At 50.3% G+C, this 70,490-nt stretch overlaps 4 protein-coding genes across 5 annotated transcripts; 1 reads left to right on the top strand and 3 right to left on the bottom strand.

Annotated features, from left to right (window-relative positions):
- Positions 1 to 82: 82 nt before the first annotated feature.
- On the bottom strand, positions 83 to 6,267 carry LOC122365189 (nuclear pore complex protein DDB_G0274915-like). Its single transcript, XM_043336185.1, has 4 exons — positions 6,095 to 6,267; positions 1,403 to 2,279; positions 917 to 1,078; positions 83 to 772 (listed from the first exon to the last, which is right to left on the bottom strand). The coding sequence occupies exons 1-4, from the start codon at positions 6,098 to 6,100 to the stop codon at positions 492 to 494; spliced, it is 1,326 nt and encodes a 441-aa protein (XP_043192120.1). The 5' UTR covers positions 6,101 to 6,267; the 3' UTR covers positions 83 to 491.
- A 25,243-nt stretch (positions 6,268 to 31,510) lies between these two features.
- LOC122365199 (rotatin-like) lies at positions 31,511 to 50,220 on the bottom strand. The gene is made up of 21 exons (XM_043336196.1): positions 50,206 to 50,220; positions 49,147 to 49,181; positions 46,508 to 46,685; positions 42,136 to 42,305; positions 41,685 to 41,876; positions 41,266 to 41,357; positions 40,998 to 41,094; positions 40,600 to 40,758; positions 40,195 to 40,341; positions 39,585 to 39,827; positions 37,441 to 39,344; positions 36,981 to 37,136; positions 36,591 to 36,691; positions 35,328 to 36,258; positions 34,900 to 35,099; positions 34,305 to 34,732; positions 33,856 to 34,060; positions 33,482 to 33,696; positions 33,046 to 33,198; positions 32,493 to 32,622; positions 31,511 to 32,227 (listed from the first exon to the last, which is right to left on the bottom strand). Exons 3-21 carry the CDS (start codon positions 46,590 to 46,592, stop codon positions 31,953 to 31,955), a joined length of 5,883 nt encoding a protein of 1,960 aa, XP_043192131.1. The 5' UTR covers positions 46,593 to 46,685; positions 49,147 to 49,181; positions 50,206 to 50,220; the 3' UTR covers positions 31,511 to 31,952.
- A 1,420-nt stretch (positions 50,221 to 51,640) lies between these two features.
- Positions 51,641 to 54,785, bottom strand: LOC122365188 (transmembrane protein 177-like). Of its 2 annotated transcripts, XM_043336184.1 has the most exons (6): positions 54,776 to 54,785; positions 54,320 to 54,490; positions 53,408 to 53,636; positions 53,006 to 53,230; positions 52,601 to 52,762; positions 51,641 to 52,271 (listed from the first exon to the last, which is right to left on the bottom strand). In XM_043336184.1, exons 2-6 carry the CDS (start codon positions 54,463 to 54,465, stop codon positions 52,047 to 52,049), a joined length of 987 nt encoding a protein of 328 aa, XP_043192119.1. In that variant the 5' UTR covers positions 54,466 to 54,490; positions 54,776 to 54,785; the 3' UTR covers positions 51,641 to 52,046. The 2 variants fall into 2 exon arrangements, with proteins under 2 accessions (XP_043192119.1, XP_043192118.1); XM_043336183.1 differs by lacking the exon at positions 54,776 to 54,785 and having other exon boundaries at positions 54,320 to 54,550.
- A 4,904-nt stretch (positions 54,786 to 59,689) lies between these two features.
- On the top strand, positions 59,690 to 61,952 carry LOC122365200 (DNA-binding protein inhibitor ID-4-like). Its single transcript, XM_043336197.1, has 2 exons — positions 59,690 to 60,166; positions 60,644 to 61,952. Exons 1-2 carry the CDS (start codon positions 59,792 to 59,794, stop codon positions 60,674 to 60,676), a joined length of 408 nt encoding a protein of 135 aa, XP_043192132.1. The 5' UTR covers positions 59,690 to 59,791; the 3' UTR covers positions 60,677 to 61,952.
- The last annotated feature ends 8,538 nt before the right edge of the window (positions 61,953 to 70,490 follow it).

Genomic DNA, 70,490 nt, shown 5'->3' with positions numbered 1-70,490 from the left:
TATCGTCAGCTGTGTTCGTTTTTCTCTCTCGCGTGTAGTCTGATAAAACATAAATGTTCATTGGCTTTTTATCAAAACAACATTTACTAAAACAATAATTATATTATACACACATCAATAAATGGCACAACATAACACAAAACATCGTCTCACACATGCTACGCAGCAGCGGCGACGCGCGTCTGCCGCCGCCGCGACCCCACGACGAACGAACGGTCCACTGGCCACCTGCTGCTCTAAAGCTTCGGTCAGATCCGGCTGACGACGCTCTCGACGCTCTGTCGACTATGTAAACTCTATCAACTGTGTCTTTTGTTTGAAATATCTCGACTCAATCGACTCCTAACGACTCCATCGACTCCTAACGGCTCCATCGACTCCTAACGACTGTCAACTCCTAACGACTCTACCGACTCCATGGGCTCTGCCCAACAACGGCTGGCGGCCGGGCGCTCTGTTACAATATCCAAACACCCTCTCTACCCGGCTGATTAGTATCGCTCACAAACAAAGTGTTTCTTGTGGTGGCAGGCGATATCGTGCCAGGTGATGCCGTCTCCCGGGTAGAACCTGTTCAGCACGGCCAGGCAGTTCTCGTGGCCCTCTGCGTTGTCGGGCTGCGGCTGGCGCAGCTGACCCACGCGTCCCCAGTTCTCGTGGCACACGTCCCGCGGACTGTCGATCTCGCACACGGGTGTGGTGTCCCGGTCGGCCCACATGAAGCCGCCGTTGGGACCCTGCTTGGTGGCAGACGTCCAGTAGTACGCCACCGCTGAAACAGAAATATCGCACGGTCAGAGCCCTGGCAATCAATTGATATCAATGTCAAAAACAGCAATGATGACACAAAAATATCAACGACCGTCATTCAGGAATGCATGCGTGTCAGGTTACATATAACCTAGCGCATACTCACGGAAGGGAGCGTTGTTGAGCAGCTTGCTGATCTCGGCCTCCTTCTCGAAGCTGGTGAGAGAGACCAGCCGGAGGCCGTACCGCCGGCACTCGTGGTCGGCCTCGTCCCACGTGTAGGTGCGGTGGCTGCCGCTCGCCCACGACACGTAGTACTTGGTCGAGCCTGGGGATGGGGTAGACAGGTGTTAGTGGAAGTTTTAGCAAATTCTGCCGATACTTGGCGTTGTATGATCTCGCAGGCTGGGACCAGTGGAGCGGGCCTTTAGGCGCGAAAATTTAATTGCTAGGTGATATACAACAAGATGTCAATGCAGGTTCAGTAAAATGTCTCAATCGTTCTCTACGTTTGAACTGTTTTACATTTCTGAAATTTCTGAAGTACTGGAGCGATGTAATATTTTGGGCGATGACTCCTATATTTTCACTGGTATCTAACCTCTCAAATCTCCTAAATATGGGAGGGTCTCCAAAGATTCATGATACCCACCTTGGATGACGGCGCGGACGGTCTGCCGCAGCTGTTTGCGGCTATCGAACGACTGCCGGCCGGAGGTGGTGGGCGCGAGGCGCTGACGGCCCACGAACTTGGGTCCACTGCTGCTCGCGCTGCTGCCGCTGCCCGACGGACTGGACGGGGAGGACGGCGCACTGCTCTGGAAGGAAGGTGAGCTGCCGCGGAAGCTCTGTGAGGAGGGAGCGCTGGCCTGGAAGGAGGACGCAGTGTTCCGGGGACCCTGCGTGTTGCTGTGAGAGGATGGGGCGCTGCTCTGGAGGTGAGGCGCGCTGGTCGAGAAGGTTTGTGCACTGCTCGGGAACGTTTGCGCACTGGTGCGAGTGGACGGCGCACTGCTGTGGAATGATGGCGCACTGCTGCGGAAGTTCTGTGAGCCGCTGTGCGATGACGGGGCAGTGCTGCGGAAGCCTTGAGCACCGCTGTTGAAGTTTTGCGCACCGGTGTTGAGCGTTTGCGCACCAGTCTGGAAGTTTTGAGCACCACTGTGCGTATTCTGCGCTCCACTGTGGAAGTTTTGAGCTCCACTGTGGAAGTTCTGAGCTCCACTCTGGAAGTTTCGCGCTGCACTGTGCGTATTCTGTGCTCCACTGTGGAAGTTCTGCGCTCCACTGTTGAAGTTTTGCGCGGTGGTGTGTGTCGAGGGCGAGCTGACCCGGTACACCTGGGGCTGCTGGTAGTTGGTGGCTGCCGTCACTACCCGCGGAGCACCGTAGGAGCTGCTCGGCCGCGCTGCCACGTAGTGCGTGCTGGGCCGGTGAACACTGGCGTGGTGGGAGCTGCCGTGGAACTGGGCGACGCTGGAGACCAGTCCGAGCAGCGCCAGACCCAGCACCGACCTCAGAGCAGACATCTGACGACAGAAAACAGCACATCCGTCAGCAACACTCGAGCCACGGAGCGACTTCAAATGTCAGAAACATATGGATGAAATTGACAACCATTGGAAATTAATGCAGAAGAGCAAACTTGTATGTATGTATGTATGTATGTATGTATGTATGTATGTATGTATGTATGTATGTATATGTTACAGGCAAAGTGAAAACTCGGGCATTTTGCAAAATGCCTAGGCAATTTGCAAAATGCCTGACCGGCTGGGCATTTTGCAAAATGCCCAGGCAATTTGCAAAATGCCTGACCGGCCAGGCATTTTGCAAAATGCCTAGGCAGTTTGCAAACTGCCTGGCCCACCAGGCATTTTGCAAACTGCCTGAAATTATTTTCTCAGGCAGTTTGCAAAATGCCCGACATCGAACTCACACCAGCGACGATGCGTAAGCATTATTGTAAGTGCCGCTTACAGGGGTTAATCACAAGCGATACGCACCAAGTGGGAGGACACACAGTGAGACATTCTCCGGGTAGCGCTGCCGAGTTCAGGGTCACTGAGCCCCAGGCAGCGGCCCGACCGCCGCGCCGGCTGCCGGGCGCCCGGCGCGGTTTTATCGGTAAACACGCGTTAAACATGGTAATGTTTCTAAGAGCCTTGATGACTCTGGAAATACTTTGGGTAGATCTGATCAGAAAAGAATGTTCTTTCGATGTATGGTAGTTTGATTGGCGGGCCACACGCCTACATTATCAATGCATTGTGACTGTGTAAAGATGAACATGTCCGTTGAATGTAAAACTTGTTATTTCTAAGCGTCTTTTTATTATAAAGGTGTGCACGTGGGTCGTGGATGACCAAAAACTTGCTTTTCTGGAAAATCCACATGTTCTTTCAGTCTATGGAATGTATCTCATCGCATTCCAATGCATTGTTTATAAATGCTGTTTTTCCTGAAATGTACCAAAAATGGCTGATTTCTCAAGATATAGACTATTTCTTTCCACGTGACACGTGATTAACAAAAATGCTTATTGGATACGATGTCTCTGTTCTATCGATCGAGCTGGCAACCCCGTGTCACTGCGGCCCTCTGTTGCCGTGATGTAAGTAAGCACGGGAAGCGAAGAATGTCGGGTCAATATTCGGCCGGTCGCCGCGTTTTTCCGCGCCCATGTTTTTTTCTGTGCCCTGCTCCGCGCCCCATCACAGCATTCGTACACACGCACGGCTACAACTCCGTATACGAAAAGTATAGGGAGACGTTGGCTCAATCTACACAGTCCGTTCAGTAGTGGCTCCATCTCGACGGAAGTGGCGGAAGACGTGGGTATATTCGTAAATATTGAATGTGGTTGGGGCTCAGGCACATGGGAACGACGTGGTCAACGCCTGTGGTAAACAAAAACGGTAAAATAAATCAATCACAACTCAGGCATTTTGCAAAATGCCTGACCTGCCAGGCATTTTGTAAACTGCCTAGGCAGTTTGCAAAATGCCTGGTGGGTCAGGCAGTTTGCAAATTGCCTAGGCATTTCGCAGAATGCCTGGCCGGTCAGGCATTTTGCAAATTGCCTGGGCATTTTGCAAAATGCCTAGCCGGTCAGGCATTTTGCAAATTGCCTAGGCATTTTGCAAAATGCCCGAGTTTTCACTTTGCCTGATATATATATATATATATATATATATATATATATATATATATATATATATATATATATATATATATATATATATATATATATATATATATATATATATATATATATATATATATATATATATATATATATATATATATATATATATATATGTGTTACAGGCAAAGTGAAAACTCGGGCATTTTGCAAAATGCCTAGGCAATTTGCAAAATGCCTGACCCGCCAGGCATTTTGCAAAATACCCAGGCAGTTTGCAAACTGCCTGACCCACCAGGCATTTTGCAAACTGCCTAGGCATTTTACAAAATGCCTGACCCGCCAGGCATTTTGCAAAATGCCTGGGTTTCCATATATGTATTCCACCGTTTTTGTTGACTACAGGCGTTGATCATAAACGTTCCACTGCGACTGACCCCACAACACATTTCACATGTGTTGTGGGCACATGTGACACATTCCACGGTCACGAATACAGGGTGTCACGAAATTGTTGCGGGATGTTGTACTTGTGTCCCGAAATATATTATTGCATCGTAGTTGCGTCAGTGTTCTCCAGCACCTCGCTGACAATTTATCAGCGGCCATATGGTCTGTACCCGCGGCACCTGGTGAAGCTCAAATAGGCCTCTGTAGCCCATCATGTCCCAAACGAGAATCTCCAGTGCCCAGTGGGTGCTTCATCGTCTCGACGGTGCAGCGCCTCTGAGCTGCTGTTGGCCCAGAACTGCTTGTCGAGACGGTTAGTGACTAAGAAGAGCTCTAATAGCCGTTTTCACGACGGGCTATCCGGCGAGTGCACCTAATTTGACGAAATCTGCACCTAATCTCTTTTACAGCAAATATCTTTATTTTATGAATTTATTTCAGTGTTTTAACCGATGATGCTGTCTGATAATATGACAAAGGAGGCATATACGCAATTAGTACAACCCTAGCTGATAGCTACTAAGAGACACACTGAACCTAATTTGGCCAAATATGCACCTAATCTGCACCAGATGTGAACCAAATGTGTACCAGATGGTCGTCGTGAAAACGGCTGATATCGCCTCACGGCCTCATCATTGAAAAGTCTGAGTCTCTATAGTCCTGAATGGTCGAGTTTGTTGGGTTTTGTCGAAATCCAGCTGCATCACTTATGGATGACGGTAAGTCAGGGTTGCAGCCTGAGGTTGAGCGGCTTCAGCTTCAGTGTAAAATCTTCAGATACCGGGGGATGGCTGATTTAGATGCCGAGTGCCCTGGTCGAGATGCCCTGTTGCCGGACCCGTTCAAATTACATCCATTCAGCCCTCAGGAGGGGCATGGAGGGACAAGACCGCGCCAATGGCGTATCAAATTCGTGACCCTGTATACCTACGTCTTGCGTGTCGAGGTGGAGCCAACGCTGAATGGACTTGAGCCACCGTCTCCGTACCTTTCGTATATACGGAGTTGTAGCCGTGTGTATAAAAGCTGCGATGTCCAGTATTCTGCCCTGGTGGGCAACTGTTCCGGCAGAGACAATTGATTATGTACCTAAACGTGTAACAATCAAATTTTCGTAACTTGGAAGAGTACTCTTTTCTGATCAATATCCACCCATAGTAGTTTCAAAAAGCCACCAAAAGCTCTTAGAAACAGTATAATCATTGTACCGAGCGCATGTTTACCCACGAAACCACGCCCGGTGCTCGGCACCCGACGGCCGCTGGGGCTCAGTGACCTGAACTCGGCGGCGCTACCCGGAGAACGCAGTGTCCCCTCACTTGGTGCGCATTGACAGCGATTAACTTTTGTAAGCGGCAGTTACAAATGATGTTTACCTATACATCGTCGCTAGTGCGAGTTTGATGTCAGTTATTTTGCAAAATGCCTGGGAAAATATTTCAGGCAGTTTGCAAAATGCCTGGTGGGTCAGGCAGTTTGCAAACTGCCTGGGCATTTTGCAAAATGCCTGGCCGGTCAGGCATTTTGCAAATTGCCTAGGCATTTTGCAAAATGCCCGAGTTTTCACTTTGCCTGTAACATATATATGTATGTATGTATGTATGTATGTATGTATGTATGTATGTATGTATGTATGTATGTATTGTATTACCATCATGGACAATCCACACGGGGCGTGGCGCCTACAGTCCAAACTTAAATAACTCAAAGTAATATTCGGTAACTTGACTTGATGTTATTGCTCACCACCATCTGTCGAGTGTAGGTGAAGCTGGAAGACGAACTGAAGAGGCAGCAGACAGTTGTGACTCAGACGCGCCGGGCCGGTCGAGGGCCACCTGTACCGCACGACACCGAGCGGAGGACAGCGAGTGCTGCCCGATCCGGGCGCCGACCGTCTTTTGTAGTCCGACCTCCGGCGGCGGCCAGTTTTCCTTTATCATCACCGCGCCCCGCGCTTCAGCGGTATCTGCATCGGAGCTTGCGTCACATAACTGCTTCGTAGTGTTGTTTTCTACCGCTAGCGGGATGTTTCATCCCAGAGAGATGGTGCAAGGAGAGCACTGATTACCGTTATTTCTGTTACTGGGTGCATTTCTTAGCTGGGGGGATCCATGTGATCGCAAGGCACCTCGCAGTTGCGATCAAACGTAAGTTGAATCGGAACAGGTATTGGAGGGATCCATCACGTCGTAGGCTAAGTAGATACGCAAGTTGTATCGCAAATGGTGAAGATACGAACTAACTTTACGAATCTTCTCGCCTCGGTCGATCGGAAGGCCGATCGTAGCGAAGCTTTACCTCTTTCTCAAGAGAAAAATATAAGAAATTTTCAAAATTTTCACGAAACCGAAATATATGTTAAACAAATATGGTTGATGAACACGTGTGCAAAATTTGAAGTCGATTTCTTCAAAAATGGCTGCGCTAGAGCGTTTTAAATTTACACGTTGAAAACGGTCACTTTCACGTCATTTTTGTAATTATTTTTTTTTTCAATTTTGAAATTTAAAAAGTGTTTTGGGCAGTTTTTCGCGTTAATTGCGAAAATCTGACCAAAACATGTATCGCACCATCAATGATCCGATACGCCATCAGAGGCCGCGCCGCGGACAGGTGGGCGCGGCGATATCTAGGCCGCGTGGGGGTTACACTGGTGTTCGGGAAGGGCTATGTCAACGCGAGGCAGGCCGCGGGGGAGCCGGTTGCGGCGCCGGTCCGTATTTGTCGGCGCCTAACAGTGCAGTGCAGCGGTGCGTTTATGGCGGAGGGAGGGGAATCGGTGTAGTGTCGGCAAGGCCGCACACAGGAGAGGGCACACGGGCCTCCCCCCATTCGAGTTGGGGCCCCTAATCTTTAGACCACCGAAGACCATGTAAAATGAACTGAAATAATGATTGAAAAGACCGGGAGGGCCCATCTCGTTCCCCAGCAGGCCCATACGAGTCCATAAATGCCCAGTAGCGCAGCCAGGGGTATTGTGGTGAAATTTCAATGGCCCTCAAAAGACCTCAAAGGACCCACAGATGGGGTCACCGGGTCCTCAGATGGTCTCGAAGGGCCCTCGGTTAGCGTCAAATGGCCCTCATCTGGTGTCAAAGGGCCCTCAGATGGCCAAATGAAGGGCCACAAGATGGCCTCAAAGGGCCCTCAGATGGGTTCAAAGGGCTCTCAGCCAACATTAAACCTACCTCAGAAGACCTTAAAGGGCGTCAAAGGGCCCTAAACCTGCGTCAGAGGGCCCTGAGCTCGCGTCAAACGACCCTCCGAAGGCCTTAAAGAGTCCTTAACTTGTGTCAGAGGGCCCCCAGCTGGTGTCAGTGAGCCCTCCTCAGCTGGCGCCAAAAGTCCATCTGAAGGCCTCAAACGGTCGTCAGCTGGAGTACAACGGTCCTCAGATGCCGTCACGCGGCCCTCAAAAGCCTCAAGGAGCCCTTATAAGGTCTGGTCTCAAAGGGCCCTCATTTGGCCTCAAAAGGCACTCCGCTAGCGTTAACCGGACTTCAGAAGGCCTTAAAGGGCCCTTATCTGGTGTCAGAGGGCCCCCAGCTAGTGTCAGAGGGCCCTCAGTTGGCGCAAAATGGCCATCAGAAGGCCTCAAACGGTCCGTCACTGGAGTCCAACCGCAACGGTCCTCAGGTGGCGTCAAGCGGCCCCCAAAAAGCCTCAAAGGCCGCTTAGAATGCAGCAAAGGGCCCTCATATGACCCCAAAGGGTCCTCTGCTGGCGTCAAACGGATCTCAGAAGGTCTCAAAGGGCGTCAAAGGGCCCTGAGCTCGTGTCAAATATAAAAGCGCCCTTAGCTGGTGTCAGGAGGCCCCCAGTTGGTGTCAGCGTGCCCTCAGCTGGTGTCAGAGAGCCCTCAGTTGGCATCTACTGGCCATCAGAAGGCCCCAAACGGTCCTCAGATGGCGTCCAACGGTCCTCAGCTGACGTTAAGAGGCCCTCAAAAAGGCCTCAAAGACCCCTCGGCTGCTGAAGAGGCCCTTAGCCTCAAAGGAAACTCAAGAGACGTTAAACGGCCCTAAAAAGGCTTGAAAGGGCCCTCTGCTGGTGGCAAAGGGCTCGCATATGACGTCAATAACAGCTTTGTCAAAAACGGACCTGAGAGACCTTGCCGGTCCCTGGTTATAAGGGACTCCTGTCTCTTGCAGTAACCTGAGTGGCCCACGTTTACTGAGGGGCCCCTGGTTATTGAAGGAGTCCCTGGTTACTGGAAGGGTCTCTGGTTACCAGAGGGTTCCCTGGTCACCTGGTGGGTCCCTGATCAATTGAAACCTCCCGATCATCTGAGCGCCCCCTGATTGCCTTGGTCTTGGCGTTGGCGTACAGTTTAAAGTCGTCGGCACACTGCGGCCTCCTCTTTCTCAACAAGTCCCTCTATTTCTTCTGCAGCGAGGGCGATTTCGTCAAAATACTCCTCCATCGCGAAGCCTCGTGCGCAGACGTAGTCTTCGGGGCGCTCGCTGCGCCAACTCTTGACGCCAACTGACGGGCTCCAAATGGAACAGATGGACTCCGAAACGAACGTGGGAATGCCGACACATGGTCCCTCCAAATTTACAGAGGAGGAGATGTCCCTGACAGCTCATTTGCAATAGGGGTCACTTTTACACTATAGACGTATGGGGAATTCTACCTTATCGACATGGTACTACGAGGTCAGCTGATCTGCTTGGCATTTAAATCGTAGTAAAACTGGCATTTAAACGCTGCGAAACAACTTAAGTACAACGTAGCTCCGATGGGCCGCTCTTTCTTTTTCATCCCTCCGATTTTCTTCCGATCAAGAGAAGTTTCGTACCGAGAGAAGTTTCGCAGCCACGTCCGATATAACTTACGATAGCACGGATCCCCCAGTTAGTTCTTACCACATGTGTTCGCATAGACGGTAAAGATGTTTTAGTGTTTCCTCTCTGTCGCTACTGTGTCCCGTGCTGCGACCCATTCCAGTTTGGCTGTTGTTGGCCGTACTCACCCATTTTTCGGTTGCGCTCCTCATCCGCCACAACCGTGGGTGAGACGACGTCGGACGAGAGAGGGAGAGAAGTAATAAAAAAAACGAAAAAGAGACGGAGGAGACAATGTTGAGGACATTGGCGCCGTTGGGGATGGGGGGTGGGAGACGCGCCACTCGCGGCCCGCCTCTGTTGTCACCGTCGTCCCCTCTCACTGACTGACGTCTGTCCTCTCGTCTCCTCCCTCGCCCTCCCCGCCCTCGCCCCTCCCCACGGACTGCCGCTCCCCAACCCACCTCCGACCCAGCTGGTCTTCACACTCCAGAGGGGCCACTAAACTTTATTAGGGGACCCTAATACCGATTAGTGTTTCCTCTCTGTCGCTACTGTGTCCCGTGCTGCGACCCATTCCAGTTTGGCTGTTGTTGGCCGTACTCACCCATTTTTCGGTTGCGCTCCTCATCCGCCACCAAAAGCCCCAACTGGAACCGACAGGTAATGGTAGGAGATTGGCACACTCAGAGTCTCCTCGTTAAGCTACCAGAAGGACTGGTTCTCGAGAGCAGAAAAAGTGCTATTTGAATGCCCGGTGGCCCATCACACAAGGCGCAGTGCTCACCCAACGAATGTCATCCTCCGCAACACTAGGGCAGTGTGAAACGTTGCCCTTCCAACACCAGGGCAGTGTGAAGGGATTAGTTAAGAACGTAAAACTCGGCGGGAGCCCAGCCAACATAGTGCCGCATCTTATATGTATTTATCCACTGCTGGACGCGATTATTGGAGTGATCTTTGCTCACGCGGTGGATGACCGGGCCAGTCCAGATTACTTCTAAGGCCAATGCAATACTGACCAATAGGCAATAATCGCATCGAGCGCCGACTGAGCAAAGCTGAGAGGCGATCCCTCTTCGAGCTATTTTCCCGCGAGCCTTGTACGACCTAAGCAGCAACGAGATAGCAAAATAGTAATTGTGAGGTAGCCTGTGCTTCAGTGGGGCCTTAGCCAACTTTGTTGTAGTCGGAGAACAAGTGACCATCCCACCCTGTAGGGCAAATGTAAACACGGGATGCAACCTTGATCCTAAGTTTGCATCCCAACCTGATCCCAAGTTTTGAAGATTGGCGTTTTGTTTTTGGCGTCTCTACTCGTTGTTGGCGTTGGCGTCGCTACTCGTTGCAGTTTCCCCGCCCCTATACTTATTCATATATGAATAAGCAATACAATCTATAATCTCCACATAATATGTGGAGAGAGGCTGGCCAAATTGAGCCCCCGGGCTACACCAGGCTTTTGTTCAAGCGATAATCTGCCAACGGCTGCTCGATTCGATTTCTTGTTTTCTCCGTATCTTTCATGTAAAATTCTTACTTGAGACAATTAACCCTCGCCGGACCTATTGGTTTTCTACATACGCGCCGGCCGAGGGGGGGGGGGGGGTGCGACCCCCCCTCGCCGTTTCGCCCCTGGTGGAGCTAGCGCGTCGCGGAAAAAACGAGCGTGTGCGCCGTTACGATACGCAGAGATTGGTACCCGATTTTAAGGTCCTAGGTCAACCGGTGACCTCTGAGGTCAGGTCAAGTGACCCAAGGTACGGTTCAGTTTTTGGTGAATAACTTCGCCAAAAACGGCCGCAGAGCGCCGATTTTGGCAGCATCGTGTTCGTCTCGCTCAGGCGCGTCGAATGATATACTTTCTGTCCGGGTCAGGTCAACTTGGGGTGTTGACCTCAGGTCAAGGTCAGGTCAGCACCCCCAGGTCACGAAGTTGGTCGAAAGAGGTCATGTCGCATACCATTCGATTCGGCAGGTCTTCCTGAGTTCATTGGTGGATTTTCCGACTCGCTAGCTCAATTTGATCAAGAGTTATTGACGAAAAACTAATATGACCTTGATGACGTCATAAATGACGTCACGCAAGGTCAACGTTGCAAAAGTGACGCATCTAACCTTGCAAGGAGTGCATAAAATCACGATTCTGTGTGCTTGAGATAGTTGGAGATCGTTCCCGGCGCCAGAATAGCAGTTTTCATTTTTTCCCCATTGACTTATAATGGTGAGGTCACGAAAATGACCTGACCTCATATGACCTTAAGGAAAAATCCGAGATATACAAGTTGTGGGACTCATAATGGATACTAGATCCTGCAAGTTTCATTTCCCTGTGACATCTCCTCTGGCAGTGAGGGCGTTGCGAAGTTGCGACATCTGAAGACCGTGCAGAGGTTCACTTATGACGTCATAGGTCAGTGACCTGACCTGACCCAAAAATGCGGTTGGTGTCAAAAGATCCGGCTTGGATCAAAGGTCAGGTATGCCAGTTTCAGCTCTCTATCGCCAGCGTGTTCGGAGCTATCGCGAAAAAAACCCTATGGGGGGGGGGGCGGCACCCGCCCCCCCCCTCGGCCGGCGAGGGTTAAATTCACATAAGCAAACGGTCGACTGATCTTTTAGCTTTTGGGTGTAAAACATTGCTTTATCATGCTGTCATGTCTTCTTACGATGTCAGTTGGTAGGTAGGTACACTCCTTTCGAAACCAATTGACAGACCTGGCTGAGACGTTTTATTTTCTTCAGTATTGTACACAAATACAATAACATAACCTGGAAACAGGTATGCTGTGGCCGAAACATCACAATCCCCGTCCGTAACCGTCTTCCTCCTGCGTCAGCTATATAGATTGACAAGCACAAAACAACAATAAACATCCGTGTAATCTGATGACACTAATTGAAAACAACATTCAAGAAGCGATGTCCATTCGCGTAATTTATGTCGGGTAATGCTGCGCCTTGTTTTCTTTTCTGGACATTCCGTGTCAATTCATCGGAAAGGATTATTCCCTGCGATTCCGTATCTTTTCAGCGTGCTGTCATGAAGTCATTTTGTTAGCATCCAAATGGCAAGCATACTGTTGTCGTTCGTAAGCAAGCTTATCGTGACGGCTTTGTTCGTGAGGTAATTGCTTGGCTTAGAGTGCACAAAAGTAGTGTCTAAATTAGATGTTCCAGACCATTACATATAAAAGTGTGCTTAAAATACACTTCCCCAGAGTGATTGCTAGGATTTGTTGACTACCTATGCTTATGCATGTAGCGGATTATGGTTGTTACAGCAAAAGTGGACTAAATGTCACGATTTTTTTCATTTTTGATGCTGGTGAATCCTCCTATTTTACCTAACTATATTTATACTTCGGCGTAGAGGAGAACAATGAACGTTCATATTTGCTATACCGAAGTATAAACTTGTTATATAAACAAGTTTATATAAACTTGTTATATAAACTTTATGCGTATAAACTTGTTCTTTTTATCATACTATAAATAAACTTTGCAATGAAAACATAAGGGATGCATCGTGAAATGATTTAGAGTCTAAATGGCTGCATTCTGAAATGAAGGCATACTAATTACTCGTAAGTCATAAGCTCTAAACTGTGCACAAAATGTGTGTGATGAAGACCATTGGGTGTTGTTGGATGCAGTGGCGCAGCCAGGATTTCGTTTCGGGGGGGTCATCGCTTCCAAAGCGGGCCCCCTAGTGTGCGGGCCCCCACCCATTTTTCAGAATCTCTCCATATTTCATACGCATTCTGCTGGGCGGGCCCCCTTTACCTGCACGATAACCCTGAGCGAGTTTGAATCAGAAAATTTGCATAGAACAGTAGCTCGGTAATCACCCGGTCTTCACTTTTTACGCAAATTGACCACGACAGAAATATGTTACTATGACGTATGACTTCGTATCTTTCGAGTCCGATATGAGCCCCAATTCCGCAATATGCATAGCATATTATATGCAATCGGAACTGTTGCCTGCTTCTGTCGCACAAGATTTAAAAGTAGCCCCATGTGCCTGTCCTAAGTCATCTATTGGCTGCTGTAGTAGATTGTGCTTTTATTCTTCTTCATTACGTGAATTCGCTCGTAAGAAGTTTTAACCCTCGCCGGCACAGGGGGGAGGGGTTGATGCAACCCCCTAAGGTTTTTTTCGCGAAGAACTCGCGTAAAAAAGCGGCTGATCGCGACGTAACTTCCATAGTGCGCTGAAATTCGCGCAACTTATAGAACAAGGATGGGTAACGTGCCTGTGAAGAGTCACAGCTCGATCGGGCCGGTGGTGAGCACATGGCGCGTGCTCAAAAAGTGCAAATTCGCGTCATAGACTTTACATGCATAAATTGGCTTGCAAAAATGGGCGACAATGGCTCAACTTGCCCGACACGGGTCCGGTCCCCGTGCAGTATCTCGGTAACCGTGGGTCCGATCGGCACGAGGAACACAGTATCGTGCATGAGAATCGAACGGGCTATCGAATGGTGTGCGGTGCAGGGATGGCACGCGCCACGTGCACCCGTGAGGGCACTTATGCTTGAAAAATTGACGTTTTGGACGGATTCTGGACTTAATGCTATTTTTGGGTGACTGTCAGACGGAGCGGGTTCAAACAACGCTTGTTGGCAAGAGAAATGTACCTACCGCCTCTCATGGGAAAATTGTGAAAAGCTAATTGATCAAAAACAAGGTGGAACAAATTGCTGGAGAAAATAGCATTTGCTTATGACTTACTTAATTACAAGGGTTTTGCTACATAACCTGGTATGTTTGACAATTGAAATGGGCATAGATTGGAAGAGCATTCAATTGTGACCAAGGTCCAATCATCGCTTTTGCATGACGAGCAACAATATTCTTAAGAATATAAATGTTTCAAACCTCTACATAGTAATTCATCGATGGCTTTCACTCTTCAATAACCTACGCCAACCTATGTCATGAAATACACTTGGCATGTTCTATAGTAGAACGCATGGTTATTATCAGACGGGTGCGTATTATTTAGGCCAGGGTTCATAATGTCCCGGGCAAAATGTGTCCAGTGCTCGAATTGGCCAGTGCCTTGAATTGGCCAGTGTTCACATTGTCCAGGGATTACATGGTCCAAAAGTGGCCAACTGGCTGCAGATAGGGTAAATTCAAAGAGGCCAGGGTTCATAATGTCCAGGGCACGATGTGTCCAGTGTTCAAAATGGCCGGGGTTCATAATGTCCAGGGCACGATGTGTCCAGTGTTCGAAATGGCCAGGGTTCATAATGTCCAGGGCACGATGTGTCCAGTGTTCAAAATGGCCAGTGCCTTGAATGGGCCAGAGTTCATAGTGTCCAGGGATTACATAGTCAACCCAACCCAACCAAACCTAACCTAACCTAACCTAACCTAACCTAACCTAACCTAACCTAACCTAACCTAACCTAACCTAACCTAACCTAACCTAACCTAACCTAACCTAACCTAACCTAACCTAACCTAACCTAACCTAACCTAAGGTAATGATGTTTGCCTACCAGGGATAAGGAAATAGTTTCTCGCATGAATAGATTGCAAGCAATAGTAAATCAAATATTTTTAGGTTAAGTGGTTATGCATCAGGCTTCAGGCCTTCGGCCTGAAGCCAGATACATAACCACTTAACCTAAAAATATTTGATTTACTATTGCCTGTAATCTCTCCTAAGGCATTGCCTTCGGCACTGCACTGCTTTGCATTGAGCTGATTCCGTGTTTTTTACATAATGACGTCACTTTCAGTGACTATGTAATCCCTGGACATTATGAACTCTGGCCCATTCAAGGCACTGGCCATTTTGAACACTGGACACATCGTGCCCTGGACATTATGAACCCTGGCCATTTCGAATACTGGACACATCGTGCCCTGGACATTATGAACCCTGGCCATTTTGAACACTGGACACATGGTGCCCTGGACATTATGAACCCTGGCCTCTTTGAATATACCCTATCTGCAGCCAGTTGGCCACATTTGGACCATGCAATCCCTGGACATTATGAACTCTGGCCCATTCAAGGCACTAGCCATTTTGACACTGGGCATAGCGTACCCTGGACATTATGAACCCTGGCCAGAATGAATGCTCCCCTTATCAGACACGAGCACCTCGATGCGATGGATATTTTTTCCCAAAACCAAAATGCTTAGCCGTCAAAAGGCAATCGAACGTAATGGATACATAACCCACAGACACAAGACCAACCAAACGCCCACCGATCGAAAATACCCCTTATTCGCGTTGCGAAGGAAGCGGGTCACCCTAGCGGGCCCCATTCACCCGGGGGCTCGGGCCCTATCCACATGGGGGACCAAGCCCTATCCATACGGGGGCCCGGGCCACGTTCACCTGGGCTCCGGGCCTCGTCCACCCGGGGCTCCGGGGCCCGCCCACCAGGGGGCCCGGGCCCCGTCCACCCGGGGCCTGGGGTCCGTACTCCCGGGGGCCCGGACCCATCCATCGGGGGGCCCTGGCCCCATCTACCCGGGGGGGGCCGTGCCCCATCCACCTAAGGGGCCCGGGCCCGTTCTCCCGGGGCCCGGGCCCCATCCACCCGGGGGCCTGTGCCCTATCCACCCAGGGGCCCGTGCCCTATCCACCCAGGGGGCCCGGGCCCGTTCTCCCGGGGCCCGGTCCCCATCCAACCGGGGGTCCGGCCCCGTCCACCCGGGGCTCAGGGCCGTTCTCCCGGGGGCCCGGGCCCCATCCAGCCGGGGGCCCGGGCCCCCTCCACCCAGGGGGCCCGGGCCCGTTCTCCCGGAGCCTCGGGCCCCATCCACCCGAGGGGCCTGGACCCGTTCTCGCGGGACCCGGGGGTCCGGGCCCCGTCCACCCGGGGCCCGTTCTCCCGGTGGCTCGGATCCATCCACCGGGGCCCCATCCGCCGGGGGGCCCGGGCCCTATCCACCCGGGGGCCCGGACCCATCTACAGGGGGCCCGGGTCCCATCCACCCAGGGGGCCGGGCCCGTTCTCCTGGGGGCCCGGGCCCTGTCCACCTGGGGCCCCAGGCCGACCCCTCACCCGAGGTGTCGCAGTGGGCATTTCTCGAAGCGGGCTCGTCCGATTAGATTAGGACCTCTCTCTCTCTCCTCTCTCTCTCTCTCTCTCTCTCTCTCTCTCTCTCTCTCTCTCTCTCTCTCTCTCTCTCTCTCTCTCTCTCTCTCTCTCTCTCTCTCTCTCTCTCTCTCTCTCTCTCTCTCACTCACTCTCTCTCTCGAGCGGGCCCCTGACAGAAATTTCGGGGGGTCAGCTGACCCTCTGACCCCCCCCTGGCTGCGCCACTGGTTGGATGAATAGCAAATCGCTGAACGACAAAAAGGAAACAGGTAAGATCACCGGCGGAACACGGCGATGACTCGACACGTATGGTGATCTCACCTCACCGTTCTGCCCGGATTTACCCACATTGATACCGCCGAGCCATTCTGTTACAGCATGCACAGATAAATCATACAATGAACAGAATTATCCGATAGCTGGCATGCACTTAAAGTCCATCTCTACCCTGTATGATAAGTTTTGCATGAAAGGAAATAAAACTTCAAGTTACAAGATACCATGAAATGGCGGCAAAGAGATAAGGTTAAGGTTCCTGTTGTATAGTGTGTCGAGCTCTCAATCTGGATGAATCTCTATCAAATCTGTCATCGGTCCTAATTGTTCGTTCCTAACACGAACAATTAACCCTCGCATGTGTGCGGCGTTTGCCAGCTTCTAATGTGTAGGGGGGGGGGGTCGGTTGGACCCCCCCTTGCCGTTTGGCCCCTGATCGAGCTAGAGCTTCGCGGAAAAAACGAGCGTGTTGCCCGTGACGAGAGGAAGCCGATGATACCCAATTTTAAGGTCCTAGGTCATTGGTTGACCTTCCAGGTCAGGTCAATGAACCAAAGTCGGGAAAATCGGGACCTGTTAGAAAGTCGTAAAGTGTGGCTGCTAAGGGGTTTTTCGGGGTGCTGGTCACGAATATCGTGTTAGTTTTGATCACAGATGATGTCTTGAAGCATTTAGACCAGGTCGGGTCAGGTCAGGTCAGGTCAACCAGTAGGCGTCGTGACGGGTATTCGTAGTACTTGTCAGCCGCCTCTGACAGCTTCGTAACATGTTACGAAGTCACCAAAACTACTTCGTAAATGTTCAAATGGTTGCTAAATTCGAATTCAGCTCCAAAAACTAGCCTAGAAACATGTAAAACTCGAAAAAGTGAACCGAGGTCACCCGAGGTCACCAAAGGTCAATGACCTGACCTGACCTTCAGGTGACCTTGACACACACGGGAGTAACATCAAATCACATGTTTGAACGTTTGAAACCACGAAAAGCTTGCAAACACGCGGCTAGTGCGAGCCGACATACGCGAAATCGCGATTCCGGCCAAACATGGTCTCGGAAAAGAGGTCACAGGTCAAAGGTCATTTGGGTCAGGGTCATGAAATTTTCAGGGTAGGTGTAAAATTGATCAATGCGAGGGTACTGAAATTTTCGTTGCGATCGGCCGCTTTTTACTCGAGTTATTCGCGAAAAACCATGGGGGGTCCATCCGACCCCCCTACACATGCGAGGGTTAACCCGCGCGGGGCTGGGGGGGGGGTAAATTTTACCCCCCTCGCGAATTTTTGCGATATCTCAAAAACGGCGGCGCGCAGCGCCGCCAAACTTTCAGTACCTTTTCTTACATCAATTTGACACGATCACTGAAAATTTGAGCGAAATCCGTCGGAAAATTTTTGAGAAATTGACGTTTTAGTGACGTCATGTTCGCCATTTTCGCCTCAAAAACGGCAAAAGTTCAAACGCCGCTAACATCTTCATTTTTAAAGGAATCAAGACCTAACAAAAAAGGTTATACGTAATTTTACTTTGTCTATCAAATGGCTATCTCGGTTTTTTGAAAATTTTGGATTTTGGCCTAAATTTTTTTCAAAAAACTAACTTTTTTGGGAAAATCATTATAAAATCCAAAATTTTGAGTCTATCGAAAAAACCGGAATATATGTCAGAGAAGTGGTCTATGTGCACCTACATACCAAATTTTAGAAGAATCGGTTCAAAAATGTGGGAGTTATTCAAAATTTTATGACGTCACGACACACAAAATTTTTGAAAAATGATTTTTTTGGAAGTTCTAGACCTCGTACGGAAACAAAAATAGCACCATTCGATTCGCCGTGAAAAACTGCATCAGATAGACACCTTTTTAGGCCTTAAAAACCAACTTCAAAATTTGACCTCACTTGACCTGACCTTGACCTGACCTCGACCTGAAATTCATCCAGAGGTGGTCCATATCACTTATTGAGTGTGCCTATTGAATTCTATGAGTAAAATGACCCATAAAACATGTGTCGCACATGCCCTTTTCTATATTTTGTTTTTTGGTGACCTGACCTGACCTGACCTGACCTTGACCTTCACCTCTGAATGATATTGTATGCAACGAATATTGTCTTGGTAGCCTAAGAACACGTTTTGGGCGATCAGTCTCAGTCCATGACTCCATTCTTCGGCAACTACGGTGCAAGGCCGATACTGTAGAAACTTGCAATTTGTACCCTTGACCTGACCTTGACCTTGACCTCAAACTTTAAGTTAAGTACATGTTTTTAGTAGTTCGTGATGAGAGCTTTCGATTGGCGTTTGAATTTTCCAAATCGGACCATTAGTTCGGGAGATAACAGGGGGGGTAAAATTTACCCCCCCCCCCCAGCCCCGCGCGTTCGGCTGGAGACCCCAGCCCCGCGCGGGTTAAAGCTCACCATATAGCTAACAATAGATTTGTCTCAATGTTTGTCCCGAAACTTTCTCTTATTGTATTGACAGTAACTAGTAAGTGCAGTTGTCTCTTATAAGATCGGGAATTCACTTAACGGAAACATTTTATTCATGTAGGCATCTTATACAGGGTGAGCCATAAAAATTTGCCCATCGAAAATTTCACTGTATTTCCAAACGGGTTGGCGTAGGTATGCCATCTTTTGCATATATGTCGCAAAATTTGTCTCCAATCCTGACAGTGTAGCTCATTTTGTATATGCTCGTCCACTGTCTCTGCTGCGCTCCTGAAATGCGAGGTCGTCTTAACGCACATCCGCCGCTCCTGAAACTAAGGAATCACCACTGGGTGTTGGCTGCTGAACACTCCTTGGTCTAAAGAATGCTGGGCACAATTTATCCCCGACTTCAGCCCCACCGGCTTCGCAAACTGAAATTTCCTGAAAACCCTGCTCTACCTAGTCCCTGAAACATCGCAAATGACATACGGCGCAGCATTGTTATAGCATGGATGATCGAGGAAAATAATTGAAACGACGGCGCGGCGGCCGCGTGCCATAGTGCTCTCGCGTCTCGGGCGCGTAACATAAGAAGAATGCGAGCATACAGAAAACAGACTACATTTATTAGTTAGGAGATGAAGCTGTTATATGAATGTAAAAGATGTCATAGCTATGTCAGCGCGCCTTGAAACAAAGTGAAATTTTCGATAGGTAAATATTTATGGCTCACTCTGTAACATGTGCTTAATTTCAATAGATGGTACGTCATGGCAGCTGTTACCAATGTACGCAAACAAACTCATTTTCTGTGAACAATTACATGGTATAATATTAAACGTGCCTATAGAAAATCATTTTTTCTATCGTGCCATCGAGGCAAATGTAGTTATCTGACTTAACCCGCGCCCCACTGGGGGGGGGGGCTATTTAGAGCCCCCCCTCCAGTTTTTCTGCAATAACTTCCAAACCGCTTGACGGATCAACGCCAAACTTTCAGTACCTTCGGCTGCATCAATTTGACACCTTGTGTCAAAATTTGAACTTCGTAGCTACCATAGGTCGGCCGGAAATGACGTCAGAGTGACGTCATGTTCGTCCGATTTCGACGCAAAACATTGAACCACGGCAATCGCTCCCAAGAGCTCAGTTTTTAAGCTAGATCCAATTTCTTTGCATGAAAGGACTCAGAATTGACCGCGCTATCAAACTGCTATCTCGGATTTTCAAATTTTTGAAAATTTCGAAAATTTTATATAATAATACTCAAAATTTATATTTTTATATTTTTTTTTCAAAAAGTTTTTGGCTTTTCGAAAAAAACCGGAATATGTGTGACAGAACGCATTATTATGACTAACTCTAGCAAGTTTTAGCTAAATATCTTCAAAAATGGCCAAGTTATACGCATTATTGCAAAAAATTCACAATTATCAATTTTTCAAATCAATTTTTCAGTACGTATTTGACATCGTACACCAATATAAATGGCACCATCGTGTTCCTGAGCTCAAACTGCATCCAATAGACACCTTTTTTGTTGAAAAATTTTAACTTCAAAATATGACCTTTTTTGACCTGAAAGTGACCTGACCTAAGCTAAATTCGACTCAAAATGACCTCGAATGACACAGACGACATCAAATTCGAAATCTATGGCCTAAATGGACCATAAAATATGTGTCACGTGACCGACGCATGATATAATATTTTCGTGACCTGTGATGACCTGACCCTGACCTGAAAATCAAGGTACAAGTTTGGTACCCTCAAGGTATCTAGAGCATCTGTCCACGAGTGTGGAAACCAAAAATGGGCCTGATCTGACTTGTAAGACGGCGGCCAGAGCCCAAAATGTGAACAAGCCAAAGTGCTGATAATTTTTACTTTGACCTGACCTGTGACGTCATCGGTGACCTCGAGGTCAATGAAATTAGGTTTCGCTCGACAGTTTTTCCGGGGCTATCAGACGCCGTTTGAATTTTGACGATCGGCCCAGTAGTTTCGGAGTTAGGAGGGGGGGCTATGAATAGCCCCCCCCCCAGTAGGGCGTGTTATACACAGACCCCAGTGGGGCGCGGGTTAAATTAATCGAAGTTATCTAATGACGTTTCGTGGCAAAATTTCAAGCGTTGTACGCCGTTTGACGTTACGCTAGTTATAGGGCTACCCCACCTAAGAGGCGTGAGGTGAACATACGTCGTTCTCAGAAGTGCGTGGCTTGGAAAGCCAAAGTCCCAGAATGACGTGATGATACGCTGTCCTACGTACTCTTTGTCCCACATCCTTAGTAAACAAAGACAGGAAAACAGCAGAAGATAAATATTCGTCCCTCACCCACTCTTCAGTTCATGGTTAACACATTACACAACAGCCAGAGGGATTCGCAAGAAATGTCAGGGCAAACATTCATCCGTCGCTTTGTGCGTCATGTTTAGCATACAAAATGCTTTGGAATTACCTGAACAGTTAAATGTTTTATTGGGTTGCCGGATCTGTAGGAGTAAGTTCCTTTCAATTTCAGAGAAAGCCATATACGATATGATTCATGCAAAATAACGTTCTCGCTGTGTTTCGAAAGTGCGGCGATTTTTAAGGAATGTTTTGATGTCTTGTAATTCTTTTATATACATAGCCGAGGAAAATACACCCCATGCTATACCTGTCACCCGAATAAGGGGATTTAGCGACCAATCATTATTGGGCATAAATGATCACAATTTTTTTTTTTGAAATTTTTTTTTTCTAAGATAGTCCGTTACCCATGATCAGGTAACCAGGAGTGCCCCCTCCCACAGTCCCGGCGACGCACAGAGACCTTACTTTAACACCAGGTAACATAATAAATTGATCAAGTCGCGGCACTCCCTGCTAAGAAGTGGAAAATATAAATAAAATATAACGCATGCAATGCTACTAAAAAATGTTAGTAAGTACGCCAAAAAGGAGGAAAGTAGTCATTGCCAAGTGAAGCAAAAATGACTGCCCACTATACCAACACAAGCAACTATCATTTATACCAGTGTTAGTAATTAACGCAATACGCATTCATACTCAATGTGGGGAAAAGCATGCCTGGTCATGTTCTTGCAAGGTTATTTTTATTGCCGAAACCCTTGGCTCCGTCCGACTAAGCTAGGCTTGTTGCCAGACAGAACCTCAGGAAACAGCACGGACTAGAGTATTTTAAGAATTAGTACAATAAGTTGTATAGATGTCAATGTAGGTAATGCATGTAACCTACATTCAATTTGCATATTTACCATAAGGCAAATATGCAAATTGAAATAGACAATGATTGAGAAGGGTGGCACACAAGGATTTATTGTAGTTGGTATTTAAAATAGGTATATACGAATCGTTAAGTTGTGTACATGCATGACATGCACATACGTACACACATGCATATGCATATGTATCATGTACGCGAAACATACATATATACATACACACACTACACATATGCATCCCACAAACCAAAGTGGGTAATATGTACAGTAGGTCTATTAAAAAAGTCCCCAGCACCAGTGGGCGCTGCCTTCGCTGAGCCGAACCCCCGTCTGCCTGTCCCATATCGCGCCGGGCTCAGGTCAGGTAGGGTCAGCGGGACCGCTCGGTCCGGCCCGCGGGCGGTGGACGGGCGGCCGGTAACGCTTTCCACCAGCCAGCTGTTGAATCCAACAAACGGGACGGCCTGACCGCTCAGCGCAGCGAAACCGGTGTTAAAGAATGGCAGTAGATGTTCATGGCAACAATGATTATATAAGATAGTCATTGTTAGCCCGTGCCCCACAGGAATGCCTAGACTCTCACGCCCTGTTAGAGGAGAAATGGGGATTCAGCATCATTCTTATAACTCAGCTTTGGGCATTCGAAGTAGCGTCAAAAGTAGCAAAAAGAAGAAGAAGAAAAAATACTTCAGCCAATTTTGGATCGGGTCATAACCAGAGGTCATGTCACTAGAGGTCATCGATGGTAAAATTTTGCTTACACAGGGTCCGTTGCGCGCAATGGTGCATTGGGTTTCCAATTTCCATGGAAACATCAACAGACTCGGAAGCTCGCAACAGGGGCGCGGGAACTACTTTCCGACTGGGAGCACACCATAATAGAGATCAACCTGGGGTCCCCTCAAACCTGGTTTTCTCACCGGTTTTAGGCCACTTATTTTTAATCCCTCGGCTTTTTCAACAAAAAAGAAAACATTTGCAAAAAAGTGGTATTCCGTCTCAAAGCTGTGGGGGCACCGCCCCCACGGCCCCAGAGTTGGGGGGAGGGGGGCAAGCTGCCCCCACTGCCCCCCCCCGGCTCCCGCGCCTATGGTTCGCAACGCTAGCGTGGAGCCGAATTCATATCAACCGCCGCAACAATACAGCAGCGCAGCGCAGCGTGCTGCAGCGCGGGGCCGTGAAACACCGCCCAGGGCTATCCATGTGTCAGGGCAATCCAACCCACGTGATGGGCTCGGCCCCAGCTGAGCATGAGGTCCAGGACTCCCGCCCAGGCCCCATATCTCCCTCTAATTCCTATCATCCTTCCCACTCTGAAATCGACCGAAAGAGCCTAACCTAACACAGCAATCAGCTCGTTTACCGCTATGTCTGAAATCTGAATAATATTGTCAGATTTAATTAGGGTTAACGGCTAAGCATGGAAATAACAACAACTGCCACCATCGGTATTATGAGAAAAAGCAATTGCTTTTCCACAAACACTTAAAAGTTTTTAGCTTAAAACTTGCATGAAATTAATTTTACCAGCCTCGTGTTTCTCTTATCAAAATGCTTCGAATGAATCAAAAGTTGATCTTTAAAGATCATTTGAAAAATTTGGCCTATGTTCAAAGACATGATCTGACCAGAAATGGTCATAATGCATAGCAGGATATTAGATCCGTATCGTGGAACTTTACAAACACTTCAAATGATTTCATAAGTCAAGCACGTCTCTCTAAAAAGTTAATTGTTTTCAAAACGGGCTTCGCTGAGGAAAACTAAATATTATATAATATTATATAATATTATATAATATTTAGTTTTCCTCAGCGAAGCCCGTTTTGAAAAAAAAAAAACAATTAACCTTTTAGAGATTTATTAACCTGAGGAAAAGAATAATGACGCTTCGGCAACATTAACCATGTCTATCAAAAATAATTATTACATGGCTCATATGTAAGCTGGGTGTGTGAACATGCTTGCGAGTATGTGGAACGCAACTGATAATGTTCTGTTGGCCACAATTTCTATATTTAATTTATCCTCCCGAATTTCAAATTTTTGTTAATGACACCTTGACGGTGTCGAGGAAAAAACGCTTAGGAGATTTAACAGCCTGAGATACATTCAGTATAAGGAAGGTTCAAGGGTGCTAGATTCCTTCCGTCCTCGCTATCCTCAGGAAAAACCAATCCGCATCGCCCCTAGTCTTCATGCTTCCCTCTCTGGACTGGAGGTCACCCCACCAGCCAACCTGTAGTTGATGTCGGATCCATTCCAGGACACATAATCCTCTTCGGGTGACCGTTTGGGAGACGGCTGGACCGTCCCGACAGGGCAATCGTCCCACGGGAACAGTCTCGCTTCCGCAGATCACTGTCGCTGGCTCGCACAACCCAATTACTACACCACAGCATAGTTATGTCATAGCTCTGCAAGGGCCTTTTCAGACCGAAAAAGATAGCCCCCAACAAAACAAACAATTTTCTCATTTAGTATTGTATCTCATCAAGCACCACATGTTTTCAGAGTGTTTATTATGCGTTCCGTCCAAAAAAGTGCAGTTCAATTTTCTCCCATTGACTTGAGGTTAAGCGATCTCAAAATTGACCCGGCCTTTCTGTCAACAATGTCAAACTTGCAAAGTAAACGTTTCAAATGCATATAGTGTTGCCCATTGAAATCACTGAAAGTTCTAAAGCGATCGGTTAGTCGGTGTATTTAGATATGATGAGCACAGGAACTTTCCTTGAGGTAAGGTCACTTGACGTAACCTGATGTTATGACCTTGAATTGAAAGACCTGGGCGGGAAAAAATGGGTCATTTGAAATCTTAAAATGCTTGATTTTAACAATAATTGCAAACACTATCCCGGCCAAATAGTGAGTGAGAAGGGAGCGATTCCCCGACCCCATGTTTAGCTCCTATAATTGAGCTAGCTGCTAGAGCCTCGCGGTAAAAAACGAGCGCTTGCGTCGTTACGTGACGCAGCGACTGGCACCCCATTTTAAAATATCAGTGACCTCTTGGGCAGGTCAAGGGCCCCAATGCCTTTGATCGGTTCCTGGTAAATAACTAAGCGCATTATCGTCATTTCGATACAATCGTGTTTTCTGTTCTCAGACGCGTCGATTTATATGCTTTTTTGTTTAGGTGAAGCAATTTAGGATGCTTACCTCAGGTCAATGTCATGTTAGGGCAACGCAGGTCACGAAGCTGTTGAAAGGAGGACATGTTGCATAACATTTGATTCGGCAAGTCTTGCAGAGTCCATTGATGGCCGTCCCGACTGGCTAGCTCATTTTGATCGGGAGTTATTGACGAAGCACTCCTATGACCCTAGTGACGTCATAAATGACGTCACGCAAGGTGAACAATACAAAAGTGAAGCATTAGACCTTGCCAAGAGTGTATGAAGTCACGATTTCATGTGCTTGAGGCATAGATTCAGATCATTTCCGACGCCAAATTAACAGTTTCCATAATTCCCCATTATGCTTATACGACACTAAGTGCATTGCGGATTGCATCATTTTATAACCGACAACCGTGCAGAGGTTTACCTAAGACGTCATAGTTAAGTGACCTGACCTGAAAACGTGGTTGATGTCAAGTGATCCGGCTTCAATGAAATGTAAGGCATGTGAAATGTCAGCCTACTATCATCAGTGTGCTTTGAGCTACCGCAAAAAAATGCATGGTGGCGGCATCCACATCTTCTTCTCGGCCGGCGAGGGTTAAACCTCGCTTCGAATTATTGCAGATAATGATGTGACCGAAAACAAAGCATTATTCTGTGTCTAGAACGGCCGCTGACTTGTTGGACAAGATCCCCAATCTTAATTCGCTAGATGGGAATAAAACACTCGGCATGTGATACATATAGTTATACCCCTCGATTTGCCCTCGCGCTTAGTCTATTCTAATCATCACTGTCGCTTTTTTATCCGAGATGATGTCGCCGCTAAACGGGTTGTTTTGTTTGCTTGCTTGCGCTGAATGGCCATTACAGATTATTGAAGGATTATGCTAAAATAGGAATGGGGCAAGGGAGGATATGCACTACAGGGTGCAGGTGTTTAATTTAGATCACAAAGGCATCATTTCCGGCATCATGCAGAGTCATTATCTTCCCCTCCTCTGCACTGCGGCATCTCTGCGCCCCACACACGGCGTCCTCACTCCACGGCCGGCCGCCGCCAACTGACCCACTCGCCGGGCGCCGCGACCTGACCCGTGTCGCTGCCGCGGCCTGCGCAATAGAGTCGGGGCTGGAATCCGGGGGTTCGGCCGGCCAGCCGCCTCTGGAGCGGGGGACTTTTTTAGTAGACCTACTGTACTATTTCCAACGCAGAGTACACCGTGGAAATAGCACATATTTATACAAACCCCTAACGATATACGAACAGTATAGCTATACACAATATATAGGTAGGAATAATGTTTGTCGCTATGAGGTTGATTATTCTTATTATTGTTTTGATTGTTCATTAATTGTTCATATTTATCTTAAGTGTTGTATGAATCAACAAAGTGTCTGCGTATCACCTTCTTTATTATTTGTTTTGAAGATGGAATATGATTAACAGTTGTGAAAAGAGGCGCAACAATGCTATTCCATAATCTAGGACCTAGAAATCTGATAGTAAATAGTCGGTAGTTGCGATTAGAGAAGGGCTGGTTGAAGTGAGTGGTACGCCTCGTGCCGGCATGGTTTTCGGGACTCAAATCAAACAGGTTGTTAATTGTTTCTGGAAGTTGTTCTTTAATAAATTTGTGCATAACAAGAAGCATATGAGATCTCGCTATATCAGTTATCCTTAATAAGTTATATTTTTTGAAAATAGGCACAGAGCTCTGAGGTGGGTAAACTCGTTCAATTAGTCTGACAGCTCTCTTTTGTAATATGATGAGTTTTTCTAACTGAGCATGGTAATTATTTCCCCAAACGATACAGCAATAGTTAAGATATGGAAGAATTAGGGCATTATACAAAAGGAGGGTCGTTCTCTTATCAATATAGAAGCGTACTCTTGCCATTATTCCGATGTTCCTGCTAACGATATTTGATGTATAGTCTATATGTTTTGTGAACTTCAATGACTTATCGATGAAGACTCCTAAATATTTGATAAACTCTTTCTCTTTAATTTCAGTTGAATCAAGTACTACGTTTACTTTTAACCCTGAAGACTGAGTTGCATAATGCTGTGTGAAAGTTTTTGTGCCGTTTAGAGAAAGAAAGTTTGCATGAAACCAGTTACTGACTTTTTCAGTAACTTCATTTACAGTTCTTTGTAGGCTATGTATGCATTTATCTTTAAATATGATTGCAGTGTCATCTGCATAGGAGAGGCAAGTTACGTCAGGACTGATGTTTGGTAAATCATTTATATATAATATAAATAACAGAGGACCCAAGATCGATCCCTGTGGAACTCCCATAGTAACATTTTTGACAGATGAGTATGCTTTTCTTATTTTCACACATTGCTTCCTTTCTTGCAAGTATGAAGATAATATTTGTTGTGATTTGTGTCTTATACCATACCTTTGTAGTTTTTGTAGTAGCAAATCAATGTGCACCGTATCAAAAGCTTTTCTTACATCTAGAAATAAGCCGAGCGCAAAGTTGCCCTCTTCAAAGGCTTTAGTAATTATATCTTGTAGAAGAAGAATCGGCATATAAGTTGACTTTCCTTTTTGAAAACCAAATTGATTACAGTGAATAATGTTGCTTCGGTTAAGATGCTCAATGAGCCTTCGGTATATTAGTTTTTCAAGAATTTTTGAAATAAAGGGTAAAATGCTAATTGGTCTATAATTACCCACTTGCTTTTTATCGCCATCCTTAAATATTGGTTTGATGATTGCCACTTTTAGGGGTGATGTATATGTATATCTAATTATCTAATGTATATGTATGTATATCTAATGAAAGATATACAAATGTATATCTTTCATTACTAATTTTTGTAAATATTATTTTGAGATTTATTTTGATTAAGATTTGTTTTCTTTTTATGTAAAGAAAATGAGTTCGTGCGTTGTGCCGAGCTCAGGTTGGTAAGATCGTGTGCGTTGACCGATCGCTGTCTTATCTATGAACGGCACAGCGTTTTATCGTGTTGAGCAGCTGCAGCTGGCGGCTACCTCGGTTAGATAGAACTGGACCAGCACGATGACGTATGTGAGTATGGTGGCTGAGATGGCCAGCAGGGTGGACCGCTGCAGCCGGAACAGGCCCAGGTCCCCGAGCGTGTCCAGGTCCCGGCGCACCGTCTCACCGAACCAGCTCAGCTCGCGGTGCAGCTCGGGCCGCCGCCACTGCGGCCGCAGCAGCAGGTCGCGCGTCTCCGCCACTGCGCTCAGCACCCGCTGGGTCATCTCACAGGGCACGGTGAGGGTGAGGGCCGCGCCGGCCAGATACATCCCCACGGCGGGTGCGAGCCGCGCCAGGCCGCCCAGGTGAGCGCCGGTGATGAACAGGAGCCAGACGCACACCTGGGTCAGGGTGCCGAACGCCGTCAGCGTGACCAGCTCAGCGGACATGCAGTCGGTGAGGCGGCGGAACGCACGGGAGAGGTCGTCCTGAAGGGAGACCAACTGACGCAGCTGAGATCGGCTCGGTGGGTGAACTTCACTCACAACAGCTCGCAGCTCAGAGTTGATGGTCCAGAATCCACTCAGAACCTGCAGACCGGCGAATACGAATTTGAACGGAATCATGAACACAGTGAAGCTGAACTCCCAGTAGATGACTGCCAGGGAGACGTTCATCGTACAGCCAGACTTTGACGTGTAACGGCACATGTCGTCGATGAGGACGGAGTAGAACGACCGCGCGCAGGTGAACACTAGCAGAGTGGCGACAGCTCCCAGCAGGAGGTTCATATACTTGTGTAGTTTCAACCTCGAAACCGAGGATGTCGGCAGCTGCTGAACCCTCTGTCTGAGGTTCTCGACGTTCTTCAGTACCTCGCTATACCGACGCCTTCCTCTAACACAGTTCCAGGTCAGAGAGAGCCACAGGAGCGCCAACTGGAGGCCGAAAAACGCCGACGCGGAGGCGACATGAACGATAGAATCGCCGGCTCTTACCAAACGGAGCGCTGAAGTGAAGAGAAACATGACGCTGAAGCCTGCCCAGACCGTGTTGATGGTGTACAGAAGGCCGACATACACGGTCTCCTTCCATTTGCCGGGTCTGTCGGCACCGCCACCGAAGCTGGTCAAAGAAGTGATCTGCAGTACACGGAGGATTATCCGAGCAGACGCCGGTTGGTTATATCCCTCCGAGTCGTTCATATCAGAGCTTACCGGCGTAGAGTTGTCTTTCTGGTCATCATGTGCTGAGCTGCCTCCCTTGACATCACTTACTGAGCTGTCCTCTCTGATGTCGGCAGAAGCTGTGGTAGATTTCCGAGTAACCGCCCACCGTTCTCCCAAACTCACACCGGGTGAACCGAATGCCATATCCAAGAGTCACAGGAGAAATATAGTTTGTGGCTGGCTCGGTGGTGTTTTTGCAATAATGCGACGTTGTTAAACAGCGAGCACGTTCAGATTCGCTGCTGCTTTTTCAGATTTACTTGGTAGATATTTTTTCCAATGAGCTTACGCATTTCCTGTCCAAACTATTATCAAGAATGCAGATTCAGTTCTTCATAGATCCCAAACGACTCGGAGAGACCGCAGAGCACCGGCCAAGCCGACTTTCTGACTCACTTATCAAAGCCAAAGCGTTATGTATCGCAGGCCTCATGTGCTTGTCAATAAGCTCATATTCCTTGATGCTTCTTTGTTTGATGACAAACAGGATATAGGTACGGTTCCGGTGTGTTTCTGCGACAATGTAAAATCCATACCGGCTGCCGCGCTGCCTCACTAGCGCTATTGTGAAGGCAAGCGATCACATCAAATATTTGACGACGATACGGCATTGAACTCATCAGACTATCCTGAAAGGAGGTAAGCACGCCTCATTGCGGCAACAACAATGTTTTCCCAATCAAATATATTTTTGTTGCGGCCTGAGACTGTACGGAGCGTGCGCTGTTCTGAACTCATTCGAACTATTATTTGTACTGGAAGGGTAAGAACTAGGATTTTAAACATCAAAGAGGATGCAATTTCCAAACGATTTTCTTTTTCAACAATGAGTCATATAAGCAGAAGCCATGCGTCCATTACCTACCTATCTGTCCCAAACGTCTGAACTGACCCGTTGACGGCACTCACCATGCCCTCCTCAGAGAATTCCTACATTTTCCGCTGTTATATAAACACACAATGATTTCCGTTCCTATCAATTATGTCTAGTTAATAACGCAAACATACATATCAATTATGTATGTGAATATTTGATAATGTCACCCGACGCACATTATGGCTACAAAGTGCTAAGCACTCGAAGGTATGCTTTGCCGCTTTTCGCCGACAGATGGCAGTAAAAGCGCGCGCCTGAAGATAGACTGTGCCGCAGCGCCTGAAGATAGACTGTAGGTACCGCAGCGCCTGAAGATAGACTGTACCGCAGCGCCTGGTAGCCGAAATGGGTTGGCGGGAAGGATGCCAAAAAGACGAAACGGTCCACAACTGAAACGAGCACAAAGCAGTTGGTGACGGGAAAGTGACGCCACAATAACACAGAAAATGGATGACCCGGAATAGGCCAACAATTGCCAATCGCCATTCGCCAAGGCCTACTATTATGAGCCCGTGTGCTGTAGGCATACAAGAATCCTCCGCGTCCCGCGATGGACCCTTTCATTTATCACATAGAGACGGGGAGAGTCCGGTATCGGGTAAACAACAATCAACTGGGGCAATTATGCTCATATGGGCGATGAGGTGAAAGGTCACATTCAGGTGGAATTTGTGCAGTGTGCACTGTGTAGGTATGCCCTCGCTGGGGGCTGGTGTTTACCCTCACCAATCGGTTTTAAGATGAGCGAAGTGCTCTGTATTTGGGCTCTAAAACACGGTGCCTCTCGGTCGATATAGGTACGTCCATGATGCATGACCTAGTGAAAGAAATGGGGTCATGGGTGCAATGGACATTGGGCATCCTGATTCCTGAGCCAAATTTTCATGACAATGACATGATCAATGCGCTTGAAATGGTCGGAAAGATAGCAGTGATGTACCTAAGTAGAATGGAATACACGTGCATAAATTATTTGAACAAAACGATGCTCCCATAATCATAGTCTTGACAGGCAAGCCTCAATTTAGCGGATCAACGGCCAGCGCTTCTAATCGACATTGCTCTTAACTCTTAAGCATAACAGAGGTCTCGAATGTTTCAAGTGCCGTTTACATCATGGATATTTACCGTCCTAGAAACAAAATTACAAACGCATCTACACTACAGGGATATGTATTCAGCATCTGCACATTAAAATACGTGATGATTTTCAGCACAAACTTGTTTTGCAATGAGTCCATAACGAAAATAGAGCTCCTATAGTCAAGCATTTCTTTTGAATGCATTGCAGTATACACACGGATATTGCGAAAATATATTTGGTGAACGATGCAATATCACAGATATTTACTATAACCCCTCTCGCTCAGAGTCGTCAGTTCGAATGCTCACTTCATAATGCTCGCTGGTTTTCACTATACACATACAGGAAACCCCCAGGTCACGGTGCAAGTACCGCAGAGCCGCCGAAAGGCGTCCATCAGCGTTACTCAGCAGTTTTCAACAGACACATGTGGTTCAATTTACCCCCTCCGTCACACACGCCAAGCCGGGACCATCCAGGGCGATCGCTCGAATCCCCTTACCACCGAGGTAAGATCATACAGCCGTCACTCCCGCCTGGCCGGCCAGGCCCGGGCCCTCCTGACGGAGCATGTCTCGCACTCTGCTGAACACCTCTGACGACATCTCGTCCGCCGCGACATCCAGCGAGTCCGCGGCCGACTTGAGCTTCTCCAGATGTGCGGTAGATGTCAGCACTGCCCGGGCCTTTCGGCTGCTGGTGAGTAGCTGTAAGCAGAGTGCGGCGGCAGCGCAGCTGGCAGCGGGCTGTCCGGAGCCCAGAGCGGCGGCCACTCCCTCCACAAAGCCGTCTGAGGGAAACAGGGGGGCGGTGCCACCTTAACATCCGTGTGACGACCCAGCCAGCGGTCAGCGAGGCTAACAGCAAATATCAGCGAACTGCAATAACACGCAGTGGTCAGCAGTCAGCAAGACTGACAGCGAAGATCAGCGATCAGCAGTGATCAGAACAGCTAATGACCAGAACAACCAATCGACATCAAATAGATAGCGGATTGACTGAGCGACGAATAAGAAGCAATCAGTTGACTGTAAAAGTCGCGTATCCCATCTTACCGGTGTTGATGAGAGCCGTCTGCATGGCAGTGATGTAGCTGAGGTTCCTCAGAACGAGCACGGCCGACGAGCGGAGACTGGTGTCCTCCTGAGACATCAGAGCCACCAGCGAGCCGGTCACCTCCGGGATCTGAGACACGGGAGGCACAGTGAGGCAATGAGTCATTTGAGCTACGAGCAGGCCGGTGACCTCCGGGATCTGAGGCACAAGACACACAGTGAGACATGAGAGAGCCGGTGGCCTCCAGGAGCTATGACACAAGAGGCACAGAGTGAGACAGTGAGACATCAAGAGCCGGTTAACTCCGGGGTCTGAGACAGAGGAGATACACAGTGAGACGGTGAGACAATAGAGCTAGAAGCTTTGATCCTCACTGAAAAGTGGATATTGACTTTGTAAAGCAAAGTGCCGTTCCAAAACATCGAAGCAAAAATAAACTAAGCTTATCTAACAAGACTAAGTGACTCCTGAAATACGACAAAAGAACGCTTACCAAATAAATTCAAAATGCTTTTCTCATCCACGCCCAGAACCACCAAGATCAGCACTCACCCTGGCCACCACCTTCTGTCCCTCGTCGAAGAAGGTGACGTTCTTGATGAGCAGCATCCAGAGCCGGGTGACGGCCAGGCGCCGCTTCTGTTCCGAGGCGGGCGCCGAGCTCGAGCCGCCGCGCCAGAACCGAAACCCGGACAGAAACGAGCTCTGTAGACGGACAGGAAACACATGGTGGTCAGTGTGTATGAAGACGGAAGGGAGTAAAGGATCGGGCTGGCGTAACCACCGGCAAACCGTGAGTGGTGACAGTTTCGCTTTATGCTAATGTGCATTTAATTTTTTTATCGCGATCTTTACAGACAGTCAGGTAGAAGTCTGCAGCTCTTGGCCAAAGGTTAAAGGAAGATGAACTCAGCGTGCTAATGAAGTCATGTAGAGTTGAGTGTTTCAAGTCAAGCTTCAGTACAAGGACCTCAGGACGGCGACTGACCCGGCAGATGATGGCTCGTCCCTCCTGGACGAGCGCGGCGGCCGCCAGCAGGCTGAAACTGACGGCCAGCCGCTGCACGGCGCCACTGTCGGCGCTGCGCCGCTCCAGGTGACGCTGACAGTCGTCTAGCACCACATGCACCAGCGAGGCTCCCGACGGAGAGCCCGACGGCGCCTGGTGCAGCGCCGCGCTGGTGTAGGCCAGCCCGCGCGCCCCTGGTGAACGGAAGAACATTGGTGACGAACGAGAAGCATAACAAAACGAAGACACGAAGACACAAATCAATTCATCATCAGCACCACTAAGGATGCATTCTCCCATAAATTCGTCCACAAACAGTCCCAAAGCTTCTAGAGCAAAGCCTCGCTTCTTACCCTCGGTGCACCCGGCTGCCAGCGTGTTGAGCGTGCAGAGTACGGTGACGGTGAGCTGCCGCGAGGTGACACACCAGGGCCACAGCTTGTGCAGCAGGTTCGGCAGCCCGTCAGAAGCCAGCGCCTGCTTCACCTCGGCCGAGCCGCTCATCAGGTTACGCAGCAGGTCCAGGTCACTGACCAGGTCCGACAGCAGGCTGCGCTCCTGTCGGGTCATGGGTGAAAGAAGAAGGTCAAGTTAGTTGTAAGATGCATGAGAGTGGATGGAACGGAGTAGTAAGAAGAGCAAGCTTCAAGATATATTGAGTCTCTCAAAGCCGGCAGTGCCTATCACTGTGGGGGAAATTGACAATGACTGTGTGATGAGATACTTATGTTGAATGAGTGCCAATTGACAAGTGACAACCATATCCGTATCGGCACCTCGGCCTCTCCACTCGGTGACTGACCTTGACCTTGCTCCTGGCGGCGCGCACGCTGAGTGAGCCGGTGACCAGGGCGGCGATGTTCTCCCGCAGCTGGCCGGTCAGCCGGCGGTGCAGCTGCGCCTGTAGAGCCGCCCGTTTGGCCGCCGCGCTGACCAGCAGGAGGGCGGCCAGCGGCCGGCGGCTGGCGGCGCCCCCGGCCAGCAGGGCGGCGCACAGCGGCTCGCCGGCCGACTCCAGGCCGGCCAGCAGCGGCGCGCCGGAACTCAGCCGCAGCAGCCGAGCCGCCTCCGTGGCCAGCAGGGGCTCCAGGAGGGCGGGCGCGGCGGCCAGCGCCGGCCACAGCTCCGGCCAGCTGAGCAGCAGCTCGGCGCTCGCAGAGAAACCCTCCTCGCGGTCCGAGGAGAGGAGGGACAGCAGCAGAGAGAACAGACCCTCGCACAGCTCCGTGTCTGCGAAAAACGAAACAAATACTCCGTTTGGCTTCAAATATTTGACTTGAGGCATTTTCAGCATAAATCATCAAAACGCCAATCATCTAACAAAAACAAAACACTGAGCCCACCTTCGCAAACTCCCGCACCTTATCCCTTCACATCCCAACTCCCTCTGTCCTTACCTCCTGTGGTGACTGCCGTGCCAGCCGCCGCATCCAGCGCCCTCCTATCACAGAGGAGCAGGTGGGCGGCTCCCGGCCGACCGGGCTGCTCCAGCATCACCAGAGCCGAGCACAGCCGCAGTGCCTCGGTCCAGAAGGGCGCCACCTCGGCGGGCGGCCAGCCTCGCCAGCCGCCTCCCACGCCCAGAGCGTCACTGAACCTGAGGGACGGAGGCCGGTCAGACACGTAAAGTTATCGGGAATGGAAGGTTGGTGTGAATCGTGATTCAGGACCATTTACATCCCGTAATCTCATTCCAAAGGCGAAAAGGCATATACATATCTCAGTCCATCCTGCTATGGACCTGCTACTCACATCAAATTCTCACCCTCCCTTAAACTGCCATTAAAAGGTCTTAAATCCCGACTCTACGCCGCCCTTTACCCACCTGAGCAGGGTGTGGACGGTATCGGTGAGCGGTCCCACCAGGTCCACGGGACACAGCACTGCCGCGTTGTGGGAGAGCCGCAGCGCCGCGGCCGCCAGGCCGGGTGTCACAGTCTGCTCGGAGTCGGCGGCCGTACCCGTCTGTAGCTGAGTCACCAGCCGAGACAGCTGGCCGGCCCAGTCAGCGTTCTCGAGCAGAGTTACCAGCGCGCCGGGACCCGTCAGGCACACCTCGGCGGCTGCGTTGGTCACCTCGGGGCCGCAGAGTTGGTCTGCGGTGTCAGTCTCCGTGTCAGTGTTGGTGTCGAGGTGAGCCGTCAGACTGGCCAGCAGCAGAGCGGCCTGCTCGCGAACCGCAGCCGCCTCTCCCTCATCGAGCAGCAGGCCGAGCGAGGCGCCCCAGCAGCCGCCCGGCAGGTGTCTGGTCTGGTGTGTGAGCAGCGCGGCACCCTCCGGCCAGCGAGTGAGCCCCAGCGCGACGGCCAGGCCGCCCCAGCGCACCTGGGTGTCCTGGTGGTGCCACAGCGCGGACAGCCACAGCAGCCGGCCGCCGTCCGGCACGTCAGCGCTCCAGGCGGCCGCGCACGCGTCGCCCCACTCACACAGTCGGTCTGTGACGGCGGGCAGACAGAGAGCGGCGGCCGCCAGCACCCCGGCGCCCATACAGCTGTCGGCGGGACCGGAGGCCGGCAGGAAGGCGGCGCAGAGGTCCCGCAGCAGGCGCACCGACGGGTGGAGGGTCTCCGGCAGCGGGTGGGGAGAGAGCAGCGCCGTCTGGAGCAGCGCCGCGCACCGCTGCACTGACACCAGGCTGTAGAAGTGCTCCGAGCCGGCGCCGGCCGCCGCCGACACCGCCTGGCTGGTCAGGGAGTCGAGGAGATCGGCGGCGCCGGGCACCGAGCGGCAGCAGAGCTCCGCCAGTAGCTGCAGCGCTGGACGGGGAGAGGAGGACGGTCAGATGGGGTCGGCGAAGGCAAAGGTGATGCCAATGACTGCAAGCTTACCTTACTAATAAGTGACTGGACGTGAAGAAGAGTTGAACACATTGTTCGTGAAAACACTGAAATGTCACCGTAAAAGTGATATGATTATCAACTCAAAAAGAAGGCGGAAACAAACGAAGTGTAACCATAAAAAGAGCCGAAATCTGCAATCACTCAAGTGGCTCTTCCACCCCTTTCCACACCGTCACTGGAACCTCTGAGTAGCGTCCAAGTGCCATTATCCCGCCTTTGATCTCCCACTGGGTTCCCATTTCTCGTACCTCTGAGCGCGGTCTGCCGCTGACCCTGCTGTGGATGGTCGGCAGCGCGGACCAGAGAGTCGGTAAACACCTGACTGTGCTCAGAGAGCAGCGTCACCGCCCTGTCGGGTACACGCAGACGCAACGATTAGACTATGGCCTTCACGGCCTCCACCACAGCAATAGAACAACTTCGATGGGTATTAAGACATCATTTGGGATAGGTCACAATAAGTCGAATTGAACTTCACTGAAAACCCTCGGCAAATGGAGTGTCAAAACTACTCCATCACATATCGAATGCATTATCGTATTAGCAGGCTTTCCACTTATGCCGACGTTTATACCTTCATCTAGACAGAGCAACGACCATCAGCAAACTTATCCCTCCCTGCCGGGCGCGGGTCTGACCTGTCTGGCAGGCGGCTGTGTGCCGGCAGTAATAACAGCAGCTGCAGGGCGGCCGTCAGCACCCGCCGGTCCGGCTCGGAGGTGGGAGGGGTCAGCAGGTGACGGCGGAGCACAGACAGCCAACGGTCCGCGGCAGATGCCGAGAATATACCGTCACTGAAAGGGGAGAGTTGGTGGAATTAGTGAGAAGGCATGTGTGCGAGGACGGGGGTGTGCTGCAAAAAGCTCGTCGAACGTCGAGCCGTCATTACGTCCAGTGGTTAGATGTTGCGGGGCGAGCCATTTACCAGACGAGGCATAATAGCGCGAAAGTAGTCGAAATCACTGCGACTTTGGGACTTTATTGATTAGGCTTGCAGACTGATAAAAGGACTTGTGACCAAACAGAGCTTTCTAAACCGCCTGACTGGCCGTTGCTTATAAGCTGATATGTCGACAGCCTTCTGGCGCCGTGACTCACCTGTCCGTATCGCCTGTCTGTCGGTGCAGGGTCACATAGCAGCCCAGCTGTGAGAGCAGCACCCGCGCCGCCGTGTGAGAGCATACGCCCTCCAGGTGTCGGAGGGTGTCGGCCGCCACCCGCTGCAGCTGCCCGGCCTCGGCCGCCGCCAGCTGCCACTCGGGCAGCTGCAGCTGCTGGCTGTACTCGGCAGCCGCCGGCGCGGCGCGCAGCTCACCGTGCCAGGCCAGGCTCCAGGCGGTGCGGAGCAGACCGGTCACACTGAGCCGCTCCCCACACACGGTTACCGGCTCGGTCAGCGCCGACGGCGGCAGCTCGCCGGGAGCTCGGCCCAGCGGCCGGCGGGGGCGGGCCGTCACCGCGAACGGCAGCCGCAGAGCGCTGTCCATCGGCGGCGGTACCAGGACCTCCCAGATATGCTGGCCGGGCCGGCGGCGGCACACCAGCGCCGAGTCCAGACTGGCGGCCAGCAGCAGCTGAGCGGCCGCCGCGCGCACCCGCTCGTCCAGCCGGAACATGAGCAGCACCCGCACCAGAAGCAGCAGCAGCTGCGGATCGTCCCCCAGGTGGTGCCGGCAGCCGGCGGAGAACAGCGCCAGGTGGCGCAGCGCCGACACGCAGTCCGGTAACAGGCTGATGTCGTGCGCCAGGTCGGGCTCGCGCAGCACGGCGCGTGTCATGCTGCTGAGCAGGCGCGCCAGGCCGTCGTGGTCGAGGAAGGCGCGGTGCAGGTCGGGGTCCTGTAGCAGGACAGCCACCTGGGAGAGTGTGGCGCGGCGCACGTCCAGCGCCGCCGTGCCGCACCAGGCCAGCGGCAGCAGAGCGGTCAGCGTGAGCACGTCGTTCACCTCGCCGCGGCGGCTGGCCACCGGCGGCGGCTCGGCCACCAGGGTCAGCTCCGCCAGGTCCAGCGCGCCCAGCTGACTCAGGTCGGGGAGCAGCTCGACTGTGGCGTTCTGTGCGGACAGGCGCGACACGATCCGACTCCAGGCGTCCTCTCTCACAGCGCGGCTCCGGTGGGTTGTCAGGATCAGATCACTGCGGAGGTGCTCAGCGCGACACAGGCCGATGACGTGGTTCAGGGGTCGCGTCAGCTGTGGGCGGGTCACGTGGCAGAGGAACAGCGGCAGTGCGGTGACCAGCACCGGCCGGAGGCGCGGCACCCAGGCCTCCGAGGTGACTGCGTAGAGCACCAGGTCGGTGGCGTCCGACTCGATCTGTCGGTCCGATAGTCCGTCCGTCAGCGCCAGCTCCAGTACCGCCGGCTGTATGAGGGCCGGGACAGTCCGCCGGCCGGCGTCCCTCAGCGCGGCGCGCGCCGCCGCCGCCGCCCCGCGGTACGCCGCCGAGCGCACCACCGGCACAGGAGAGCTGAGGAGCCGCAACAGCAGCCGGCCGCCGGCGCTCTCATCACCCTCAGCCTCCTCCTTACCGTCCTCAGTCTCCTTCTGCCGGCCCGCCGGCGTCCCCTCGGCCGCCGGAGTCTCACACACGGCCGCCACCGCCTTTTCCACCAGCTCCCGGCCCCCGTGCAGCTCGATGGCAGCCGCCGCAGCCAGCGCGTCCGCCCGTCCACCGCCGTCCACCAGTCGGCGCGCCGCCTCCATGGCTGACCGCAGCCGCTCCAGCCGTCTCCACAGCCGCGCGCAGCCGGAGTCGGTGACCAGACGCAGCAGGCGCGCGTGCAGCGCCGGCTGCTGCGCGAACAGCAGCTCATCCAGCAGCACGTGCAGCGGGGCGGCCAGCAGCCGGTGTCGGCGGGCCCAGAGACCGGGCGGGGGTCGGAGGGAGGCCCAGGCGTCTGCCAGGAGAGCGGCGGCCAGCAGCCAGCCGGCGCGATGCAGGTGGACGCTCTCCCCCGACCGGTAACACTTGTGGTGCCAGCGGAGAACCTCGTCAAACACCTGACGGACACAGGACGGGCGGTGTGAGACTATGTGGGGTAGCAAGGCCTCAACAAATACCAACAAAACAAACCCGAAATATGAGCATTACAACCGCTACTCTCGATCGCTAATACTTCCAATTGAAATTTTCCAATTGGAGAGCTTGATGGATCGTTGGCCAAAGGTTTGCCTTTGTTATGAACTTAGTGCAGGGTTTCCTTTTATCGACCCACGTTCCTTATGGCCCCTTTTCCCTACCTTGAGCGCCTTCATGAGCGCCTGCTGCGCCCTCTGCTCGGCCTCTCCCTGAGGCGCGGTCCAGAGGCGGGCAGGCACCGCGCGGCGGCCCAGCCGGCACACGGCGGCCCCCAGTCGGGCGGCGGCCACCAGGACCGCCCAGTGTCTCACGTACAGACAGCTGAGCGCCTGGCTGAGCAGCTGACCGCAGAACGTCGGCAGCGAGAGAGCGCCGGCCGCCTCCTCGGCAGTGGGGCCGGCAGTCTGAGGGAGAGGAACGGAGGAGGTGAGCAGAGGGAGAGAGGTCCGCGGTCTGGTGGAGTAATGAGAGGGAGAAAACGTTAGGTAGGTAGTGGAAGCATCGACGGATCATTAGCCCATTCATAGACTTGACAAATAAATAAGACTTCAGGATAACCGAAACTTCGAAAACGCTGAAGAAGAACAAAGCGAATAAAAATGATAAATGACGGAATACGGAAGAAGCAACGGAATACCGAATAGCAATCAAGACTCAGCAGATTATCCTTGCATGAATGCTTCACACCCTCCAGCACAATTACCCAGCCCAGTGAGACGGTAAGTACCACCCCACAGGCCACACTGCACGCCCCTGGAGCAGCTGCCTTACCAGAGTGGCCGTCTGGCGGGTCTCGGGCGCTGCGATCACGTCACAGCGGTGCAGCAGCGTCTCGGTCAGCACGGTCAGACACTCGAGGCAGGAGAGCAGCACATCCGTCTCCGACTCGTCGGTGGACACCAGCACGTGGAACACCGCCTGACCGAGGAGAGGAAAAGGCGGTCAGGGGGTCTGAACTATATAAAGGAAGTCCAAACTGAATAGCAAGTCAAGAAGAGCAAGACAATACAATGATGAGAGACATGGCCAATGTGCAGGTAAAACACAGCTTTTACTAATATACTTAGCTACCGATTTTTTTATCGTGGATGTCACTATTGAAACACCACTTTTTACTGTCGCACAAGATAAGCTCAGAGCGACCCAAACACCTCAGACTCTCTCCGCCGTACCTACCTGCAGCAGCACGGGCCGCTGGAGGAACACCTCGGCAGGGAAGTCCCTCAGGGTGACGTCGTGCAGAAAGTGCAGCGCCTGGCGCACGGCGCGGCCGTCCCCGGACGTCAGAGAGCCCGCCGTGGACGTCAGCACGTGCAGGTCGGACGCGATCAGACTCTGTCAGTGAGACGGGGAAGGTGACGTCAACGAGGTATTGATAGACTATCTGAGACGTGATCAAGTACCTATCCTAAATAAAACAGCGAGCCGCCACCAGCCATCCACGTAAAGCAGAGAGCCATATGGCTCAAAATCTCTTATCATCGCACGCTAAGAACATCTCCAAGCAACCAAGACTGGCACTACGGAGGCCACAACCCGACCAAAGATCGAGCATGGTGTTTCGAATAGCGTACCTTCCAGGGCAGACTGTGAATAATGTCCCCCTCATCCGGTGGCTCCTGATCCTGTTCCTGATCCTCCTGATCACTCTCCGAGCTGGCTGCCGACATCCTGGGAGGAGATGACTTATATCAGATCGCTGACATTTACGTTTCATTGTCCAGGAAAATCGATGCTGTCATAAGACAGTAAAATTGATGCTTATCAGGACGAGAACATGCATTTTTGCTTTAGCATTCATTTGTACTTTGTTGTATTTGTTCGAGTAGTTGTCAAACTGACCTGTCCTCCATTCCGGCCGTATCATTATCATCCGGGGTAAACAGCACCGGAATGAAGTCTCCACCGTACTTTTGGTCGGGCCCATCTCCGATCTAGAAAACAGAATGGGCAGATGAGTTACGAAACGATCGGAATGACAAATTAATGACGCTAATCTAACCGAGGGCGACATCTCTTATTCTATGGTGGTGGGAAATGCGAGTTATTTATATGAAATGTGATGCGTTGCGTTAAATACGGTGGGCACAAACATTCATTGAACATTTCGAGACGCGACGAAAAGAGATGAAAAGTGGATAAAAATATTCAAGCTTAAACGACAGAAGGTAAACAAAACCCAATCAACGCACCGTAACTCTACCCAAATTCCGTCCGATATCATATACCATCCGCGCCACACCTCCTCCCCGACTGCTCACCTGTTCAGGCTGGTCCCCGCCGGGGGAGGCCGTCCGCCACGGACCGTCCCTGACTGGGGAGGGCTGCCGTCCGGCACTCCCCGGGGAGTGCTCCCCGCCGACCCTCCGCAGTGGGGAGCGCTCCCCGCCCACCCGCCGGACCGGAGAGTGCTGCCGCTCCGGACTGAGCCGCTCGCCATCGACAGGTCCCTTCTGAAATCGGCGAATATCATGGGGGATGAATGTGGCATTAGTAATATCAATTAAGTCAATTTAATTTTTGTGTAGAATCAAGGTAAATCTTATGAGTAAAAAAGCATGAAACCAGCACTTCATAATAAGAAGACGTCGAAGCAAATCGTTCATTTAGCAAAATAAATCATAAAAAACGTCAGGAACTTAGTCCCAGCTCCCGTCACGACATCGCCCGCCATATCGCAACCACAGCGACACCGCCCACTCCCACACATACGGTAGCGATCTGGTCGAGCAGCCGGAGCGCCTGCTGGCGACCCTCCCAGCCAGGCAGCAGCAGCTGACTGCGCAGCCGCTCAGCCAGCTGCTGGGACGGCAGCAGGCCCAGCGAGACAGCACTCAGCAGCGAGTCGGCAGCGCGCTCCCGGATCTCCAGCAGACGGTGACCTGATGGGGGGGGGGGGGGAGGGGGCAGTGTTACTGGGGGCAGTGGGGGATGAGTTCGGGTTCCGGACAAAATATCGAAAAGCAAAATATCGAATAGCAAAATATCGAATACAAATTATCGAAGTGGCAGAATATCGAAAGCAAAATATCGAATGCGCAAAATATCGAAATCGCAAAATATCGAACCGCAAAATATCGACATCGCAAAATATCGACATCGCAAAATATCGAGTTGCATAATATCGCATTGCAAAATATCGAACTCGCAAAATATCGAATAGCATAATATCGAAAGCAGAATATCGAAACGCAAAATATCGAAAGACAAAATATCGAAAGACAAAACATGGAAAGACAAAATATCGAAAAGGCAAAATATCGAACGCAGAATATCGAAAAGACAAAATATCGAACGCAAAATATCGAACAGACAAAATATCGAAAGACAAAATATCGAAAAGGCAAAATATGGAACGCAGAATATCGAAAAGACAAAATATCGAACGCTGAATATCGAAAAGACAAAATATCGGACGCAAAATATCGAACAGACAAAATATCGAACGCAAAATATCGAAAAGGCAAAATATCGAACGCAGAATATCGAAAAGGCAAAATATCGAACGCAAAATATCGAAATGACAAAATAACGAACGCAAAGCGTCGAAAAGGTAAAATATCGACTTGAAATGGCCCTCTGCGGACTCCTTAGAGCTCTGTCGAACTCTGTCGAAATTAGGTTTCGCTCACAGATCTTCCGGGGCTATCAAACATAGGCGGATCCAACCCAGAGTTTTGGGAGGGGCAAACCATCACAATTTATTGTTTCTTTTCATGCACTGCCATAGACGTAATGTTAAAAATGATGTCCTTTGTGGAGGGCAATTGCCCTATTTGCCCTCCCCTGGATCCGCCACTGCTATCAAACACCGTTTGAGTTTTGAAAATCGGTCCAGTAGCTTCGGAGATAGGAGGGGGGGGGGGCTCCAAATAGCCCCCCCCCCCCAGTCAGTTGTGTTATGGAATATACCCCAGTCAGGCGCGGGTTAACATCATTTTAATTTCACTGCGTCGTCCATAAATCGTGCATTTTTATGTTTATAAGTGGGTATCTATAGCAGCAAGGGCCTATTCCTTCTTAATTAAAGGAAATAGTTCACTTTCACGAAATTATTTTTTTTGCAATGGATTTGTGATTTTTTATGTTCAAAATGATCAGCAAAGAAAATAAAACCTTTTTACAACAAAAGATTATTTTCTATATGTTTGATATAGGAAGAACTTTTCAGTTTCTGTAAGGCACACGCGATCCAGTATGAAAAGAGCATGGGTCCCGAAAATTCTTCAGAAACTAAGAAATTATCGCGGCCACCGGCATTTGGGCGATCTGCTCGTGCTTTTGTTACTGGAGCGCCTCACTGGAGCGAATTTCTCTAGAGTTCTCGTAGATAATTTCTCTAGTTTCTGAAGAATTTTCGGGACCCATGCTCGTTTCATACTGGATGCGAATATATGCAAGGCACACATCCTCAACGCAAGACACATTTTTCGGGACGAGAAATAGAATATCTTTGCCTAGGGTGATCGTTGGGCTGTAAAAGCTCCTGATTTATGCTCGTCTCAGCCCAAGCTACGGAACTGCTATTCCAGTTCAAAACCCATGTTAAAATGTGAACTATTTCCTTTAACATCTGTCATCCAAAATTAACAAACAACAATTGTCCTCCAAGATCCCTTGCATGCGTCAATTTTTGTACTTATATGCAACACATATCTTCAATGAAAACCTCGGTTGATTAAAGGAAATAGTTCACCTTTAATAAATAAATTTGTTAATAAATTTTAAGTAAAACTTGTGTTTGAAATGTGAGGAATAATATTTAGAGACATTATGAGTTGGAATTATGCAATTCTATAGGCCTCCAGGGGCTTACCTGCCTCTAAGACCCCACACATACTTTTGGGGCCCCAAACGCTTGCTCCTGAAGGCCCCACTGAGACTCCTAGTCCTTTCCTCTATTCAATCCTCCATGCTGGCTCTTTAGGCTAAACATCGGCTCCTGGTGGCCATCCCGGCTTTGGAGGGTCTCCATACAGGCTTTTTTGGGTCCGATGTCAGTCTCTGAGAGCCATCAAAAGCCTTTCGAGCCTACGAGTATACTGCTTTCTGAAACCCTTCAACAACTTCTGAGGGACCGACCCTGGTCGGAGGGCTCATTCGGTCTGGGGAGTCATGTAGGTCTCTGGAGGAGCCTCTAAGGGGTCGGTTTCCAAGGGGCTTTTAAAGGAAAAGGGCCACCTTCGTGAAATATGAAGATATCGTTGTTTTTCATTTTGACATTATTATTTTTCATTTTCTTTTTAAAACTGGTGCCAGAAGTGCACAATTCGCGAAAAAGTATTTAAAACTATTTAACATATTGGTACTATGTTGATACTCTCTATGGCACCTACTGTATGATGGCATAGCGATGACGTCACACTCAAGCCAATCAGCGTTCAGAAGACAGACTCGTCGGATTGTGTCAGATAAGCTGATTGGTTAAAGCTGAGCTGGTTGGAGCTGATTGGTAAAAAACCAAAGCCTCGCAGCGGGTGGCTGTATTGTCGGATAAGAACGCATTCCTGGGATAAGAACGCATTCCTGGCGTATTTTCTTTTAAAATTGCCGATAACTACGAATGGAGGCCGAAATCGGCCGTAAGGAGGTAGACAGACAGGTTTTCGGACACGGGCTACAAGATGGCTATCTCAGTTTCAATCCCCATGTTAAAGGTGGCCCTTTTCCTTTAAACACGGTCTTCTAAGAACGGTCTCGTAGGGCCCGTAATGGTCCACTGCGGATCCAGAAAAGTGGGTTGAGATGCTGAGGGTGGTGGCTAGACTAAAACAAGATTAGATGATAAAAACTAGCTGCATTTGCTTCGTTATGCTTTATTTGAGATAGGTACACTGTAATTTCAAATATTTTGCAGAACTTGTGTTTTTGGGGATTGTTTTCCAAAATCTTCGTTTTTCATAAAGCAATGATAATCACTCTAAAAAAGATCGGGGGGGGGGGCAAAACTTCCAGAGGGGCCCCTTGAGAAAACTTTGCACCCCCATCCAAAATTACCTTCCGCCGCCACTGCTGAGATCTACAAAAAATATCAGAGTTTTCCAAGTCTGTCATGGACCCGCTGATTGCTCTTTGAGGCCTACAGATAACAGAGGGCCCGATGAGTTCGACAGAGCTCTAAGGAGTCCGCAGAGGGCCATTTCAAGTCGATATTTTACCTTTTCGACACTTTGCGTTCGTTATTTTGTCTTTTCGATATTTTGCGTTCGATATTTTGCGTTCGATATTTTGCCTTTTCGATATTCTGCTTCGATATTTTGTCTGTTCGATATTTTGCGTTCGATATTTTGCCTTTTCGATATTCTGCGTTCGATATACTGCCTTTTCGATATTTTGCGTTCGATATTTTGTCTGTTCGATATTTTGCGTTCGATATTTTGTCTTTTCGATATTCTGCGTTCGATATTTTGCCTTTTCGATATTTTGTCTTTCGATATTTTGTCTTTCAATATTTTGTCTTTCGATATTTTGTCTTTCGATATTTTGTCTTTCAATATTTTGTCTTTCGATATTTTGTCTTTCGATATTTTGTCTTTCAATATTTTGTCTTTCGATATTTTGTCTTTCGATATTTTGCGTTTCGATATTTTGCGTTTCGATAGTTTGCGTTTCGATATTTTGCTTTCGATATTATGCTATTCGATATTTTGCGATGTCGATATTTTGCAATTCGATATTTTGCGATTCGATATTTTGCGATTTCGATATTTTGCGATTTCGATATTTTGCAATTCGATATTTTGCGATTTCGATATTTTGCAATTTCGATAATTTGCGACTTCGATATTTTGCTTTCGATAATTTGCGTTCGATATTTTGCGCTTCGATATTTTGCGTTTCGATATTTTGTCATGGAAGCGATGAGTTCAGGGGCTGGGGGAGGAAAAAGGTCACCAAACCTGCAGTGCAGGGTGAAAGAATGCATACTTGGATGTTTACCTGGTAGGTCATATTTCTAGTAAATGGAAATGGAGTCAGATAAACTTAACATATATTAGACTTTATCTTTGGATGCATATATTTTAATGTATTCAGAATAGCATGCATCTAGCTGATGCATGAATCAGCAAATGTGAACACTTGCCTAGTTTGGTGATGAAGAGGTCAACAGAGCTCTGTGACCTTCCAGCCTGTGTCATGCCTCTTGGTGTACATTCTTCACCCATCATCAGCTTGCAGGCCTTTTGGCATAACTCTTATTTATAAATAAATAAGACATTGAGATACAAGTAACCCTTAGTTGCTCATACTGGCACTTCAATCTGAAACATAGCAACTTTTCATTTGGAGATTGGACTTTGGAGTGGGTATCCTCCAGGAGAGTGAACATTTACTTAACAATTGGTGAGACCATCCCTCCATTACAATTAAACCTAACAGAGCTCAGAATAATTCAGCATGCATTATTGCATTGTGTTACATGAGTAAATAGAAAATCACTGCTCAGGCCAGTTTTACCAACAGAAAAATACCTAGCTCCCTGCCAAATTGTTTGCCTAAAGACGGCTTCGCATACGGAGACGATTCACCAACAGTTAAGGGTAGTCATAAAGCAGGCGTCACACTTCCGTGTTAACAGCCGGAGGTCCGGTGACGGGCTGTGGCCTTGAGACGGCCGCCGGTTTATTACGTCACAAACGTACTATCGATGCAGAGTTTTCTATCGATGTGAGAGCTTTGATTTACGGAGCGGGGAGATGAAAATGACCAGCGCACAGCGGACGCAGAGAGAGGAAAGGATAAAAAAAACTTGGTCACAGCAGCGGACTCGCTTCGAATCCGAAGGTCACCGGTTCGAATCCCACCATGCCGTTCGATCAGCGGCCGACAGTCGCGAACTTTTTTGGGTGTGTGCGTGTTTTTTTGTGTGTAGAGGGCTGGGACCGGCAGTGTTGAGGGTGCTAGAGCTCACTGACTTGACCCCAATGCAGAGATCCTGGGTTCGAATCCCACCACGGCGTTACCTAAGCGGCCACTTTATCGTAGGTACTTTTTTAGTTTTATAGGATTGGGATCGGCAGTGCTGAGGGTGCTAGAGCTTACTGACTCGACTCCAATGCAGAGGTCCCGGGTTCGAATCCCACCATGGCGTTGCCTCAGCGGCCACTTTATCGTACTTTTTAAGTTTTAGAGGGCTGGGATCGGCAGTGCTGAGGAAGGTGCTAGAGCTCACTGACTCGACTCCAATGCAGAGGTCCTGGGTTCGAGTCCCACCACGGCGTTACCGAAGCGGCCACTTTATCGTACTTCTTTAGTTTTATAGGATTGGGATCGGCAGTGCTGAGGGTGCTAGAGCTCACTGACTCGACTCCAATGCAGAGGTCCTGGGTTCGAATCCCGCCATGGCGTTGGCTCAGCAGCTGACTTTAGCGTACTCTTTCTAGTTTTACGGGGTTTGGATAGGCAGTGCGAAGGGTGCTAGAGCTCACTAATTCGACTCCAATGCAGAGGTCCTGGGTTCGAATCAACCAAATCCCAACCCTCTAAAACTTAAAAAGTACGATAAAGTGGCCGCTGAGGCAACGCCATGGTGGGATTCGAACCCAGGACCTCTGCATTGGAGTCGAGTCAGTAAGCTCTAGCACCCTCAGCACTGCCGATCCCAATCCTATAAAACTAAAAAAGTATCTACGATAAAGTGGCCGCTTCGGTAACGCCGTGGTGGGATTCGAACCCAGGACCTCTGCATTGGAGTCGAGTCAGTAAGCTCTAGCACCCTCAGCACTGCCGATCCCAATCCTATAAAACTAAAAAAGCATCTACGATAAAGTGGCCGCTTCGGTAACGCCGTGGTGGGACTCGAACCCAGGACCTCTGCATTGGAGTCGAGTCAGTGAGCTCTAGCACCCTCAGCACTGCCGATCCCAGCCCTCTAAAACTTAAAAAGTACGATAAAGTGGCCGCTGAGGCAACGCCATGGTGGGATTCGAACCCGGGACCTTCGGATTCGAAGCGAGTCCGCTGCTGTGACCAAGTTTTTTATCCTTTCCTCTCCCTGCGTCCGCTGTGCGCTGGTCATTTTCATCTCCCCGCTCCGTAAATCAAAGCTCTCACATCGATAGAAAACTCTGCATCGATAGTACGTTTGTGACGTAATAAACCGGCGGCCGTCTCAAGGCCACAGCCCGTCACCGGACCTCCGGCCGTTAACACGGAAGTGTGACGCCTGCTTTATGACTACCCAGTTAAGCCCTATCCACTTACGTCTTACGTGCCCATCTCATTTACGCTCCATATGTGAAGCGGTCTTCGGGCAAAAAAATTCCAGCAGGATGCTATTTTCAGTCAGTTGTTAAACTGGTCTTTGATCAATTATTTGCAAACCAGCCTACAGTACAATTACAAGCCACTTTGACTTGAACAATGAACTTGACACTTTTCTGCCTATTTATAACACTCTGACTTCTCACTAGGTAGATACATCTGAAAGGCATGCATGGAAAAGAAAAAAAGAAGTTGCAAAAAATAGGAAATACCTAACAAACATGTTTTGAGTTTTTGACATTTCATTGATTGAAATTGATGTGTAAGATTGGTACCACAGATTGACATCAAAGATGATCGATTATTAAAATCAGCCACAAAACCAAATTAATATTTACAATAGACATTCTAACCCTAATAATGATTCACTTTTTGACACAATTCGAATTCAGTACTTACTTACATTGACAATGCATTGACATCAGCCTTGGCATTGCACACAGCACAAAATCTGTTTACCTTTCAAAAGCCGCGCCACCTTTTAACTGCGCCACCTGCCGCAGATAGGGTCGGGAAAAAACTTCACAACATGAAGGAAATAGAAATTCGTGAAGTTTTTTTTTGCGGGAAGAACGTCGCCAGCAGGGAATGCATATGTCGCCCAAGGCCCTATATACCATGTCGCCAGGGTCGCCAGCATAGATCTAAAAGCGTCGCTAGCGATGATGACGATAAGATAGGGCCAGGGTCCCACCAGCCCCTGACAGCCCTCGGAATGCTATCTATCTAGCAATGCTGCCAATAACTCGAGCGAGAGGGGATATTGGGCCATGAATAATGAATTAATTTTGTCAGTGTTTCGGGCATATTTTTTTGAATGGCTTGAGTTTTGCTGTGAATTTGGTCGGCCTAGAGCAGTGTTCGCCACGGGCCGGGCCAGCCCAACGGGCCATGGGCCGGGCTGGGCTACGGGCTGGGCCGGGCCCCCAAATATCATTAGTTAACGGGCTATGGACGGGCCGGGCCAAGAGCTTTGTGCACTATGGGTTTTGCGTTGCGACTAATGTCAATTGAAGAAAATTTGGAAACTGATGCAAACAAAACCCACTGGGAAAATACAAAAACTAAACCAAATTTAAGCAATGTGAAAGAAAACCTACTTGATATTGAAATTTGGGAATCTTGAGAATTATCCAATATCACATCATGTCACACATAGGAGGGTTTTCATAAAAATGCTGCAACCAAAAAGATCAGAGAATCTCTAGCATCATTAGTTTGTTAATAAAAGTTAAAATGTAGTCATCAGAATAACTTATTTAGCACTACAACTCCAAAAACTAAGAAGCCACTCAACAATGATGGGCTACAGGGCTACATTAAGTTTAACACTTATATATTGATATGGCGATAGTGAGACAATTCCAACACAGTCTTTTTTCCTTCACCGACGGCTTTTTAACGAACAGAACCTTAAAAGGATACTCACAAAACACACTGTAAGTAACGAGGAATTCTACAGAGTATTTCGCGATGAAAGCTTCTTTAAATGTCCATAAATTTGTCAAAATAAATCACAACAAACCAGCCCCCTCTCACTCTCAACAAAATTTGCATCATGGCGGCGGTGCTATGTTTATGTGGCGGCATCTAGGTAGTATACACAACAGTATATCAAATAAATACGTTTTTTAAGTAAGTACCAGGGTGAAAAACAAAATTAAACAAATAAAAAATAAAACTAAATCACAAAGTCTGAAAACTTGAACGAAAAACAAAACAAATACTTGATCATATATGTTTTATTATACAATTGGTCAAAATCGCTACCTGCCGCAGCTGCGACAATTAAGAAGTGTTCGCTCATTTTCGATTGATGATGATGATGCGTAAAATTCGTAAAAGTACCCAATGCCATTTCAAGCTTACCATGTTTTCTGCTTACGCTGCTAGCGATATCCATATCTTGAAAAGAGCCTAACATAAAATAGCAAGGAAAGTAGCAGATAGTTGTCCACACTCCACAGAGATTCGGTTGACACGTGGGCATGAATTGAAAATAGTTTAAATCAGTTTTGCTGATAAATAGATGGATTTTCTCTTTTTTTGGAAGACAGTGCTAAAGTTAGTGTCACCTATTTTGTATGCTTTCTCAGGCTGTTGATATTGCAGCATCTATGGAGTGAATTTAACAGCAAGGTCAATCCCAGACAGATTCATCAATTCCCATAAGTCAAGCTTTTTTCTGCTGGTAAGTGCTGGGAAGTATAGAGTATGTTGCAAATACTTCCTTCAAGTATGCATTAGAGTCACCAATTATGAATGATAATGTTCACACACATCAGCTTGCAAGATAACTTTACTCATAGAATGTAGTTAATATAATCATGGAAACTTTTTATAGGTGTGTAATCATGACCTAATTGACTGAGGTGCTTGCTGTTACTGTTAAAATTTGTGCCATAGGTGCTTGAAATGATTATATTCATTGAAAAGAAGGGAGTCATGATTGCCATGTTAATATTCATGCAATTTGAATTGTTCTCAAAATAGTGTAATCAATCATGCTTATTATAGCAATGGACTAAGACAATAACTAGATTGCTATTTTTGACGGGCCGGGCCGGGCTGGGCTTGGAATATTTGCCAACAGCGGGCTACGGGCTGGGCCGGGCTCTGAACCCATGGGCCCGGGCCGGGCTGGGCTGGGGATTTTGGGGCCCGTGGCGAACACTGGCCTAGAGGGCGGAACTGTAGTATGTCCCTCTCAACTAACCGATCCTTTTCTCACCTCCACCGGGTCTGACGTATTTTCAGAATGGACATTGTACCGTCAGTCATTAGCCACATGACGATAAACTCCCTTCTACCGTAAACTGCTGAACGGGATGGAGGGGGGAGGGGGGCTCGGTGAGAACAGAATACGGATTTGGCAAACAGCATACAGCCGTTGTAGAGGTCTTTGACGCTCTTGTCGGCAACAGCAATCAGAAATCGGCATTTCAGTTAGATCCACAATCCACATCACTGTATTGACTACAAAAAACGACGCAATGTTCACCAGCCTTGCATTGACTTAGTCGCATCGGCGGCAAAAGAACAGCTTCCAACTTCCAGCACGTCAGTTCATCAACAGCATTAACGAATAACAACCGAGCACACAATATGGGCATGGCGAAATGAAAAATAAATCGCCGTTAGCACAATGCAACACACTGCAGATCGGACCAAATCACTCAGCCCTTTCACTGACGTCCGAATTCCAATCGTTCATATTCTCTTCAGCTCAGCACCGTCTGAACCAACCGTCAAACGTGTTTTTAGTTCACATTTAGTTCACATACACACCCACACTTCATCAACATACCCAGACTCTCTCAGCGCCCCCCCCCCCCAAACACACTCTCCCCACACCGTCCCTACGCGGCGGCAGCCGGCGGTGCGTCCTGTGCCGACACGGGTTCGTCCCCAGCCGCCCGCTCCACCGGGTGGTGTTTCTCGCAGTACGCGCGCAGCGTCTCCAATCGCTCGGTGAGCGGCATCCGCGGCTGGCGCAGCAGCGTACGCTCGTTACCGAACGCCGAGTACGAGCTCTCGCCGTCCTCTCCCAGCAGGCGGCGGAGAGCACGGTTCCGCTCCAGGGTCTGGCGAGGGTGAGACAGAGGGCGTTTCAAACGAGATGATATGGGCGGACTGAGTTTTATCGGTTATATCGACGTGTCAAAATAAAATGACGTTTTAGTAACTGACGTGAATATTGAATATTGAAAAAAAAAACAATTCTTAGGCATCAACATTCAGAACAAGTAAAAAATCACATAAGCTGATATCGCCGCATACAAAACATAGTTTCGTACTAATAGAAAGTTTCAGCGCACTGGTACCCAATAAGAGTTCCATAAAAATGAACAACTACCAGCCGACTATCTCGAAAGACGGAATCAGTAGTCAAACTTTCCAGGCTCCGCTATACCTTTTCGTAGAACTCGACGCCGCCCCAGGCGTAGGCGGCGCCCAGCCGAGCCGCTGCCATGTCCGACTCGCTGTCCCGGTGGTGCTGGATCACATCGGTGACTGTCACCCAGACGGCAACACCGAACAGGGAGACCAGCGAGTACAACATCACGCGCAGACCCTGCCGGAGAGAAGAGGCAGAAAATGACCTAATGCAATGCACCCTAGAAAATGGCATGAGGAAAGCCCGTTTAGGTCCCCGCTAATTGTTGTTACAGTATGTCGACATTTACAACAACGTGATGACAGCGTAACTGTAACTGCTCAACCATACTATCCTACCCTAAGCTGCCTCACTGTCTCCCTTCCCGACACATTACCCAATATATAGCGCCCCTCCTATCCCCCCCAATCGTCGTCTCACCCGTGGCCGTTGTGCGAAGCCCAGTCGCTGGTTGAGGGAGCTGCCCAGCAGATAGGTAGCGAATAGCGCTGCCGCGCCCACACCTCCGTCCTGCCACACCTGCGAGCTGCGCACGTGCCACAGCTCGCGCGCGATGGCGAACCGCTGGGCGGCCGGCGAGAGGCGCAGGCCGTCGTTCAGCAGGACGCCCTCGCGCGACTCCCAGTCCACCTTCTTGCCGCCCACCTGCCGTCGACAAAGGAGAAATCGGCTCATTTGACATAAGTGCAGCAGTGAATAGTAATGTAGAATAAGAGATAAATGGAATTATATCATTTAAATTCAATCCTGTAAAAAGGCATGCAACTTTAATTTACTGGTCACCATTTCATGACGATCCTACGCCCGCCTCCCACCGCCTACCGTGAAGCCGCTACTGTTGAGCTCGGCGGGACCGTCGAGCGCGAAGGTCTGCGGCAGCCCGATGGCGGCACCCCAGCGCAGTCCCGTGCCGCCCGCGTGGAACGGATCGGCGCCGAACGCCGTGAAGAAGCGCAGTCGGCTGCGCTCGTCGGCGTCCACCGCGGCGTCATCAAGCACCGCGTCCACATGCCGCGTCAGCTCCGGCGTCAGCTTCACAGGCAGCCCCTCTCTGCAGGAAACAGGCGCATGGGAGTGAGGGAGGAGAGTTGTGCAAGTCCAGAATAAAACATTAAAAAATGTAGGAACAGGACATGTCAAAAGGTGGAAACAATGAAATGCTTTTTAGGCTTACAATTTACAAGAGATATGGGATAAATAAATAGAATATAAAAGCCTAAAATAATTCATAGTTTAAGTTTTACCGAGGCTTTTATGCCATTTGAGCTGGTATACAACAGCACGTAAGTTATACAGAACATACAAATTGAGATATTCGACCTCAGTGGCTGCATATTTCAGCTCCCTGTACCATAGTCATTTCATTCCAAAGGATTGTGATGCATGTTCACAAATTTAAAAGAAGTTGTTGGTGGGCAGCCCTAGTGCTAGGCTAGCGAATCCCACATAAAACTTGAACCGTGCTATTTGTTAAAAAAAAAACTTACAAATTTTACCTTTAGCTAAAAGCCATCTCTGAAAAAGTTATGGCATCCTGTTAAGGCCTGGCTCTTCAAAAGAAATAATCTCATTGATGATGATGCTTAATTTCTAATACATTGGACATATGCTTTATATCAATAAACTGATTTAATCGCTGACCTTTACTGAAGACTAACTTCATAAAATTGTAATACGATTGTGGTACAGTCATTTTTAATGCATGACCATACGTACGACTGTTTTATATCTTACCTGTATGCCTGTACAAAACGCTTATACTTATCTAGAAATAGCCCGTGTGGCAGCAAATATCCACCAAATATGCAACCACCCGCGAGTCCCACACAATATTGAGAGATTCGGCGATTGGATGAAATCCATTTAAGAAACTTCGCCATAGCGTGGATCTTGGCGTGGACTTATCTTGGACTTATCTAAACCAAAAATACAACTCAAACTGCGTTATTCGTATAAATAATAAATGGTGACCCGGGACCCTTCACACAAGAAGCACTTATCATGAAGGTCATATGTTCTTTACAAGATGTCAAAGTGCTGCACACGCAATCATATCCTACACTGATTTGTTAATTTTAGCTTACTCTGCTAGTTTAGGCGTTATACGGAAGTCGTGAACAAAGTGTTTTGTTGTCGCAGCTGCGCATTTAATGTCTCAAAAATTGCTAAGTCAGTGTAGCTAAATTTAACCTCTTCGTAAAGAATGAAAGCAAGGCTTATCGCAAGCTTATCGCCCCGTACGACGCAACGCGCTCAGGGTCAGATAATTTGTACGCAGGGGAATAAAACTTGCATAAAACTTGCATGGCGTGTATGTGCTCCCACGTCCTTTCATTTGCATACCTATATACCTACCTAGTTTCTACCTACCCATCTCGATTATTTTGCTTTTACGTAAAAGTCACATGATGAAGTCGGTCAACAAGCAACCATTAGGCCCGTAATCCGCGCCGATGGGGCCTGCCGAGCAAAGCGCACAGATGGACATTTTGCCGCCCCCCCCCCCCCGGGATCTCGAGAACCACACAATATAGCGACAAGCATAGCGACAAGCATCAAACGGTGTTGGATAGCCCCAACTGGGAACTACCTTAAGTGACCCAGGGGCGTCGACACCGGTCCGACTTTTCCGACTAGTCGGACCACTTTTTCGACTAGGCGGTGCCCTGCTGTGGCTCGCGGGGGCCCTGCTGCGACCGCGGGAGCCCCTGCTGTGGCCGCGGGGGCCCCTGTTGGGGCTCTCGGGGGCCCTGCTGCGGCCACGGGGGCCCCGCTGCGCCTCGCGGGGCCCTGCTGCGGCTCGCCCCCCCCCCCCCCTGCTACAGAATGCGGGGGCCCTGCTGCGCCTCTGGGGCCCTGCTAGACACCGCGGGGGCCCCTTCTGCGGCTCGCGGGGGCCCTGCTGCGACCCGCGGGTGCCCTGCTGCGACTACGGGGCCCCTGGTGCGGCTACGGGGGTCCCTGCTGCGGCCACGGGGGCCCCTGCTATAGAATTCGGGGGCCCTGCTGCGCCTCTGGGGCCCTGCTAAACACCGCGGGGGCCTATACATTTGTATACTCATGTATGTATGTAAATGTACGTTGGGAAGCCGTTCGACACCTGGGGGCCCCCACCGGTGGGGGCCCCCCGAGAAAAAGTCGGACCAGTTTTCCTTACGCGTCGACGCCCCTGAAGTGACCCAATTTTATTGACCTCGGTTTGACCAATGACGTCACAGGTCAGGTCAAATATCGAATTTTCACCGTTTACACTTTACAGACAGTTCAAGAAATATGTTGTAAAATCGAGTAAAAAGGCATATTATTAAAAATCATCGATATGCAATTGTCCGTCAAAGACATGTTTTACTATTTGAGGTCACTAACATAGGCGGCGGAACGGGGAGGGCACCGGGGCACCGTGCCCCCCTTTGATTTTGGCATTTTGACATTAGCCCTATGGGCGTTGCATGGAAAGAATGGGACCAAAAGTCGGCAGTGCCCCCCCCCCCCCTCCCTTAACCCTCGCCCGTATAGGGGGGGTGGAACGGACCCCCCTCGATTTTTCGCAAATAACTCGCGTAAAAAGCGGCCGATCGCGACGAAACTTTCAGTACCCTCGCGTTAATCAATTTTACACCCACCCTGAAATTATCATGACCCTGACCCTAATGACCTTTGACCTGTGACCTACTTTTCGAGACCATGTTTGGCCGGAATCGCGATTCGGCGTATGTCGGCTCGCATTAGCCGCGCGTTTGCAGTCTTTTCGTGGTTTTAAGCGTTCAAACATGGGATATGATGTTGCTTTCATGCATTAGGGTGGGTGTCAAGGTCACCGGAAGGTCAGGTCAGGTCATTAGCCTTTGGTGACCTCGGTTCACTTTTTCGAGTTTTACGTGTTTCTAGGCCAGTTTTTGGAGCTGAATTCGAATTTAGCAACCATATGAACATTTACGAAGTAGTTTTGGCACATTCGTAGCATGCTACGAAGCTGTCAGAGGCGGTTACCACCTACTACGAATACCCTTACTGGTTGACCTGACCTGACCTGACCCGACCTGGCCTAAATGCATGAAGACATCATCTGTGATCAAAACTTACATGATATTCGTGATCAGCACCCCAAAAAACCCATATCAGCCACGCTTTACGACTTTCTAACAGGTCCCGATATTCCCGACTTTTGGGTCATTGACCTGACCTGGAAGGTCAACCGATGACCAAGGACCTTAAAATTGGGTATCATCGGTTTCCTCTCGTCACGGGCAACACGCTCGGCTCGTTTTTTTCCGCGAAGCTCTAGCTTGATCAGGGGCGAAACGGCAAGGGGGGTCCAACGGACCCCCCCCCCCCCCCTTATACGTTCGCGGCTGGAAAATCACCAATACGGGCGAAGGTTAAGGTGTTCCGCCGCTACTGGTCACTAATACCAGATCAAGTCAAAGAGGTCAGGTCACTGAGGGTCACAGTACGGAAGTTTCGTGTGATACATGTTTTATGGTCCAAATGTTTTATGTTTTATGGACAAATGCGATAATGTGGGTCAGGCAACCTTTAAAAAATCGGGACCTGTTAGAACGTCGTAAAGTGTGGCTGCTAGGGGTTTTTATCAGGGTGCTGATCACGAATATCGTGTTAGGTTTGATCACAGATCATGTCTTTAAGCATTTAGACCAGGTCGGGTCAGGTCAGGTCAGGTCATCCAGTAGGGGTCGTGACGGGTATTCGTAGTACGTGTCAACGGCCTCTGGCAGTTTCGTAACATGTTACGAAGGCACCAAAACTACTTCGTAAATGTTCAAATAGTTTATAAATTCGAATTCAGCTAAAAAAACTAGCCTAGAAACACGTAAAGCTCGAAAAAGTGAACCGAGGTCACCAATGTTCAATGACCTGACCTGACCTTCAGGTGACCTTGACATCCACCCAAATGCATGGGAGCAACATCAAATCACATATTTGAACGTTTGAAACCACGAAAAGCTTGCAAAGGCGCGGCTAATGTGAGCCGACATACGCCGAATCGCGATTCCGGCCAAACATGGGTTCGAGAAATAGGTCACAGGTCAAAGGTCACTTGGGTCAGGCTCATGAAATTTTCAGAGGTAGGTGTAAAATTGATCAACTCGAGGGTACTGAAAGTTTCGTCGCGATCGGCCGCTTTAAACGCGAGTTATTCGCGAAAAAAACCATGGGGGAGGGTCCATCCGACCCCCCCCCCCTCTACACATGCGATGGGTAATAAAAAATGCTTTTTATTTTGGGGGGTCAAGGTAACAAAATTTTAAAATCCGAGATAGCAGTTTTGTAGCGCCGTCTTTTCTCTACACGGCCACATAAAGAACATTAAAATTGCTCGTTAGCTGTAGCTTTTGTGAGCGTTTCAAGATTTCATTCTTTTAGCTCATTTTTGCTCGAACATGACCTCAGTTTGACCTCAACAACTCCTGACCTAAGGTGGCCTAGGTATACCTAACTTGAAATGTTTGTGTGATGGTGTTAACTTTATGTTTTGAAAGGTAGGTACTGAAAATTTGGCGGCGCTGCGCACCGCCGCGCCGTTTTTCCCTATTCAAGAAAAACCACAGGGGGGCAAAATGCCCCCATCAGGGCGCGGGATAAGACATAGGATAAGTCAATGGAGATTGGAGGGAATATGAAAAAAGAATATTTTGACACCGTAAATGGTCTCCAACTAATTCAAGCACATGAAATCGTGATTCGTGGTTTCCTATACTCCTAGCATTTATCGCAAGGTCCGATTATTCAGTTTTGCACTGTGGTAGGTATACGATAATACGGACTGTCACGAAGCTCGCTTCAGGTCATCGGATTATATTTTCAGTAACTCCCGAGCGAAATTTATTTAGTGAGGCACAACGGAATAGCCGCCTATGTAAGCAATAGATCCCGAAAGACCTGTCGAATCGATTGACATTCAATGTGACCTCATGCGACAAACTTTATGACCTGAGCGACTGCAAAGACCAAGTTGACCTTTTCTGATAAAAGTAATCATTCGACGCGCCTGGGCATGACGAACAGGATGGTGCCAAATTCCAAAATCACGACATCTTTATTATCCTTTACGAAGTTAATTACCAAAGCAGGCTCCTGCTTTTGGGGCCTTTCTGACCTCAGAGGTCACTGGCTGGCCTGAAAATTAACATTGTGTAGGTAAGTACCAGATACTTACTACGCCTTGTAAGGGCGCACACGGCTTTCTTCTGCGAAGCTCACAGCTCAAGTAGGTAGGGTTGAAACGGCGATGTGAACGGCGATGTGGAACGCCCCCCCCCCCCGCCGCTACCCTCGGCCGTCTTCCTTATGAAGAAACCCGATAAGTCCGGCAAGGGTTAAGCGTCGCTTTACAGGTCCCGCTCTAGCCTCATTTGTATGCAGCCGTGGATAGGCGGGATACCATACCGGTCGGAACTGCAAGCCAGGCTATAGTCCGACCGGCTCGGCCCGGTTGTGCGGCGCCGGCTATCTGCAGGTGTTTGTGTGCACAGTCAGTACCTACGTCCGACCACCCCGGCTGACGGCTCTGTGAGCGCTGGGTCTCTGACCGGCCGGTCTGTGTTTGCACAGTGATCGTTTGTGCAGAGGGCGGCGTCGACAGGACCTGTGTGCTTGACCTCGTTCTGACCTGCGACTGCGCCCACGTCTCCTCTCTGGCGGAGAGAGACATTCCAAACTCGGGGAGCGAGTCCAGCCTGAAGGTGGTCGGTGGTGTGAGCAGAGAGGGTGGGCGAGGGAGGTAAGTATTCGCTACCCTTTACTTTGCTCTTGTTTGATAATTGCTCTTAATTTACTGTAGTGTGTGCCTCGAAAGGCAGATGGGTATTTCCCACCTTTGTGCGTAACCAGGCCTTTCCGGCCAGACATGAGCGCGCTCATTACATTATGCCCGGCCGACTCATTCAATGTTCCGGGGATCGCATGGATGGAACATCTGCCGTCTCTACTTCCGTTGTAAATCTGGTGAGTGGTGACGCCATCCCTATTACACCTGGATGACGTCACAGTATTTGAGCCTGGCGCGGCTGGCACCGTTCTGATTGGTCAGCCGGCGGGGCGGAGAGCCAATCAGCGCTCGGTGGCTGCCACCTGTCGGCTGCCGCCGCCGCCGCCCCAGCGCGGCCAGCTGTGCGGGCAGTTCGTCGCTGTGGGTCTGTTGCGTTGGTCCGCCGCTGCGCAGTTCCAGAATCTCACCGCGGAGCTATGAAGGCTGCTGTCGTGGACACGGGTCGCTCTGCGCGACTACGAGCGGGTATGAAGACTCCCCGCGCCCGGGCGGCGTCGGTCGACTGTGCCGATCAGGTGCAGCTGTACCTGAACCGCCTGACCGCCCTGGTGCCCTCTGCGCCCAAACACCGGCGGCTCTCCAGGCTGGAGGTGATTCAGTATGTCATCGACTACATCTGTGACCTGGAGGACACCCTACTCGGCCGCCAGCTGCCGCGCCACAGCGAGCGAGAGGACACCGAAAATGGTGACGACGCGAGCGAGCGCCCCAGGACGGCCGCCCACGCGAGGACGGCGCCGACCGCTCCGACCGAGGGTGACTCACAGGAGGATATGGACCGGTCTGATCAGGTGAGCACGCGGTGAGGTCGGAATGGGGACGGGGAGGGGATGGGGCGGCGACGGGTAGGGTGGTGGGGTGGTGACCTCTGGTCGCAGGGATGGGATGAGGTGGTGACCTCTGGTCGCAGGGATGGGAGAGAGAGGTGGCTTGCTGTGCTTGTGATATGTAAATTGCGGCCATAAATTATGTGCAGTATGAATGCTATTTGAGGTGCCACGAAACAGCGCTTTCATCTGAACACAACTGACCACCTAACTTGCAACGTCATCTAAAATCATTACTCAATTGTGCCCTGTGCGGCTGTGGGGCGCCGGCGGGCCGCCAGGTGTGGGCCGGTCGGCCGCAGCAGCCCCGCATACCGCCGCGTCTGGTGAGCGCACCGCTCCCTCTCAGCGGGCCCTCCATTGTGGGCGTCACCTTGACGCAGCTGCGGCGGCGCATCGTACCAGCTCGCGGCGTGACGTGCTCGCTTTGATCCCTTCCAGCCGCCGCCGCCGCCGCCAGCTGCTGGCTCGTAACCGCCCGCCGGACCGGAGGTGCGTCCGGCTGCCGGCCACCTGCGACCACTGCTCGCCCTCTGTGCGGCGGACCCGTCGAGCGAAACCGGCACCGGATCGACGTGGGAGCCGAGCTGGGAGCGCGCCTGGTCCGCCGCCGATCTGCGGGTCTGTCCCCCCGGGGACCGTTGGTGGGGTGGGGGGCGACCGGAGCCGCCCCCTCGGCGGGGACACCAGCTGTCCCAGCCATCTGTCCCACAGCCGGACGGACGGACGGACGGGACAGATGTGACAGACACACAGGCCGGGTGTGACAGATGAACGAGCCGCTGCCGGCTGCTCGAACGGGTCGATATTACCCCGTGATCGGCCCGCACCGTCCTCCTGATATTTTATTTGACTGACGTACGTACACTGACGGATCCAGAAAGGTGGTATTGAACGCTGCGAGGGGCATTTTCCCAAAAACATAAGATTTTAAAATCTCCTCGGATTTCGCTTTCTCGTGCATTGCGGTGCAATGTACATAATGATAATTGTTTCGTATAAATGTTCCCTCGTTTTCTTTCTCTGCAAGGAAAACGACACCCTTTTATCAATAGCTGACACTGCAGAAGGGACGATTGCCCCTACATAATGCCTCCTCTACATGGATCCGTCAGTGTAACGCACTGAATGTTTAGTGTTGAACCCCGTCGGATAGACGGGTCGCAGATATCATAAGTTATCGTCAAACCTGTACCACCATTCGTGACAATGATGGAGCCCCTAACTGGCATTGTTAAAACCACAGAATGGTCATTAGTTTCGGCCACTCTGGCGTCCCATCCCCAGTCCGTCAGCTGCGGCCACGGACCCATCTGTGTGCCGACTGCATTGTCCACCCAATCCGGTGTGAGTGTCTGGCCAGTCGGAACGCTCTCTGACCGAGGGTGTCTCCCTCCCCGCTGAACACATAGGAGTGTCGCGGCAGCAGCTGTGCACACTGTCCGCCCCTCCCCTCTCCGGTCTACCCTCCTCCCCGTGCAAACACCACATCCGTGAGCCGACCGATTCGCCGTCTGTCGCCCGTTCGAGCCGCGGCGCTATCTTTTGTTGCGGGTGTTTGTATATTGTTATCTGTATCTGTGATATGAATTATATATAGCGTGTTTGTGTACGTGTCGTGCTCGTGTGTGACACTGTCTAGTAGCCGGAGTGGCCAAGTACAAAGTGTGACGTGACGTGTGTGCACGGTGGGTGACGGTGTCGTGACGGGCGCCGTCACGTGTCGAGAAATACACAGCTGTTAGAAATGGTTGCTGTGTTTTGAAAAGAAAACGATTCTCTACGCCTCGAGACGGTGTTTTGTTAGAATTCATTGGCGAGTTGATGGATTTTCTGTAGGTTTGTGAATCGTGAACAATGTCGATTATTTTTGCTGGTTAGTAGTCGATTAATTAAACGGTAGTATTTAATAACAATAATCTTTACTACAATCTCATTTCGTTGCGTTGCAAAAGTGGTTTACCTATAGGTGGGACAGAAAAGATGCACTGCTGCTAATAAATAACACACATAATTGGTATTTACCTAGGGTCTGCTCTTATAACGGGCTTACATCTACTGAGGATTAAGTGCCTAATTCATTGCTTCCTACGAGACGGAAATAGAACGACGATCACCACTTCACGTCTTGTAACTGTCTTAGGTATGCTTAATACGGTATAACCTGTATTTTTCTTAATGAGCCCTGAGTAACATTGCAGTTTGCAGGCGCCTCTCTGCTCGCCATCTGTTGGCAGTGGGTCCGCGGCGGGTTGGAGGTGCCGTGGGAACAGAGTCCATCAGCGGTGGGCCGGCTGTCAGGTGGTCATTAGAGCTCCGTATTACCCTCGGTCAGCCGGCAGACCGTGGGTGCACACCGCCGTGACCAGTCGGTCAAGTGGCCCGCGGCGACCGGACGGTCATTTCGTGAACCGCCGCCCGCGACAGGGCGAATTAGTCAGCCTGGGCCGGCGGGCTCTCCCATGCGTGGACAAATAGACGGTGATTTTGTTTACAGAACATAGGCTGGAGGTGTCATAGGCATGGGAACAAATTATATAGAACAGACGGGAGTGAGATAATGATGATGAAGTAATTGAAATGAATGTAACTACACGGCATTTCCCACAATAATTCGTGTTTCAATCAGCTTTGATTGAATCAGCAAAGCACTGGTCTAACAATTAGCAAAGGCACAAATTACATCTTTATATTTTCCAACGCAAACAGAATGAAGACATGTCTGATAATTTCCTCGATAGCAGTATATGTGTCCTTCAACTATATATGACCCATGGGCTTTGCAGCCCACCACTTTTTCCCATAAATTGAATGAAAAAAGTGAGCTGAACCAATCTGCATCAGTTAATTCGTTTTTTTTTTGCGCAAGTCTCAGGACAAACCAATAAAACTTCTATGTTTATCGAATAACATTACCTATTGAATAGGTCGATCTATTCACTTTCAGCAGAATACACAATACACATACCTATCTCGAACCGTTTTATACCTACCTCTGTTCACACGTACATCTTCGGACATGTTACACATAATCAAGTTAAATTTAGCAATAAAGTGCGTTACAAAATATTTATTCCATCACTGATCACCGAAAGCGTTACACACGTTGCTCCATCATCCCCCATTATGCTTCATTACCAAGGGCTCAATAGCTTTACCTATACGTGATGTCTTGGCATAAAATGTTGTACTATATGTCATATGACGACACGAAAGTTTAAGGAAAATACATGTTTTGATAAGTAATTTATAACCACACTCAACAGACATTGTCACGATGGTTTTTCATTGCTGGATGCCCAGATTACACACAAAACACAGTTAATTATACCTTTGAATGTGAGAGAACGAGTGTCAAATAGCAGGTGCCGCGGCCCTCCATTTGTGTCACTGCCGCCCTCTGACCCCTCCCCACCCCCCACCAGGGGAGGGGCGGGCTGCCGTGCACGTGCACTGAAATGTCAGATAAGTGACGCACGTCGGCGACTCGCAGCTGCCCGGCGCGGCGCGGCGCGGTCCTGTTCCACGTGTGAGCCCGAACTGTGTCCTGGTCAGTGCATTATATACCGTGAATATGACGGACGGATGCCTGCACCCTGACATATGTTTGTTTGTTTGCTCGATTTTATTGTTCATTATCACAAATATTTTGATAGGCACAAGTCTTAGATTGGCATAAAAGCTTTACAGCTTATAAGTTTAACAGCGGATTTATATGTGACATGGCTTTGGCGAACGTGACATTAACAAACAATGGAGGGTCAAGTTTTATTTCATGGTCATCTTTTTACGTGCAACATATTTTTGGACGATCTGAGTAAGAGCGGTTGTCGAAAAAAAAGAAACCCCGAAGTCCATTCTGCAGTTAAGCGCGGTGCAATTATAGAAACGGTAGGTACTGAAGGACATGTGGGACAGATGTGGCTCTGATTTTCCATTGATCTTCCCCACTATCGCGGTCCGGGCCGGGCCGAACCGACCTCGGCCCACTCAGCGGCCCGCATGTGCCGCCGATGAGGTCACACCTGCCCCGGTGGATAGGTGTGCGGGCCGACCGTGCAGCGGGCCAAGGGCCGAGAGGGCGCGGCGGCGAGGGTGGCTGGTGCTGTCACCCTCACGGCGAGGGTGACTGGTGCTGGTGCCTGTCAGGGATCGGTGCGGGGGATTAGCGGAGACCACGGGAAGGATTCTGCCTTTCTCCGCGTCAATTCGCTCGCTGTTGGTTCAGTTGTGCTCCTATTTCGATTCGTCTCTGTGGGATATGGTCTATATAGGTTAATTCAAGCATGTGAAACGTAACAATGCCTTATTCGCATTCCTCTTTGCTCCACACCGACACAGGGCACAGATATATCGGACATGCTATAAGTATGTAGATAATTCGATATTCTGTATTCGGTATTTGTATAAGCCGACTACATGAGCCTTCCTTGCGAGTAGCAAAGTAATATTGTTCCTCGCAGCCCATTTTCAGTGGCAGTCATGAGAACCGAAGCAGCGCCGCCGACGTGCGGAACTGATCGGGGAGCGAAACACGCTTGTCATGTTAGTATAAGGTGGGCGTGCTGTCGACCGATAGACTGTGTGCTAACAACATCGCATTAGCGTCTCATCAGCCAGACGGCCACCGCCCACAGCGTCTCCGTCTGAGCCCACTGTCAGAGCGCCCACAATGACAGTCCCACAATCCCAGTCCCACGATCACGGTCCCACTGTCAGAGCGCCCACAATGACAGTCCCACAATCCCAGTCCCACGATCACAATCCCACTGTCACAGCGCCCACAATGACAGTCCCACAATCCCAGTTCCACAATCCCAGTCCCACTGTCAGAGCGCCCACAATCCCAGTCCCACAATCCCAGTCCCACGATCACGGTCCCACTGTCAGAGCACCCACAATGATAGTCCCACAATCCCAGCCCCACGATCCCAGTCCCACGATCACGGTCCCACTGTCAGAGCGCCCACAATGACAGTCCCACAATCCCAGTCCCACGATCACATCCCACTGTCACAGCGCCCACAATGACAGTCCCACAATCCCAGTCCCACGATCACAGTCCCACTGTCACAGCGCCCACAATGACAGTCCCACAATGACAGTCCCACAATCCCAGTCCCACGATCACGGTCCCACTGTCAGAGCGCCCACAATGACAGTCCCACAATCCCAGTCCCACGATCACATCCCACTGTCACAGCGCCCACAATGACAGTCCCACAATCCCAGTTCCACAATCCCAGTCCCACTGTCACAGCGCCCACAATGACAGTCCCACAATGACAGTCCCACAATCCCAGTCCCACGATCACGGTCCCACTGTCAGAGCGCCCACAATGACAGTCCCACAATCCCAGTCCCACGATCCCGGTCCCACTGTCAGAGCGCCCACAATGACAGTCCCACAATCCCAGTCCCACGATCACAGTCCCACTGTCAGAGCGCCCACAATGACAGTCCCACAATCCCAGTCCCACGATCACGGTCCCACTGTCAGAGCGCCCACAATGACAGTCCCACAATCCCAGTCCCACGATCACGGTCCCACTGTCAGAGCGCCCACAATGACAGTCCTACAATCCCAGTCCCACGATCACGGTCCCACTGTCAGAGCGCCCACAATGACAGTCCCACAATCCCAGTCCCACGATCACAGTCCCACTGTCAGAGCGCCCACAATGACAGTCCCACAATCCCAGTCCCACGATCACAATCCCACTGTCAGAGCGCCCACAATCAGAGTCCCACAGTCACTCGTTCCTGACTGTCACAGAGAGGTCTGAGAGACACATCTGTCAGAGATGTGGTCTGTCGGGGAGGCACGTCTGTCAGAGAACTATAAGTATGTCTGTCACAGAGTTATGTCTGTCGCAGACCGGTCCGGGAGGGCATGTTTGTCAGGAAAACGCGTCTGTCACATGCAGCGGCCCGAGAAGTACGTCTGTCACGGAACAGTCGGTGGGGAGGCACATGGTCCGGGAGGCACGTCTGTTCGTGGGGCACGTCTGTCACACAGGCCGGCCTGCGGGGCACGTCTGTCCGGCAGGCACGTCTGTCACAGATGGCCGGCCGTCCCGCGGCTGACACCCGAGCTGACAGTGGTCGCCCGGCGCTGACAGATGGCGACCGGAGCCGACTGCGACACCCAGCCGCACTGTGCACGGCAGCTGCCGCCGAACCGAACGGCGGCGGATTGTGGGGAGGGCTGTGCCGAACGGCGCAATGCTGCCGACTGCCGTGGCTTAGTGCAGATGGGGCTTAGTTTTGGTAATGAGACCAGTGTAACTTGCTGTTGGAGTAACTCGCATTTGAGTTGTTCACCTCACGCATGAGGTCTCATCAGTTTGGCTTTATTTACTGCAGCTCATGAGTCTATCGAGGAGTGAAGTGACTCATTGACTCCGTCCGTGACTCACTAAGTCAGTGAGTCTCCGAGATACTGTTGCTGTTTGCCGAACTCACTTGTGTCGTGGAATTATCATTCCGCCTTGCAAAGAAAACCCCCCGAAAATGGACTCCTGATCTCCGAACAATGCGACTCCGTTCAACTATTGTTAAACAAACGGTCTATATTTTGACAACTATAAAGTTAACGAGACGCACGAACCCTGTAACATGCCCTAGAACATATAAACTGCAGGGCTCGGTGAGAGGCCTTATTGCAGCATCATTGTACCAGTAAAACGCCTTTTGGGCGAAGAACGAGCGAGCGAGATAGTGAGCCCTGCACGTGCGAAAGGGCGAGAGGGTACTTCCAACGGGCTTGCGCAAAGCACCCTTCTAACCGGTCGCTAGCGGTGTACCAAATTTGAACGCAATCGGCCCAGCCATTCCTGAGATCTGGAAGCGGCATTCTGCACGTGCGCACGTGCAAACGGGGTCCAAACTGACTTTTGCACGGCACCCTACTAACTGGTCCCCAACCGTGTACCAAATTTGAGCGCAATCGGCCCAGCCGTTCTCGAGATCTGGAAGCGCCCCCTGCACGTGCGCACGTGCAGTAGCACCTTAACCGCAACACATGGGAATGCATTGTCTGATGGGTGCCTACCTGTATGCCAAGTTTCAGCAAAATCGCCCCAGTAATTACCGAGTTATTAAAATGGGAACAAATTTGACACCTCTTATTGTTGTATTTTGCACGTGCACTGGGGTGACCCACATGCATCGAGAGTATCCTATTTTTTGGTAGAAGGGATGCTGCTACCCTACAAAAGTTACCGCAAGCCAATCGCCCAAGCGGCTGCTGAGATATGAGCCTCTCAAAATCACTACTTTTGCAAAACAGCTTGAACACCCTTGACTTCTCACGTGGCACGTGCCACGCCGGCCACTGAGATGTATCAAAAGTAGTCAATTACGGGGTAGAAGGGATGGGGCTACCCAACAAAAAAGACCGCAGGCCAATCGGTCCAGCGGTTGCTGAGATATAAGCCTCTCAAAAGCGTTACAGGCCGGGCCGGGCCGGGCCGGGCCGGGCCGGGCCGCTCATACTGAGATTTTTCCGCTATATTGAAAAGACTCACTTCGCTCGCTGCGCTCGCTCGCTCGTAATCACCCGTTACCTATAAAGAACTAGGACCTGCAATGTATCCCGAAAGTAACCCCCGTAAATCTACAGACATAAAAAGTTGGGCATGCTTCCATGGTCAGCCGGCCATGGGCAGCTGTGTGAGATGACTTCACGTTGTGGTGACGGTCCCGGAGCCTTCACACAAAGACAGTCAGCGACTGTCGACATCTGACTAGCTCACTAATTGGAAGGAGAGCGAGTCAAAGCTCAGAGCTCACCGAGCTTCAGCCGAGCCGGTGAATGAAGAGCTGGAGTCATGCTGGAATGTCATGGTAGTTAGCGAGTAGGGTTGAATGCTTGCGTTGATAGATGTGGGTGGGACGCTGTCGCTTTCGTATGAATGCGGTAACGATCCATCAAAATGATTAACGATGAATTTCGTTACGGTAATGCTCGTCACAGTGCACCATTTATTTTCCGCTGACCGCATCGTTGAATGGTGAATGTACTGGTCTGATTCGTCGAATCACTGTCGAGTGCCGTACGGCGCTCTGAACCAGCCGTCAGACCAACACGCAACATCAGCGGCCGGCGGGACCTCGCATCCAACAGCGCTGAATGAGCGCCTGTTGCTGTGAATGGCTCTCACTTTTACCAAACCATTCAGAAATGTGACAGCGAGCGGCGTGGCTGGCCGTGTCCCAGTGTCAGCCCGACCCGACCCGACCGCCTCCGGCTCGGAGCGGGGCGTGGGAACGGAAGTGATGCCACGGCGGAGCGGAACCGACCGGAACCGGGCGGACCGCGCCCACAGCGGTCCGCCGGCGCCCCCGGGTCCACACCCATCCCACAGAGCCGCTGATTTCAATTCATGGATCCGGCCGTGGCACTACTGAAATGGGAGGGGGCTGGGGAGGGGTGAAGTTTAAAGGTATAGATACGCCTTTTTGGGCTATTTCCGTTTTCTGCCGTTGAACTAATAGCATCACTCTTTTCAAACAGAGTACGAATGCCTTAGCCCATGGCTTAGCTAACCTAAGCCCACAGAGTAATTGCCGTTTTCCAGGCCCTATTTGTTATTCCGTCTGGCCTTGAGACGCTGTTTAGGAGCCTCTTTTGGCCTTTCACCCATTCGAATCCTGGGAGCGCCGCCTTATTATCACAGCAGGCGATCGGGACGTGGGGGCGTTCCCTGTGTCAATACATTTACCTGATGCGGTTATTTTGCGGCTGTGGCCGCTCTCACCCGTTCTGACCACACAGGTGACCACCGATGGCGCTGAGAGGCGCAGAGCGACTCCTCACGCGGCGTTAGGTCCCCTCGGTCCCAGGTTTGGCAGGTGTCTCCCACCGTCCCTTCCACCGTACCGGGGACGGCGCGCTGGGCAAAGAGGCGCCCGATGTACCGCTGGCGATGCCAAACAGGTCCGGGGTCCCTGTGGGCAGACAGCGCCCCACCCGGCCAGGCGCAGTCACTTGGTCACAAAACACTCGGCAGGGGCCGTCCTGTTGGACAGTCAAACAGAGTCGTAACGATCGGCCCCCTGGCGCGCCGGGCCGCTCGCTTTGTGTCCAGGTAAACCTTATTAGTCCCTTCCGTCGGCCGGCGGACAATGTCTGGAATTTCTCACGCGTCTCACACCTGTGGCCCCAATCCTGAGCCAACAGAGCGGCGCACGGAGGCAGTGACGGCCACCCTCGTCAGACGGGCGATTGGACCCTGCCGGCCCGAAATCTGTCAGCCCCGGCCACCGGGGAGGGACGGCGGGTCGGGACGGACGGGTCGGCTCCTGCGGTCCCGCGCCGGTTCCGTCTGTTTTTATGGGACCCGGACTCCCAGCCCAGGTCACCGTGACATAGCGTCCCTCGGCAGTGGCCACCGGGCCGACAGGCTGGTTAATTGCAGCTATAGACAGTGGCCAGATGGTGGAGCGTTTGGAGGACAGAGGGGGAATAGTCAGCGGACGCCAGTTGTGTGACGGACGGCTTCATTGCCAATCGCGGATGTCCTTGCCCTGAGCGCTCAGCTCGCCGACTTGTATTGTTCGCCCTATTCACTGTTCCGATTTGACGGCGTCATCCAAACAAGCTAATGAATCGAGCATTGAATCGAATAGAATAAAAGGCTGGCGTTACCTATATGCACGTATTTATCTAAATTCAAACTAGCTTGCATGCAGTGTACACCGGTCAGCAGTCTCAAAACATTCAAAACTCGAGCCTCCACGTGCGTGACGAATCAAGAACGCACTGCAAGTATCAGGATTGCAGGATTGCGACATCGGGCACCACAAGACCAGTACGCACCGTGCATCGCTAACTAAGCCGTTCACCCATCTCCCTGCAGCATCGCCGTTTAACATCTCTGCTGCACTGGCTTCTGTTGCGCCCCGGCTGCATCTATTATGCACCTAAGCCGCGCGCGTCCCCTCTGCGTCTCGCTGCACCCCGGCTGGGTGGGACCGGCTCGGCTCTCAGCGGCCCCAGCCGACATATGGCCGGGTCGGGAGCGGCGCGGCTGGTATGCGGGCCGGGTGTGGCCGCCGCACCGGTGGGAGCCGGCAGCTGAGCAGGCCCGGTGTCAGCCGCCCGGCCTGCTGTCGCCCATACAGCCGCTAATGGCGCAGACGGTAATGAAATCAGGCATCCCGCGCGGCAACATCTGCGCCGAACGGGAGACTATCGCCGGGTCAGAGCGCACGCGGCGCCGGAGGTCCCGCCACGGGCGGTAAAGGTTGTCCATGCTGGTGGATTGGTTGATTGCGTTCTTCG

This window comes from Amphibalanus amphitrite, unplaced genomic scaffold (assembly GCF_019059575.1).
Source record: "Amphibalanus amphitrite isolate SeventyFive unplaced genomic scaffold, NRLGWU_Aamphi_draft 000721F_arrow, whole genome shotgun sequence".
Classification (NCBI taxonomy): domain Eukaryota; kingdom Metazoa; phylum Arthropoda; class Thecostraca; order Balanomorpha; family Balanidae; genus Amphibalanus; species Amphibalanus amphitrite.
Note: the sequence above shows the minus strand (reverse complement) of the source record. Positions and strands in the feature narration are given on the sequence as shown.

Bases quoted from the DNA above. Each gene is read 5' to 3' on its own strand.
- LOC122365189 (XM_043336185.1), bottom strand. The intron at 1,079-1,402 runs GTGGGTATCATG...CCCCATCCCCAG, and splicing joins CGTCCGCGCCGTCATCCAAG to GCTCGACCAAGTACTACGTG. The intron at 773-916 runs GTGAGTATGCGC...TTTCTGTTTCAG, and splicing joins GCTCAACAACGCTCCCTTCC to CGGTGGCGTACTACTGGACG.
- LOC122365199 (XM_043336196.1), bottom strand. From the start codon at position 46,592: ATGATGGGTGAAGAATGTACACCAAGAGGCATGACACAGGCTGGAAGG. The intron at 33,199-33,481 runs GTCAGTCGCCGT...GTCCGTCTACAG, and splicing joins GACGAGCCATCATCTGCCGG to AGCTCGTTTCTGTCCGGGTT. The intron at 32,623-33,045 runs GTGAGTGCTGAT...CCCGTGTCTCAG, and splicing joins GACAGAAGGTGGTGGCCAGG to ATCCCGGAGGTGACCGGCTC.
- LOC122365188 (XM_043336184.1), bottom strand. From the start codon at position 54,465: ATGGCGAAGTTTCTTAAATGGATTTCATCCAATCGCCGAATCTCTCAA. The intron at 53,637-54,319 runs GTAAGATATAAA...TGTTTCCTGCAG, and splicing joins CGTTTTGTACAGGCATACAG to AGAGGGGCTGCCTGTGAAGC. The intron at 52,763-53,005 runs GTGAGACGACGA...TCTCTCCGGCAG, and splicing joins GCTTCGCACAACGGCCACGG to GGTCTGCGCGTGATGTTGTA.
- LOC122365200 (XM_043336197.1), top strand. From the start codon at position 59,792: ATGAAGGCTGCTGTCGTGGACACGGGTCGCTCTGCGCGACTACGAGCG. The intron at 60,167-60,643 runs GTGAGCACGCGG...GATCCCTTCCAG, and splicing joins ATATGGACCGGTCTGATCAG to CCGCCGCCGCCGCCGCCAGC.